This window comes from Colossoma macropomum, unplaced genomic scaffold (assembly GCF_904425465.1).
Source record: "Colossoma macropomum unplaced genomic scaffold, Colossoma_macropomum, whole genome shotgun sequence".
Classification (NCBI taxonomy): Eukaryota; Metazoa; Chordata; class Actinopteri; order Characiformes; family Serrasalmidae; genus Colossoma; species Colossoma macropomum.
The window spans coordinates 39,029,024-39,079,500 of NW_023494785.1; the positions used below are offsets into that span (position 1 = coordinate 39,029,024).

General features: G+C 40.0%; 2 protein-coding genes across 2 annotated transcripts; one reads left to right on the forward strand and one right to left on the reverse strand.

Moving 5' to 3' along the window:
• Positions 1-601: 601 nt before the first annotated feature.
• Positions 602-8,958, reverse strand: lratd2b (LRAT domain containing 2b). Its single transcript, XM_036593920.1, has 2 exons — positions 7,586-8,958; positions 602-1,145 (listed from the first exon to the last, which is right to left on the reverse strand). The coding sequence occupies exon 1, from the start codon at positions 8,394-8,396 to the stop codon at positions 7,590-7,592; it is 807 nt and encodes a 268-aa protein (XP_036449813.1). The 5' UTR covers positions 8,397-8,958; the 3' UTR covers positions 602-1,145; positions 7,586-7,589.
• A 26,754-nt stretch (positions 8,959-35,712) lies between these two features.
• Positions 35,713-41,066, forward strand: klhl38b (kelch-like family member 38b). Its single transcript, XM_036593933.1, has 4 exons — positions 35,713-36,063; positions 37,369-38,722; positions 38,810-38,915; positions 39,021-41,066. Exons 1-4 carry the CDS (start codon positions 36,038-36,040, stop codon positions 39,308-39,310), a joined length of 1,776 nt encoding a protein of 591 aa, XP_036449826.1. The 5' UTR covers positions 35,713-36,037; the 3' UTR covers positions 39,311-41,066.
• The last annotated feature ends 9,411 nt before the right edge of the window (positions 41,067-50,477 follow it).

Genomic DNA, 50,477 nt, shown 5'->3' on the forward strand with positions numbered 1-50,477 from the left:
GTTCTACAGTTACAGACTGTAGTCCATCTGTTTCTCTGCATACTTTGTTAGCCCCCTTTTACCCTGTTCTTCAGTGGTCAGGACCCCCATGGACCCTTACAGAGCAGATACTATTTGGGTGGTGGATCATTCTCAGCACTGCAGTGACACTGACGTGGTGGTGGTGTGTTAGTGTGTGTTGTGCTGGTACGAGTGGATCAGACACAGCAGTGCTGCTGGAGTTTTTAAACACCTCAGTGTCACTGCTGGACTGAGAATAGTCCACCAACCAAAAATATCTAGCCAACAGCGTCCTGAGGGCAGTGTCCTGTTGAAGGACTAGAGGATGACCAACACAAACTGTGCAGAGCAGCACTGCTGTGTCTGATCCACTCGCACCAGCACAACACACACTAACACACCACCACCATGTCAGTGTTACTGCAGTGCTGAGAATGATCCACCACCCAAATAGTACCTGCTCTGTGAGGGTCCATGGGGGTCCTGACCACTGAAGAACAGGGTAAAAGGGGGCTAAGAAAGTATGCAGAGAAACAGATGGACTACAGTCTGTAACTGTAGAACTACAAAGTGCACCTATATAGTAAGTGGAGCTGATAAAATGGACAATAGGCGTAGATTTAAAACATTTCTTAATTTATATGTTACAGTTTAATGAGAAAGGGACCCCAGAATGTTAATGTTAATTGAAATAAAGATGAAACTATGCTGTGGGTGACTATGAGGCTGATCCTACACAATATATAAACACATCTGGTACCAAATGAAAGTGGCTGGAACTGAGATTCAAATCTCACTAAGACTTTTAGTTTGAAAACACTTCTCAGAGCAGTTGTTATCTGTTCTTAGTATCTGTACATCTTATCTTCGGAACACAGTCAACTTTTCCAGCAGCAGTGGATAAATCCTCTCTTCTTCGGGTAAACAGAGACCTCCTTAGGCAACGTCACATTACAGATTGCGCCAGCTTTGGGAATCTTCAACCTGGTGTCACGAAGCCAGTGTATGCAAGCTAGTCCGACATTCTGCCTTCTAACGTGTCTCGCTGGCAGCTCCTCACAGCAAGATCCCTGAAGAGTGCTGACTGCTAGATCAGGGGCGTCAATCTCAGGTCATGGAAGAACACGGCAGCACCCAAATATATACTGAAAAAAAAGATTATATATCATCACTGTCATCTCAGCAACACGAATGTAGTCATTTTATTTACCACCAGTGAATCCACATGCCTTCTGAGGTTTTGTATGTAATGTTGCTGATGAAAAAATAATGATTAATCCAAATAATATGTTTTCTTTGGGGACTATTTCATCTTACGACGGCCTTGCATGCACCTCTCCACCATGAATTTTAGGCCAAAAGATTATATCACAACTATGGTAAACACTGCCTCAGGCATAAGACGACATATTTGTTAGTATTGACGTGAGATGAGGTAGCTATTAGAGGTATTAGATGCTTCTGACGTCTGGTTCCTATCACTACTGCTATGAACGTATCGCTGTTGTCGGAAGAAAACCTTGTATCTCCATTTTTGACCTTTTTGTGTTTTTGACTCAATATGAAAATTCCTGTTACCCTTTATATTGTTTGTAAACTTCAGAATGAATGGACTAAAAGAAACGGCCCAAAATGACTTGGAAAGACGTCCGGTTCCATTGACTTACATTAAAAGTAAAGTAGGTTTTTTCCTTGTCCTGTAAAGTTCATTTTGAAGATATGAGGTTTTTTTCCGACAACAGCGATTTACAGGCCTATTTCACATCAAACCACCCTGAATGGTTGTTTACATCTTTATGATTGAGTTATGTAGAAAACTTCACAGTCAAACAGTTTTAAAAATGAACAATAAAACAAGTTTTGATGTGACAGCATTGACATGTTATGTAATGTACTGATGAGTGACAAAGGAAAAACCTGAATAAATGAGTGGAGAAATATAACAAGTGATGCTTCCAGCATCATTAAATAAAGCAATTAAACATGTGGTGTGATGCTGAAAAGGCCCAGCTGACCTTGGTTTTGGATCAAGATGGCAAGAACAAAAGATCTAAGTGACTTTGAGAGAGGGTTCATTTTAGGGGCAGGAGCTTCAGGCATAAAGACTGCTTAACCAGCGAGTGACTAAAGCGACATCTACATTTAGGCCTGTGGGAAAGACTTCAGTAAACAGGGTTGGAAATTGTGGTTGAAAGCACACTTTCAGTGACTGTGACGCTAGTGTAGTTCCTGAGGCTCCAGAGAATCTATGCAGAGGTGCACTGAAACTGTTCTCGCAGCTTGCGGTGACACAACACCTCTCCAAAACACTTTATGTTGTTTTATTTCCTGTCACATATGCTGGTGTTTCCTTTGTCTGCATGTAGGGCAATGAACTCTAATGTAGCATATCCGCACTGTCAGAACTAAACTTCGTATCTCCATATTTTGGAAACTCTAGCTGGTGTTTACGCTGTGTACAAATTTCCGTCCAATAGGAACGGTCCAAATTAACCTAGAATAAAATCTTGCACTGAACTTACAAAATAAAGTATTTTTTGATTTTGCATGAGACTGCTTACAGTGCATATGCATATACACTAATCAGGCATAACAACCTTGTTTCTACACTCATTGTCCATTTTATCAGCTCCACTTACTATATAGGTGCACTTTGTAGTTCTACAGTTACAGACTGTAGTCCATCTGTTTCTCTGCATACTTTGTTAGCCCCCTTTTACCCTGTTCTTCAGTGGTAAGGACCCCCATGGACCCTCACAGAGCAGGTACTATTTGGGTGGTGGATCATTCTCAGCACTGCAGTAACACTGACGTGGTGGTGGTGTGTTAGTGTGTGTTGTGCTGGTCTGAGTGGATCAGACACAGCAGTGCTGCTGGAGTTTTTAAACACCTCAGTGTCACTGCTGGACTGAGAACAGTCCACCAACCCAAACTACCCAGCCAACAGCGTCCTGTGGGCAGTGTCCTGTGACCACTGATGAAGGACTAGAGGATGACCAACACAAACTGTGCAGCAGCAGATGAGCTATCGTCTCTGACTTTACATCTACAAGGTGGACTGACAAGGTAGGAGTGTCTGATAGAGTGGACAGTGAGTGGACACAGTGTTTAAAAACTCCAGCTGCACTGCTGTGTCTGATCCACTCATACCAGCCAACACAGACCAACACACCGCCACCACATCAGTGTTACTGCAGTGCTGAGAATGATCCACCACCCAAATAGTACCTGCTCTGTGAGGGTCCATGGGGGTCCTTACCACTGAAGAACAGGGTAAAAGGGGGCTAACAAAGTATGCAGAGAAACAGATGGACTACAGTCTGTAACTGTAGAACTACAAAGTGCACCTATACAGTAAGTGGAGCTGATAAAAAGGACAATGAGTGTAGAAACAAGGAGGTGGTCATAATGTTATGGCTGATCGGTGTAAGTATGTTACACATCCTCTACAGAGAACACACTACTGTACATTTTAATGCACAATTACTGTTCATTTGCTGAATTTAAAACTAGAATTTGGCTTGTACAAAAAAATTTAATTTTTTTTTTTTTTTCAATGTATTACTCATCATAACGGTCATAATGTTATGCCTGATCGGTTCACATATTTGAGTGTAAGCTGATAAGTGGGCTCAGGTGTGATGGAAAACACTGAGGCCCGCCTCCCCTGTGCTGTGTTATTCGCTAGTTTCTTAATGCAGTCTCAGTTGAACGAACCGAAACAGCCCTAAAATTTTTTTCCACAAGCAGAACAAAAGTACTCTGTTAATGCTTTGCCTTCCTTTTCAACAACTTCACACAACAAAGTCTCCCAGTTTACTAGTTTTATGTGTGGACTTGTTTCTAATGAGCCCTTGAAGTCCAGGGCTGTCAAAAACATTTTGAAAAGTGTGATATGATTTTTGCAAAGGTTGCAAAGTGTTAGTCGTGTCCCAGAAAACAAATTCCTAGTCTGTCATTCTTTTCCTCTAATAATAGTTGCACAGACGTCTGAAATGCTTCTCACTAATGCCAAAATGAGAGAAAGCTTTGTCAGTACAGCTACTTTATCGGTATGCTTGGTTGGTGTTCAGCATTGTTGGTGGTCACCAACCATCCTCCTGGAGATCTACCCTCCTGCAGGTTTCACCTCCAATTCAGCTAATCAAGGATTTCTGAACACAGTAAGTAGATGGATTGCGGTTGGAGCTAAAGTCTGCAGGAAGGCCGATATCCAGGATCAGACCACTGTGGTACAGGAGAGCTGGGCGATACAACAATATTTATCATTATTGTGATAAATTACAGCACAATGTCACAATAAGCTTTTCTGAGCATATCGGCAGTAATAAAAATAACTTCCCAACTGCTTGTTTGATCATAAAGAGATAAGAGAAGTAATGCATTTAAATTTCCGCTTGAAGGAAATGCTTATGGTTAAGTGTGGTACTACTTGTGGCATTAGGTGGTATAACAAGCCCTCAAGCACAACGAAGTTCACCGCCATTTTCTTTACGATATTTTAGGTAAGGAAATGGGCCCCCATCCTCTTTTTGAGACCTAAACATAGCATCAGTCAGGGAGTGCTAAAATTGCCTAAAATGTCTTTGAGTTGGCTTTGCTTTCATGTTGACATTTGCTTTCTACACTCTGCCCCATGCCGCTCCTGGCCCGTGTCCTCTTCTTTTGAAAACCAAAATATAGTCACCACAATATAGCTCATCTTCCTCCACGCACAACATGTGTTAGTCATCTTCCCGCCTTTTATCAGTGGTCAGAACACTGTTGGCTGGAGGTTTTAACACAACTCTGCAGTGACGCTGAGGCTTGTAAAAACCCAGTAATGCCACATGTACCAGCTTTGCTGAGAATGGTCCACCAGCCAAATATAATATATATATATATATATATATATATATATATATATAGCGGACAGGGTAAGGGATAACAAATGTAAATTTTGATTGTTTATTTCAGCCACAGAGGAGCAAACATCAGCAATTTGTACACCTGAAGTAGGTATACCTGATAAACTGGAAACTCTGTGTTTAATGTTTCTTTTCTAAATATCAAAACATCATCCAATCCAAACTTGCACTCCAACAAGCACTGATACACTTGACTGTGTATGGCTCCAGGTGCTGAATTGCACCATAATATGTTCCAAGTGCTGCGTACATTAGATTCAGATGCAATATCCTTTTAGTAAATATAACATTTAACATATAACATTCAGTAACTGCATGAAATAAATGTAAATGTAAAACTTCCCCTCAAACGAACAGTAAATGTTTTATGATCATAAACATATTCCTATATTCTTACAATTTACTGCTGAAAGCCAAAAATCTTAGACGCTCTTTGTGTTATTTTATAAAAATAATTTTTACAGAGCAGATCACTGAAGAAACGCCATCTGTTTATAGTTTATAGCCCAGATTTGTGGAAAAATGGGTCGACTTTCAGTAAAAAAAAAAAAAAGTGAGTTCAGCTTCTTTTATTATAAACTTAAATTACAGTACCCATCTATTTGACTGGAGAGAAGAGAGTTACAGCTCTCATACGACACCCACTTTTTGAAATATGAAAGCTATGAAGTTAAGAATATGACGTGTGCGTTTTAGAAACACTGGTGGTTCCAAGAAGTTAAAAAGGTAAAAATACACCCTTTGGCTGCATTTACCATCTCTGCATTACTTTCTCAACAGATGATAAGCAGGTTAAAAGACAATGTGAACATTCTTAGGCCACTACATGATCAAAATGGTAGCAGAAACATGAGCTTAACAAGAAATAAGAACTATTGAGTAGTGAAAATAAACACATGCTTTATTGATCCATTGAGACGGACTGCGCTATGGGTCTGCATACAAAAATAACAATGACACAAACTGTTTCCAAATAAACGCAGGATTAGATGCTTCACAGGCCTTAAAGAAAAGGCTGTCAGTGTTCAGCACAATAGAACTTCACTGCCTTCGAAAATCTGAAAGAATAAGGAGCGTTTAAATGAGTAGAAAAGTGTCTGATTTATAAAAGGTGCATATATTTCTGCTGTATATACTAACGTATAAAAAAAAGTTTCCTACTCAGCCGAGAACTTGGAATCTTTTAGTCATCGACCTTTAGCAATGACTAAACCAGGGCATCTCTGTACAAACTGCCCACACGGAAACCCTTCACTTTTAACTACACAGGTGCCTCCCAACTCCGGGCCTGTGGTCAGTCTACACTGCATGATGGCGTGTTTTCCCAGTGCCTTATCTTATATATATCTAATAGCACATTATCAAGTCCTACTTGGGCTGCATTTAAACAGAGAAACCACAAAAATGAGTAACGCAGGTTGAGCCTACAGAACTGAAGATGGGAAACGCTGTTCTACAGCCCTTAATTACTTGGCTCAGGTGGACAAACGAGAGTCCCAAAGGACTGCATCTGATCTAAACCCAGAAGCCAGCATTTCCCAACTCAATTCCACAAAGCAAGCTTTCTCTGTTAGCCAGATAATTTAAGGAGCATTCCTACTGGACAACCAACACTTTGGATAAGGCTGGTTTATCCAGCTTTACTGAGAAGCCCTGCTTTGTGAAATAATCCCCTGTTCAGTGGTTCCCAAACCTGAACTTTAAACAGTCCTTTTAGAAGCGGGTTTTAGTGTTTTCCCTGCTCGAACACGCCCTTGTAAATTTGGTAAAACTCTTAATTAGATGGATCTGGTTTGTCAGAGCAGGGATAACACCAGCATACTGTCACTGCCCAAAAAAATTTTTTTTTTTTGCGGCTTTTAGTTGCACTTTACATTGTGTCATGATAACTGGACCAATAGCAATGCTTCATAATTGCCTGGATATTCTGGGAGATGCTTCTTTTACTTTGAACAGCGACAATATGCAGGTCACCCCAGGACCAGGACTGGCAGTGCAGGTGGCCCCACAGCGTCCGGGCCCACTACAGTTTATACTGGCTCCCTTATATCACTCTTTATGCTATTTTACGCCCATGACTCATGGGGGACTACATAGTGGTGTAACAATGCATCGTACAGTCGTAATATCATAACGCAAAACTGTGACAATGCATTGTGAAGAACGGACATTTTATTAATTATGCAACTGCACTGTTTCAACATGACCACCACATCACTCCATCACTCTTCCTGCCTCCCAGCTTTAGTGCTGTTAGCAAGCTGGGCGACAACAATACGAGTGTAGTCATAACTTATTCGAATCATAAGCCCAGTTTCATGGATCAAACTGAAAATCGTGAGCTATATGTTTTCCTCTACATAACTTAATAATATACAACCTTGGTTGAGACATAACAGGAGGAAAGAAAGCAAATTATACTTTCTTTTACTTCATTAAAGGTAATGATCATCTCTAAGGCCTATTTTCTCTCTCTGTACTGGAGCCTATGAGATCCTGGTTATGCACTGACTGTACTCCACCTGCATTTCACAGTTCTGTGCTTCTCCTCCACCTGAGTCATACATTACTTCATGATCAAGTCCTTCTTTGGGCTGAGTCAGGTGTGAATCAGCAGAAAACAAGCAGGTAGGGCTTCAGGTAGGGCCTCCAGGGCTGGAAGTTTGGGAAACACTTGCCTCATCAGTTACAACCATAATGGCTATCGATCTCCTCGCTGCAGTTCAAATGGTTGGCCAACTCCTGCACCACCGCCTCTCGTCCTATCTGGTCGTTCCTCCTCTTCTCCATGATCAAGTCCTCCAAGCTCTGGAACTCCAACACATGGCTCTTCTTCTCACTCAGCTGCAGCTTCATCCTGTACGGCTGCTTGCCGATGCGGATCTCGCCGCCGGTCTTGAATTCCCGCCTGCCAAAGCGACACCAGGCGGCGAAACACTCAGAGTTCCTCCAGCACAGATCACCATCTTTGGCTCCGACTTGGTCCATCGCCGCCTGCACCACAGCGTCCGGGCGCAGGGGCCGGAACTTGTACAACTCGTTCGCGATTCTGCCCCGTTTGCCCTGGCTGGCGTCCACGAGAAAGTCCACCTTAATCTCGCTCCGGTGCAGGTGGACCACCTGGAAGTCCCCCACGTACACGGCCCAGTGTGGATACTGGCCAGCCGAGACGAACTCCAGCAGGTCACCGGCTTTGCACTCGTTCAGCAGGTTCTCGCAGGGCTGGGTGGCCATCTCGATGGACTTGGGGTTCCTCTCGTACACGCACTCGTCGCGGTAAAACACGGCGCACTCCAACTCGTTCCTGCCGTCGTACTGGCTCCCCTCGTCATCCTTCTCCACGTCGTTGTCCTCCTGCTCGTCGTCATTGGAAAAAATGTACGACACGCCGATCCGGGGACAGTCGTCCTCCGGCTCGTATCCGTTCGGGTCCGCCGTGGGAACTTCGCTGTAACTCAAATGGGTCAGTTTTTCCACTTGGTTTCCCATTAAACCTTATTTTTTTGGTCCCGTTTCTGCTCCCTTTCCCTTTCCCGTTCCCCACAGGGTTTAAGGGGCTGAGAGAGACTTCGGAAAACAAACACAACAACAAAAAGAAGCGAGTCAAGTTCGTCTTACTGCCGTCAGCGAGGTCAGGAGGGCTTCCACTCCACCGCGGAGGAGGACATGCTGCTCATTCGGCACTCAAAACACGACCACGAGCCGAATTTGAGCCAGTATTTCGGTGGTTTCACCTCCGTTCCTCTCCTCAGATGACACTCATGGCTGTCCTGAGCGGACTGTGAACAGGTGTGTTTCACCTGTTCGCTTCCTGGTGTCAAACGACGGAAACAGCCCGGCCGAAACGGTAAAGAACTCGCGGGAAACACGTCAACAACAGGCTACAGTCGTTCATCGACCCCGAATTTCCCTCAGAAGTTCAAGGATAAAGTCACTCGGGGCGAATTTTTGCCCTCTTTGGCCAGGAAAACGAGTTTCCTCGGACAGCTCGCCGCTCCGTGTTGTGCCGAGCGCTGCGCTCTCGGCGGACTAAATATCCGCACAGCGCGCTCACTCTTAAAGTGACAGTGCACCATTTCTGTCACCCTTCATCAGGTACACGGACCGCAACGAGCTGCTACACTGAGCACTTCTGTGGCTAAAAGGGCCTGGAATAGTTTTTTAGCTAAATGTGGGGTGTAAACATGGAAATACATGGAAATATAGAGTTTGGTGTTTTTGTGACGCCAACATGTTTACATATATATTATTCAGCCTACAGTAGTTTAGGCCCGCCCACTGACACTGAGGTTATAAGGAGTGTTTTAGTGAGTGCTGTGTTTTGGGTGAGGCACAATACAGGGCAGCCGTTTAAAACTGTAACAGTGATAAAAGTGCATTTCTAACCTTATGTTTATTTTCCTTTATCACTGTAACTGAACTGTATCACCTGTCTGGAAAGAACTGTGCTGCTACATGTGTTATTATTATTATTATTATTATTATTATTAGTAGTAGTAGTAGTAGTAGTAGCAGTAGGGTCATTCTACAGAAACGTCCACTTTTCTATCTCTCCATAGGTGTCACTGGTGTTACCAATCCTCATTGGTGTTACACATGAGAAAGGTAACACCAGAGACACTAACACCAGTGATGGTGTTATGGCTGCTACAGAGCATCAAACCACATGTTGTCAATCATGGAATATCCACTAAAATATGTAATTTGATCTATTTGTATTCTATTTTTTTTTACAATTGCCTCAGAAAAAAATTAAGTCAGTCACACCAGTGACTTCAGCTGAAAGCTTCATATGAATCTTAAATCATGAGCTAAATGAGAAAATTTCAAATTACTGAAAGACTCACTATGTGCTTCTCCTCATAGATCGTCAGAAATTAGTTAAAAGGAAGTCAAGTGATCTCATCAGTGTGATTTTTATTTCAAAATAAGAGATTTTTTGTTATGGTAACACCAGTGACACGACTCCTGGGGACCCCAACTTTCATTATATATTTTATAATATTAATTTGACATTTGTTTTCTTTATGTCATTTAATTTATATATTTCATAGCCATGTATAGATTATTGTAGTTAAAATTGCAGAAAAATGTGTTTTTCTCTTCACTTCTGTGGTGCTAACCAATATTTAAAAACCAATATTGCTAAATTGATGAATCAAGAAGGTGTAAATGTTAAAATGTTATTTGAAAATGTAAAAAATTGTAACCCTAACATGTTTTTCAAGTGTAATATATCTGTAAATGCTAGGAACACAAATATAAAAATATAGACATTTCTGTAGAATGACCCAGTAGTAATAGTAGTATTGTTGTTGTTATGCTATATCACTCTTAAAGGCACAGTAACTAAAAAATGCTTGTTTATTTCCAAGCTATAGCAAGTTTGGAAAATGGTCATGTAAAAATAAATTCTGATAAAATATAGGTGGCCCTCAGGACTTAAAGAAATTAAGTCCTTAAACAATTTCAAAAAGTCTGTCAATTGACCTTAAGTATAGGCTTTAAATTTCTAGTGTGAGATCAGAGCAGTCAGACCACAGCCTGTATATAGAAACACATACTTCATACTACTATACAGAAATACGTCTAATAATTATTGCTGTGTTCCATGATTATCTACATCATCCTGCTTTACTAAGATTTTTGCTGCTTAACATTATGTGATTTTTTTATGACAGTTTCGAAATAAAAGTAATAATCCAAAACACATTTTTTTCACATTCACGTCAGAGTGTTGGGCCTATATGTAGGATATTGATAGCCATTGTTTGAAAGTAGACGTCCAAAACCTTTTAACGCATATAAGAGCAACCTCACAGAAAGATGTTAAGTAAAATAGACATGAATATGTTGCCTATTGTCTCTGACAAATGCCTTAGTGGAGACAGACATGTGGAGCGCTGTCAGGCAAAATAGTTACCAAAGAAAACATATTTGATTTATTACTATAGAATGGAATATTTAGGTTGACTGGTTATTTTGGATAGAAAATAAAATGAGTAGAGCATGTTGTAGAAACTATAACCCCTGGTTCCTATCACTGTAATAAAATCTGAGTGAGTAGGCCTAAGTTTCCCTTTAATGAACATTAGACCACTCTGAATAACTTTGTGACTTTGTTTACATCACAGTGACTGAATTATGTAGAATTTTTGGAAAACTGGCAGAAGTCAAATATTTTACTTACACTTATCACTGCTGTCAGAACAAAACCTTGTATCTTCAAAATGGTAACTTTACAGGAGAAGGAAAAAGTTTACTTTACTTTTAATGTAAGTCAATGGAACCAGACGTCTTTCCAAGTCATTTTGGGTCATTTCTTTTAGTCCATTCGTCATGAAATTTACATACAATGTAAAGGACAACAGACATTTTCAAATTATGCCAAAAACTGAAAAACGTCAATGAAGATACGTGGTTTTGTTCTGACAGCAGCAACATATACATTCTTACAATTATACACTCTTTAAAAAGAGTTCTTTAGTAAAAAGAATAGTTCTATGTAGAGTCATGAGGTATCTTTAGATTGTTGGAGAATGTGTTGTGTATGATTCTATATAGAACCCTTTTGAAAAGGGTTCTATATAGCACCAAAAAGGGTTCTTCAATTGTTAAAAGCCTGACGTTGAGTTCGTATACATGCACTCAATGATCCGATCATAATCAGATATCTGCAGTTATCCGATTATTCAAATGGTCATGTAAACACCATACTCCGCTCAGTGATCAGATTTCTCAGTGCATGCGAACTCTTACTCTGATTTCTTTCGGATTTCTCAGTCTGCGCATGCGTGAGATCAGACGGTGGATGTCGCGAGACGCAGCGAAACAATTTGGAGTGGCGCTGAAACCAAACACGAAATAAAGGATTTGAATATTCTTCATCTTCTAGATGATGTATGTTCATATTTTCAGGTAAAGTGGCGCGATGTTTAAAAATAAACGTGGCATGAAGTTTTATGTTACATTTACGTCACGTCTTCCTCTGTGAGTTTATTGGCTGGTTGCAAAGCAGAAATCTGATTATTGTCTGACTTACGCAGACGTGGAGTTTCCCATTACCTGATTACTCAGGTGCATGTAAACATGTTGATCTGATTACCGGCGAAATCTGATTTTCTGCAGTAATCGGATTATTAAGTGCATGTAAACGCACTCCCTGTAACAATAGCAGAACCCGTTTTGGTGCTAAACAGAACCATTTTCAAAAAGGTTCAATTTAGAACCATATACAACACATTCTGAAGAACGATTTCACCATGCAAAGAACATGAGCATGAAATGGTTCTATACAGGACCCATGGTTCTAAATACAACCATTTCCTTTACAAAAGAACCCTTGAAGAACCATTTTTTGAGAGTGAAGCTTTGAAATAACGAAACTATGCAATGCACTCACACAGTCGCTGACGTCAGAAGACTCTTACTGTGCAAACTGTGGTGCTATATGAAAATATGATATCTGCTTAACGCACAGTTTTATATTACTGCACCTTTTAATGACAGAACACATCATGACCTTTGACAAAAGAAGGTGCTGGCATTCTCAGATAGACTGGACACCCCAGAGTCCAGACCTCTTTGGGATTACTTGGACTGTGAGAAGCAGAAAATGGAGCCAACTTCTAAGACTGAACTTTGGAAGTGTGGAAAAATATCCCTGCAGATTTCTTTGGAAAACTGACCTTTGACCATTACTAAGATATAGGACTGCCAAATAGGCATGTATCAGGTGTACTTTGTAACAGTAAGCCTGCTCCTAGTTGTAGTGCTTGCTTTGTGAATGCTACAGTAACAGTATTTCAAAATAAAAGTTATCAATATGCATTTCATTCAAAGGTAACGTTCGCTACCAGTGCTGTGATTTATACGTCCAGTTATTGCTCACAACAGTAGATAGTTCCTGGAAATCTGGCTGGGGTAGTTGCTGCTCAGCATAAATACTGTTTATTCCTGTTGTCATTCTGTTTACTTGCACACGCCCGAAAATTCCGGAACTGGGTCTTTATTGTAATTTTGATCGCAGTGCTCAACCAGTGAACCTTAACCCATCACATCCTGATCCAAATCCTGCACACTTTGTTCTGGGTGCATTTTCCCCTTAATATCATTGCGTTATCCTCCGCAGTTCCAAGACTGGACGCAACAAACGTTTTGCTATGTAACATGTACTGTACTGCATACTAAACAACAAAATACAGACCTTTTTTTGTTGTTTACTGGGAAATATTTCATATTTTCAGTGTCCAGTATACTGGACATTTGGAGAGTTTTTGGAAAATGAACTTTATGAATGAATTTATTATGACCAGCATAAAAAGACACAAAGCAAGCACTGAACTTTTCCTGTGTTGACTGTATGTAAAGTTGCATGGAAAAGTTTCTGAACTCTTGGAACGTCCTGGACATGAAATATTAAATAAAATGTTAAAACCTTTTCATCATGTTTTTTTTGTGTGATAATAATAAACAAAGAGCTTTTTAACACAAAGCACATGGCATCATTTGAAAATATGTGTTGCCCTTTACATTGGTTGTAAATTTCATGAAGAACGGACCAAAATAAACGGCCCAAAATGAAGTGGAAAGACGTCTGGTTCCACTGACTTACATTGAAAGTAAAGTATGTTTTTTGCTTCTCCTGTAAAGTTACCATTTTGGAGATATGAGGTTTTGTTCTGACAGCAGCGATATTTAAAATGAACAAGTGGTTAAAACAATCCAGGTCATTGGTGAAAAAAGGTCAGAAAATATTACATTAGTTATGTTACATGTTACGTAGATTTATATCGCTGTTGTCGGAACAAAACCTCGTATCTCCAAAATGATAACTTTACAGCAGAAGCAAAAAACTCACTTTACTTTTGATGTAAATCAATGGAATCAGATGTCTTTCCATGCCATTTTGGGACATTTCCTTTGCTCCATTCATCATGAAATGTAAAGATTATGTAAAGGACAACAGACATTGCCAATGGAGATACGAGGTTTTCTTGCAACATATGTAACGTACATATGTAGCAATATGTAATATTACACATTACATATATATTATAAGCTAGCCCAGCATTACAGACAGAAATAACACTCCTATTTTTCAGAAATAGCATAACATGGGTCTCCAAACAGCCATGCCAGACCTGGCAGACCACCCAAAACTGTCCCCATCTGATAAACAGTTTCTGTCCATCCTTCCACTGTGAGAAGACAACTCAGCGCTATGGGTCTGAAAGGATGTGTAGCTGTCAAGAAGCCCTCACTAAAAAAAAGGAAACAGACAAAGAAGAATCTGCTGGTGTTTTCTGAACAATTAACTGTCCACCCTGAGTCCAGACTTCATCAGTGAATGAGATTACTTGGGTTTTGAGAAGCAGAAAATGCAACCAACTTCTAAGACTGAACTTTGAAGGTGTGAAACATAGCCCTGCAGATTTCTACCACAACCAACTACAATAAAAGGAAAAGGGTGGAAACACTAAATATAGAAAAATATAATATTACATTTAGTTATTTAGCTCTCTATGTAATATTCAGGTCAATAGAAGTTTTCCGCTCTTTTTTCCTGACATTGAAAAACAAATAACTTGTACTTAATGGTAGTTTTTCCCTTGGAAGATATCACTAGGGATCATTTTTGAAGTACATTTTTCCAATTGGAAAAGTCATTGGACAGTTGATGTCCAGTGCTGCAGCGTGTGGTATCATGCATTGTGTCTTGCCACTGCTTTCAGCTGTCCTTCTGTCCCCATCAGTAAAGAAGCTTCTCTATTCCCACCTCCAGGCGTGTGCCCCAGTTTTTAATTATGTCCCTTAACAGCTGGCCAGAGAGTGTGCTGTGTGTTTGTTTACCCCAGCTAAAGGACTTGCACCGGGGTGTCTGGGTGTTGCTGCAAGGCATACCATTTGTTACTCATTATTATGCTGGGCACCCATATCTGCACTCTAAAGTGTTTTGATTCCAGCTTAAAATCCTTTTTCCCACTGATTCCTGGTCATCATGCTTTCATCAGCCACCACAAAAACTTGATGGTGTACTAATAAAGACTGTATGTTGATGCACAATTAGTATTAGCCATCCTTTAGCCTATTATCAGTGGTCAGTTTCCCAACCTAACAGTGACAATGCATGTAAAAAACCCCAAAACACTGTCATGGAGGATGGACCACCACCCAAATAATATCCCAATAGTGGTCCTGTGGTCAGAAACTAACCGATGATGAATAGATTAGAACACATGTGTTAAGCTCCTTTCCTCGCAGCCCAAAACACTGCAGACTTCAGCACGCTGCCTCATTAAACACACCTGATTCAGCTCATCTGCTAATTAGCAAGGCCTTCATGAACTGAATTCAGAGAGGTAGATGAGGGTAAACGCTAATCTCTGCAGCACTTTGGCACAGAAGGTCCCCAGATTGACATGCCTGGGGTAGAGGCTGGTTCTAGAGATCCACCACCCTGGACACTTCAGATCCAACATACTAATCGTCAGAAGCTCCTGAGGCCTTCAGCACCTGGATCATGTATTGTTTACCCCGTGGGCTGCAGTCTGTAACTGTACACCTGTGTAGAGAGCTAAAATGTTAAGTGGAGCTCATGAAGTCAGGGCTGTCCCGTTTTATAGCATCCTTCAAATGTGGCCAAGAAATGGACCCTTCGTTTCTGAGAAATCAACAAACTGAAGTGGCGCGTGCTTCAAGACCCTCAGTCACCCCCCAAACTTCACTTGCAGCGCAAAACCAGTTGATAAACAGTGGAAACAGCCATGAGTTAGCAATGAAATGCAAATGTGAATTTTAATAAAAAGATTTAAACATGTTTGTCAGCAAGCCAGGATGTGTCTGTACAGCCTGCGTGATTGAACACTGAGGAGGAGCCTTTGAATACCAATGCTAGCAAGGTCTGTCCAGCCTCAGCTGCAGCCTTTGCTTTGAGACACGTCTAATATCTTTTTTCATGGCTCTCCCAGGCCTCTCATGTTTGTGTCTCAATGACAAAATCCAATAGCCATATTGTTTAGGTTATTAAAATGTGTTTGTAAGAAAAAAAATGAGTTCCATTTTACAGATGGTGGGGTGAGGGAAGCATCTATCCAGCATTTGTGCACAGTCTGTGTTCTTCAACTTGACTTAAGCAATAGAACATGAGGCAGATTGTGAGGTTGTTTTTTTTTTTGTGGTTTTGCAAAGTAAAGAAAAAGTTTGGCAAAAAATCCCAAAAGAATTTCAAATAACTTACTTAGCATCGTGTCTCATTAGGCCATACCTGACCTCATAGCAAGAAGAGCTGTGGGCAGCCATGGGAAATTTTGGGCTGAATGTGGGTGAGAACATAGACTTATTAGGGTGGGAATGAACTGAGGGTGACATTACTGGACCAATTTAACACCTCATGAATGTGGAGCTCAAAGTAGGCTAGACTGGATGTAACTGGACTGGAGGCCCACGGATGTAACTTAGCATAGTGTCCAAAGTGTTTAATGCCTCTCTAACAGCTACACTATAATGGCCAAAATTATGTGGACACTCCTCCTAATTATTGAGCCACACTCATGGCTGACAGGTGTATACACATATGCACATTGCCATACAGTCTGCAGAGACACATTTAAGAGTTCAGTGACTTTAAACGTGGTACTGTCATGGGATGCTACCTTTGCCACAAGTCAGCTTGTGAAATTTCTGTCATGCTAGATCTGCCCCTGCCAACTGTAAGTGCTATTCCCATTAACTGGAAGTGTCTATGAGCATAAACAGCTCAGCCATGAAGTAGTATAGATTGGGGCAACTGAGTGCTGAAGACTGTTCTACGTTGAATCACTTACTACAGAGTTCTAAACTGCCACTTGGAAGCAACATCAGCACAAGAACCATGCTGTGTGAAGAGCTTCACCAAATGGGTTTCCATAGCCAAGCAGCTGCACACAAGCCTACCTAACACTACCCACTAAAATGCATAGTGCCAACGATAAAGGTTTTTGAAGGAGGGTTAATGCTCTGGGGCTGTTTTTCAGGGTTTGGGCTATAGGCCCCTTAGTTCCAGTGAAGGGTACTGTTAATGCTAAAGCATACAAAGACTTTTTAGGCTGTTATATACATTTCACTTTGTGGCAAATGTTTGGGGAAGACCCCTTCCTATTCCAGAATGCCCATGTCTCTATGCACAAAGCAGGGTCCATAAAGACATCATTTGATGAGTTTAGTGTTTAGGAACTCCAGTGGCCTGCACGGAGCCCTGACCTCAACCCCATTCAACATGTATGGGATGAATTGGAACACTAGGCCTTCTCGTCCAACATCAGAACCAAACTTTTGACAGAATGGGCACAAAATCCCCACAAACTCCAAAATCTTGTGGAAAGCCTTCCCAGCAGAGTGGAGGCTGTTATAGTCACAAAAGGGGGGACCAACTCTATATTAGTGCCCATGGTTGTGGAATGGGATGTCCAGCAAACTGATGGTCAGATGTCCACATACTTTCGGCCACAGAGTGTAATTCCTCAAACACAACGAGCTCAGTATTTATTAATAACTAATAAGACATGTGGCTCGTCCAATCAGATTTTAGCAGTGGAAGTATCCTTTCTAGAAATGCAGATAATACAAACCGCATCACTGCTTGGAGTTCAGTGAAATCTCCAGCGCTGTGACATTTTCTCTGGCAGTGTGTTAAAAAGACCCTCACACTTCGTACCACACTCCCGTCGAGTAAACCGAGGAATTTCAACTACCTGACATTTCAGCTGCAGCCCAACTCAGCCGCAGGAATCCCTCAAAGTGCTGGAGCTCTACAAAGAGTTCCTCTGCTCCCCGAGAACCCTTGGAGTCCGCTCTGGCCATTCTCTTCAGCGTGGCATTTCTAACAGTCTGCTTGTGATGTAACATTAAGGCTTTGAGATCCGTTCAGAGTGTGGAATAATAAAACAAGGGCTACAAAGATGTTCTGTCCTGTTCAGAGAAACATTTCGACTTGTGAGCGAGTGACATTTGAGGCGGCTTTGATAATGAGTGGGAGTGGGGGTGGGGGTGGGTTCCAGACATGGCAGAACAAAACACCACCGTGAGTAAACAAAATAGGGGAAAAATGTGCCACAGAGCACTTTTTGTTTCCAGTGGGCATGCTCTGGTTACATCAGAAGAATTTTAAGCAGCTAATGGTAAGCCCCTTAACCCTCCTTTCCCACTGTTAGGGTCCCAAAGGCGACTGCTCTCCATCAAAGGTGGATTATGGCTGGAAGTGCTTGCCGTGTATCTCTTTGTGTCACGCCAGGAAAGTGTCTCCATGCAAACCCCACCAGTAGCGCAACGGGAGAAGTGAAAGGCAGAGATGACTTATCGGCTGATCTGAGGCTTCCAGGGGTTGGGTTGGTTGCAATGACATTTCCTGACCTGTAGGTGGAGAACAGCCCTGCTTTTGGCACCTTGGCTGGCTCTAGACATTTGAAGGCCTTAAGCACCATTTACATACATACACCGGTCAGGCATAACATTATGACCATGTTTCTACACTTATTGTCCATTTTATCAGCTCCACTTACTATATAGGTGCACTTTGTAGTTCTACAGTTACAGACTGTAGTCCATCTGTTTCTCTGCATACTTTGTTAGCCCTCTTTTACCCTGTTCTTCAGTGGTCAGGACCCCCATGGACCCTAACAGAGCAGGTACTGTTTGGGTGGTGGATCATTCTCAGCACTGCAGTGACACTGACGTGGTGGTGGTGTGTTAGTGTGTGTTGTGCTGGTCTGAGCGGTTCAGACACAGCAGTGCTGCTGGAGTTTTTAAACACCTCAGTGTCACTGCTGGCCTGAGAATAGTCCATTAATCAAAAATATCCAGTCAACAGCATCCTGTGGGCAGCGTCCTGTGACCGCTAATGAAGGACTAGAGGATGATTAGCTCATACTGTACAGCAAGAGATGAGCTATTTTCTCTGGCTTTACATCTACAGGGTGGACCAACAATGTAGGTGCATCTAATAGAGTAGACAGTGAGTGGACACAGTGTTTAAAAACTCCAGCAGCACTGCCGTGTCTGACCACTCGTGATTGACTTCTGGTGTTTGTTACCTCCAGTGTTAACTTGGACTCTGTGGCCTCATAACAATTACATTTAATTATGATTCTTTAGGAATTCATTTAATGTATCATGGAATTTAAAGTTGATTTTGACACATTGCGTGTGATCATAACCATAACGTTTTTAAAGTTGATGCAGTTGAATGGTCAACTCGACATCGTTTATATACTCCTATTGCTTAACAGGATGTAGCCCCACTTTCATGATTGGAGATTGTTGAATTATGCCTTTTGAATTCACTTATATGTCTTTTTCATATTTGTAATGGGAGTCAGGTATGGAGGGAATCAGGTATGGAGGTCCAGAAATACGTTAGCTTTAGCTGATAAAGGTCTCTTTAAAAGAGACTCCTCCCAGAACATTTTCATGTACCAAAGCAATGTGGTGTGGGCTTTAGGAAAATGAGAGCTGGGCTCATATTCAAAAAGCTTCTCAGACTAGGAGAGAATCTAGGATCAGATTCCTCTCTTATTTACAGTGATCTTACTGACGGGATCCTAGATTAACACACCTAATCTAGGAAGCTTAATGAATACAGGCCCTGCACTCTAGGCTTTTTTATGCTATGCTGTACTGACCTCTAGAGGAGCAGTACGTAGCTCATAATCTTCTACATCAGCATTTCTTTTTAATGAACAAGCATTAAGAAGCATTAGCTCAATACATCAAATCAATGCATTAAACGTTCACATGAAACTATTGGCAAATTACAAATTAAGAGTTTTCTGTATACCCAAGTCACACCATTAACTTATGCTCTAAATCATGAGTGGGCAAACATGAAACTGTCTGGTGCAGGTGGTCTACAAGACTGGAAACCACCGAGTCACTGATCTATTTTAACCACAGTAACTCTGAACTTGTTCTTTATAGCAAGCCGTTTTAGCTTTTGACCATTTTTTTCTTGATATCAGGAATTCAATTCACATTTAATTCTTACTTGTCAAAATTTTATTTTTACTAGTGATAATTTATATCAAGAATTTAATTGTTACTAGTAAAATTACAAACTATTCATTTTTACTTGTGAAAATTTGATTTTTACTAGTAATAACTCACATTTCACATGTAAAAATTGTATTGTTACTTTCAGAAAATACAATTTTACTAGTTGTAATTAAATTATTAAGTGTAATTAAAATCTTGATATCAAAAATTGCATTTTCACTAGTAAAAATTTAAGCCTTACTGGTAAAAATGTTTCCCCCATTAAAATGTATGGGGAAACTCATGAATTATCACTTGTAAAAATTAAATTTTGACCAGTAAGAATTAAATTTTTACTAGTAAAAATTGATTTTTCATATGTAGAATTTCAATTTTTGATATCAAAAATTCAATTTCGACCAGTAAGAATTAGATTTTTACTTGTAAAAATGTCATTCTTGATATCACTGGTACAGTGGTCACCTCCCCCCTACCACTAATGTATCTGATACCAGCCAGTCCAGTTGCCAGATTGGGCTTGAAACTAGACTTTGCAGAAAGGCAGATCTCCAAGACAAGGGCAGGTGATCACCGGTCAAGTGCATATTGAATACAATATTTTCTTTTTGTAGCACTTTGTACAACAAATGTTCTCCCAAAGCAGGTTTCTAGAAATAACTGTCCAGACCCCTAGTGATCAAGCCTAGGGGTGACTAGAAGGAAGAATAGAAGGAAATGCTCTCTAAGAGCACGTAGAATAAACACAGAGAGGCACCAAGACTCAAAAGAGGAATGTGTGGAAAGAAATTAGTGTTGCACCACCCCAAAATGGTGATTCATATCAGATGATTGACTGTAGCATTCAATAGCTTAATTATCACTACAAAGAAAGGTCCACACCTTCAGCACTATACTGGTTTCCATGAATTAACCAGGCAGACGAGAACTATTTAAGACAAATGAAACCGAAACTGCATTTACACTACAAAAGCAGCCTCATTTACGTCAAATGACTCTTTGTCTTTGCTCATGGATGCATACTCTTTTCTATATATTTGTAAGTACAATGTCAGAAGACATTAGGAGTGTAAATCTGAAGTGGATTAGTGAACTGGACAAATATGTCAAAAGAATTTCCACTTTGAATATCTGAGGATCAGTTCAACTCTGCTGCAACCAGAGTATTTTCATATTCTTACTTATCATATTACTGCTTTATTGTTCTTTTTCACTACAACACCATCCACTGATCAACACAGGAGAGCGGAGTTATGATAGATGCAGTATAAGTTTAAGAATGTCCTGTTCTCCAAATATGGTCTATCAGCCGAGACATATTTGGTGTCAGAAGTTTCCTTATTTTATTTTGCACTGAGGCTGTGAGGCTAATGTTCACTATGCAGCCAAAAGTGTGAGGACACCTGATTATCACACGTATACAAGCTTGTTGGACATCCCATTTCAAAACCATGGGCAATAATACAGAGTTGCCCCCTTTGCGGCTATAACAGCTCATTCAGTCAAGAGTGGTTGGTACAATGTAGTGGGTAACACCTTCACCTTCTGCACGGTAGACTGGGGTTCAATCCCCCACTTAGGCCATCACTCTGCACAATACCAGTAAGAGTCCTTGGGCAAGACTCCTAACACTACCTTCGCCTACCTGTGTAAAATGATCAGACTGTAAGTCGCTCTGGATAAGAGTGTCAATCAATGTTTCAGCTCATCCCAAAGGATTTCAGGGGGTTTGAGGTCAGGGCTCTGAGCAGGTCACTGTAGTTCCTCCATACTAACCTAATATATATGTAAGTATATATTCGAAAGTATACGTCCAGTTCATCAAGGGCTTTACACTAGATGTTGGAACGTTGCCAGGAAGATCTGATTGCAGGCATAAGAGTGTTAGTAAGTATACTTTATACCCCCTTAGCTGATATTTGCGTATATATATATATATATATATATATATATATATATATATATATAGGATCAAGTTATGATTAAAGATGATTAAGGATCATGTTATGATATTGTTATGCTATTTAAGAAATTAATTGAGATAGTAAGAAGATAAATATATACAAAATCATCGTCACTGTCTATTAGGAGGATGTTGTGCCAAAATTTTTTTCCCTAAATTTCAACATATAAAAATAATACTTACTTTTAAGTTTGGAATTTTTTTTTAATGAAACAGTGCTGCCCCACGTTTTCATGTCACTAACGAGACACGAAGAGTTTTAGTCCATAGCCTTTTAGCCAGGAAGTGAAACTGCATTGCTGCCCCTCATGGCCACACAGTGAGCAGATCCCATTGCTTTTGAAGTAAATGTGTCCCAAAGTCTGAAAATCAGTGAGTAACATTAGGAACTGCCATTACCAAAACACATATTTTCTGCAATTAAGTAAACCTTTTTGTGTTTTAATGAAAAATATTATGATTTTATGTGTTTACAACTGTTTAAGCTGTGTTCGCTACTGTATCGCTACTAGTCATGTAATGGCTAGAAGTGTTGAGTTATGTTCAAAATTAGCTAATATTGTCACTATTTAAACAGTCACTACCAAAACATTTGGTAAAATTTCAGCAGTTTAAATGCCTGTATTAGTAGTGATATATATACATCGCTGTTGTCGGAAGAAAACCTCCAAAATGGTGACTTTACAGGAGAAGGAAAAAACCTACTTTACTTTTAATGTAAGTTAATGGAACCAGACTTTTTCCCAAGTTATTTTGGGTCGTTTCTTTCAGTCCATTCATCATGAAATTTACACACAATGTAAAGAACAACAGACATTTTCAAACTGTCAAAAACTAGGAAACGTCAAAAATGGAGATACAAGGTTTTCTTCCGACAACAGTGATTTATATATATACATTTAAAAGGGTATCTAACAGTTATTCAAAAATCATTACATTTATTATACATATTATATTTATTATATGTGCTTATACTGGTTTTTTTTTTGCAAGTTTTCTTGTCCTGTTTTTTAAAACTAGATATCAGTGAATATTTTTTCCCCTTGAGTCTAAAGGCACAACTTCGGCGCCTGGCTAGTGTGTACATAACTTCAGTGGCTGTGCTGTACTGAAAGTGGAACATTTTCTCCAGGCCATATCAGGAAAAAAAGGCCTTGAGAAGTAGGTCACCAAGACCTGACACAACATAGTCTAATTTACTCGGTGATGGTTTGCCACGTTTTGCCGTGCAGCAACATGAACGGCTCGAGCGCGGCTTGATGAAAGACACGTCACGCTGGTATTTCAAGTGGAAGACTGAATTCCAGGAAACGTGAGTGATTTGATTTTAAATCATGGCTTAAACCGTTTGAACATTTCGTGCATGAAAAGGCTCTGAAATTAAAGTCCACACATTAATGGTAACTATATCAGTGAGTAAATTAAGACTTAAACAGATTAACATGAGGGAAAAGCCTCCTGTCAGAAATTCTAACTGAAGAATCATCGGAGGTGTTTACTGAAGGAATTGGAGTGGATTGGAGAATCCCCTTTCAGAATGTTGTGTAGTTCAGGACTAGGCTTAATCTCCATCTGGGAAACCAACCCTTGAAGTCATTATGAGCAACATGTAATTGAAACTCTATATAAGACCACTTGGCATTGATCCGTTGTTTCTGCCAGACACTTTTTGGGATATCAGCACCATTCCAACTCTGGAATGTTCGGTCTGATCGGGAATAGTGTGCTTGTATAATTAGACGTACAGTTTTCATAATAATCATTAACATTATTTTTCCCTACAGAAATGAATGTTGGGTATATAAGTTATATAAATGACATTTCACGTATATCACAATGAAACACAATAGTACAGCAGCAACACCTTATTGCCATGTGGGATACCATGGCAACCACGTAGGAACATCCTCACAACAACCTGGCATACCATAGCGACCAGCTAGCAGTCACCTAGCAACTACCTGGGATACCATGACAACACCCAAGCAACACCCTAGCAACCACCTGGGATACCACAGTAACCACCTAGCAACAACCAGAGATCCCACAGCAACACTTAGCAACCAACCAATTGCGATACCACAGCAACCACTCAGCAACATCTTACCAAACACCAAAAATATCAAAGTAATTGTTTGGCAACACCCTAGCAACCACTTGGGATACCATAGCAACACCTAGCAACCAACCAATTGCGATACCACAGCAACCACTCAGCAACATCTTACCAAACACCAAAAATATCAAAGTAATTGTTTGGCAACACCCTAGCAGCCACCTGGGATACCATAGCAACCACCTGGGAATTGTTTAATGTTCTGCTCAACCATTTGGTAGAGCACATTTTGAGTCACTATATATGCCACAAAGTGCCATCTCAACTGTTTGGTAGACATGAATATTTTTAAAATTGTGGGGTCAAAAAAACGAAAAAAAAGCACCAATTGTTTTTATTATTGCCCCAAACAAATAAAAAACACAAAATATGAAAGTCCATTGCTTTTAAAGGGTTAAGCTGAGCAATCACTCTGTATTTTCTTCAGGAAACGCTTTGTACTTGTTCTATAGTACATATTAAATGCATTTTTTGTAAATAAAATACATTTTTAATATCAAATAATGATATTTTAATCTAGTTTAATATCTTTTTTGAACACATAAATTGTGGCTTCATTGTCTCTTGTTCTCGATTCCTCTATTTTTGCATATTTGTCACATTAAACGGTTTTAGTTCCTAATACAAAATGTACTATACAACAAAAAGAACACAAATGAAACACAAAACAGTTTTTAATGATAATTTTATTTATTATAGAAAAGGTTTGCAACACCAACCATCACCCTATATCACCCAAACATGCCCCTTAACACCATCTTGACACTTTTCTTTAAGACAGCACTGTATCTATGCATCAAAACACTTTAAACCAAAACAACACATCCTTCCCTCTCACGCATGAAGACAAAACCCAGAACGAAGAACAGTGTCACAATGCCATTGGTTACTTTACCCACAGAAGTAGATATGGAGATATGGGTAGGATGAAGTCCTTCAAAGCAGGTATTTGAGAAGGATCATTAAAGAGTGCCTGAAATGAACTGCACAGATGAAAGTGTGGTGATCCTGTGCTTCAGTACTAATTGAACGCTTCCCCCTCTTCAATCTACATCAGAAAACAGGCTTTGATTTATCAGACCCCCACACAGCCCACTTGAGTTATTCACAGCTGTGTGCGTACTACAAATAGGGTCTGTAATTGGCAGGCCTTATCATTCATTTAGCCTAATAGCGGTTTGGGGGTTGCAGTCATCTGGAAAATGAAACAGAAGAAACACTCAGAAATAAACAAATAAATCCACTGGATCACATACGCACACCAGTGGCCACTGATTATAACAGAAATAACCTAGAAGAGAAACTGTACTTTATTATTTTAATATTACAATAACAATATAATAACAATAATAACATCAACAGTATAAATTAGGACTAATACCAAAGATGAAAGAACAGTGTGTGTGTACATATATATATACGCCCTTGTATATGTACACAATATTGTATTTTACAGCTATACTGCATATTGGGCACTTTATTTATTACTGTGGAATCAATACTGCAAATGTAAACTGTTATTGTAACACTGTAACTGTAACTGCAATACTTTATATACATGTATTGTAATTCTTTGCATCTATATGTTGTCGGAATATAACCTTCTATCTCCAAAATGGCAACTTTACAGGAGAAGGAAAAAATCTACTTTACTTTCAATGTAAGTCAATGGAACCAGAATTTTTTTGGAGTGTGCCTGTAAAACTTTCTGTCCATTCAGTTAAAAGAGCATTTATGAGGTCAGGCACTGATGTTCTGGCTCGCAATTGACGTTCCAATTCGTCCCAAAGGTGTTCAGTGTGGTTGAGGTCAGGCCTCTGTGCAGGCCACTGGAGTTCCCCCACACCAAACTTGTCAAATCAAGTCTTCATGAACTCTGCCTTGTGCACAGGGTCTCAGTTATGCTGGAACAGGAAATTGCCTTCCTCAAACTATGAGAAGCATATAATTGTCTAAATTGTCTTTGTATGCTGTAACATTAACGTTAACCATCAATGGAAAAACAGCCCCAGACCATAATCCCATTATCAACTTACTTTACTGTAGGAAGGCATTAAGTAGGCCTGTGTGCAGCTGCTCAGCCACGGAAACCCATTTCATGAAGATCCGGATGCACAATTCTTGTGCTGATGTTGCTTCTAGAGGAAATTTGGACTCTGTAGTGACCGATGCAATGTTTACGTGCTTCAGCACTCGGCAGCCCTGCCCTGTGAGTTTGTGTGGTCTACTGCTTCATGTCTGAGCTCTTGCTGCTCCAGCACATTTCCATTTTACAATCATAGCACTTACAGTTGTCTGGGGCAGATTTAGCAGGGCAGAAATTTCACAAACTCTATTGTGGCAAAGGTGGCATCTTATGACCACATTTAAAGTCTGAGCTGAGCTTTTCAGTACAACCCATTCTAATGCCAGCGTCTCTGAGGATAGTACAACAGTGCGCTTGATTATTATAATGAATAATTAGGAGAGGTGTCCACATAATTTTGGCCATATAGTGTACATCTAGTATCCTATTACCACCGCTGCGAACAATTCTCACAAGTTTCTCTATAATAGAGCATTTCGCATCAAGCCAGGTAGAACCTTTACATTATGCGTGGGTTAAAAATGGTTCTTTAAAGAATCATCCACTGAAAGGTTCTTTATTTTTACGAGTGTAGCCAAGCAAGAACATCATGACTTTTCGGAAAGGTTAATGATGCTCCATTCCCGGCCCTCCACCTGTGGGTGCAAATTGATACGTACTGTACATGAGTTCATCCAGTGATAAGTAGGAGGAATACAGTCCCTGCAGCGGAAGCTTCTGGAAGACTGAGTGCTTAACAAGAGACAATTAACAGATGCACAAAAAAACGGCCCCGAAGGGACGACGGGCGCTAATATAGAGATGCCTCATCACAGCTACTAATCCTAACATTGATGCGTGCCTCTCACTCCGTCTCTCTGAAGTGCCCGCTTCAGGGGACAGATAATAGATGCTAAAACAGGAAACCGTGGTCCTGGGTTTTCTTTGAACTCAAGTATCCCTTAGAGGTTCCCTTTCAAGAGCCGTTCTATAGGCTAAGTATCAATTAATAGCACATTATCTGCAAAGCTCAGGGACCTCATTTATTAAAGCCGCTCTACTTTCTCTCTGAACTCCGGCGGACATGGAAATACTAGCAGCAAATTATGCTGCTTGCCTACGCATGTTAATAAATCAGGTCAGGATACCCCATATAAAAACATTATGCTAATATTAGCAGGTTAACAAATGTATTTCAGACAGTGGAAGACCACATATACACATTTTAGATTATTTTAGTATTATCTTAGGGCCTAGTTTTTGGACTAAACTGCAATGCTAGTGGTTTCACTCCATGAAAAATCTCATTGAGTCTAGAAATCTCATTGAGTCTAGAAATCTCATTGAGTCTAGGCTCTATCTGGGTCTGAGAAACCAGCCCTTATAGGCCCATTCTAGCCTAAAACTATAGTATGTTATAGTATTGATCATGTTATGCAAGATTCTGTAGCACAGCACTGTATCTCTCTTCGACAGTTTGACAGAATTCATGCTTTTTATTCAAATTCGCGCCCCAAATTCATGGAAGCGCGAACAACACTTTTTTTTTTAGATCTTCATGGTCATAAAATCCTTCGCAAACATTGTATGGACCAATACCATGGTAGAGCGAACAAGGACACAGCAAGTAAAGTAACTAATGTTAGCTAGGCTGTGGGTTAGCAAACTGTTGCTACAGATAACCAGTTGCCATAACAAACATTAGCAAATGAAACAAAACAATATTGTCTATCGGTTCTGTGAAACAGCAAAGTTAAGTTAATGTTACCCACCTATCAAGCAGAAATGGAGCAACCTCCTCATCCCTTTTCATGCCTTTTAACTCACGATTAAGATGAAGTCAGCTTCTTTTTCACCAGCTTCTTGTTTGAATTTTCCCATTTCCACCTTACATGGTGGAACAGCTACATTCTGGCACCTCATGTTAGCATAAACATTGAAATATCCGGAGCTACGCAACCAGCGCAGCTAACAGGACAGTCGGGAAAGAACTGTCCTCCTGCTTCATGGATGGATATTTAAATTTACTGAAAAGGCTAAAAGGGCTCACATACAATCGCTTTTGTAGTTCTGCATCTTTTATGTTGAGCCTCTACCAAAGCCATAGGTCATGAAGCTAGTGCAGTGCATGCTAAGCTAAGATTAGCACACAGATTTAACATGCTAACAAAAACAAATGCTCAAAGCTTTGAAAACAAACCTTGTTAGTTACAGCTCTACATATTACAGCCAAATAGGAGCGAAATATGTAATAATTTACTTCAGGAAAAATGTTTTTTGTTAGTGAAATTAATATGAGAAGGATGAAGTTGGCTTCCTATTCGCCAGCTTCTTATTCAGATTTCCCTGTTCCACCTTAAATGGTGCAGCAGTTACGTTCTGGCACCTCAGGCAAAATATGGCTTAAATGTTTTACGTCACTGATCAATTCTCAGAATCGACTAAGCTGGAGAAATATGGGCCACTAGCTGATTTGGCTTTTAGGTTATAGTTATTTTCACTTATCCATCGTTTTATCACTCTGTAGACATTAGCTGACGTTATCGTACCCTGATAGCACAGAAGGAACAATACAGTTTATTCAGCTTGGACATTCAGCTGTGATGTTCTCCAACAATTCTGGACACATCCACAAATTTCAGGTTTGGTGAGCTGAAGTGGTACAAATGGTAGCATTGCTAAGGTTATTGATCGTCTCTAAGGCAGTAGCAGATTTGTTTTACCCGTTGTTTGTGTATGTCTGTTTGGAAATCGCTGTGGTGTCAACCAATCTTGACTGCTAGCTAAGCCGCTAATCTGTCGGCTAATAAATACAAGCTAGCATTAGCGTCACTCTTACCTCAGTTGTCTAAGAAAAAAATAAAAGTAAACAGTGAGTCTATCTTTATTCTTTAATCTTTATTTTCCCTTAGGCCAGAGAAGAGATGGCAAACTGAGGTTAGATCTCTAGATAGCGAGGTAGCTACTGTGTTGACTTGTTGTTCTCCTCATCTGATAAGTCATTTCTGCCATTCTGTTGTTTGATTAAATCATTCTCTCCATTGTAACGATGATTTGAAGACAGTTACTGCAGTTGTACAGCTACAACAAGATAGCTAGTTAGCAGTAACATCGACAGTATCGGAGATAACCTGCTTTCAACAGCTAGCAAAAAAAGAAAAAATCAAAATGACACACTACCAAAAGCAGTTGTAGCTTTTCAAAAGCCCCTCCCACCTTCAAAATACATCATCAGAAGGGATTTTCCTAGTCTTTAAACCCTAGTTGTAGATTAGGAGATCTGCTCTAGAGACCACTGTGGCACAGTTGTACTCTCTTAAAAAGAGTTCTTTAAGGGTTCTTTAGTAAAGGCAGTGGTTCTATTTAGAACCGTGAGTTCTATGTAGAACCATTTCATACTTAAATGTTTCTTCACATGGGAACCCCAAAAACTCCAAAAGAACCTCAAAATAAGTTCTTCTTATAAGTAGTTGTTAGAGTTAATGAATGCAATGGAGCTTAACAGTTACTTAAATTAAGTCTAGTGGATTTTGGTTGAAGTGCATTAGCTAGCTATGTTACATTAATTACCTTGGATCAAGTAGCTCTTGATTGAAGTAGTACCTTCTGTACGGCTGTAAGTAAAGTACATTTCATAGTTTTGATCCTATGCTCCTCATCTGTCTCTTTCAACGACAGTCTCTGTAGCACAATGACAAAAGGAATCTTATCCAAGGCTGATGCATCCGAGGAGCTCACTGTTTGTGTTTTAGTCTTTCATGGGAATCCCAAAAACTCCAAAAGAACCTCAAAATAAGTTCTTCTGTTGTTATAAGCTTGACATCATAACAATAGAAGAACCCTTTTTGGTGCCATATAGAAACATTTTCAAAAAGGTTCTAAATAAAACCATCTACAACATATTCTCCATCAATCTGAAGAGTTTAGGCATCTTAACTGTTTAGGCATGAAATGGTTCTATTTAGAAACTCATTGCCTCTAAAGAACCCATCTTTTTTAAGTGTGTAGGAGACTTTGGACGGTTGCGTAAACTAATTTAATTGCAATTATTTATAAGAATATTAAAAATGTCATGATCATGACAGGCCTAATTTCCATGGTCAATAATTTCACCATTACTTTGCAAGCTGATGATCATATCTGAAGATGCTTTTCTTTTCTTTTCTTTTCTTTTTTTAATTATGACAAGACAAAGTCTTAGATCCTTTAACACTCTGGCTGAAAACGACATTAACCACATGCGCATCTCTGATCAAAATGCATCCGGTGAAACTTCAATAGAACTTCACAGATCGAGGTATTGACACTGGAAAACTATGGTAAGCAGTTGTACTAACCTAAAAATGTCATGCGTATTTCCTAATGCTAATAAATAATTAGTTGTAGTGGTAAGTAGCTATCAAATAAAATAATGGTAACAAATTCTAATGACCTATAAATAAAATCATAATTCAGATACAAAATCAGTTTTTTTTTTTAATTTATCGTAATAAGGAGTCCAGCATAGCATCTGCTAATCAACATATCACCTCAATTCTTTTAAATCCTTATATAGTTTTATAACATTACACTCATTACCCCAAAAACAACAAAGTCCTGCTGAATTGATGCTGTATTAGTGCTTATTATTCATTTGTTTCTGCTGTGTTTCTTATGTGTTATGTCTTTAAATGGTCACACGCGATGTGATGTTATGGGCTATAATTACAGTGAAAGTAAATGCTATTAGAGCCATATCTTGTTTCTCAGTTACTGCATCTCACATCAGGTGAAAACATCAGAATAAGTTGGTAACTGCACTGAAATTATGACCAATTGAATTATGAAATTACTTTATTATGGTCTCTCATGCTTGTTCTATTACTTTTACATGTAGATCCTCCTACAGACAAGTGTTGATAGCCAAAAACAGATGAGGTAAGTATCTTAGGGTTTCAGTCACGTGATTTCTGTTGTGGCCGCCATATTTGGGACCGAATTTCTGGCTTCGCTGCTCCGCATGAACGTAACAAGAGGTGAAAGACGGCTAAACCTACTCATCTTACTTTGGAAGTGAAAACGTTCTTCGACAAAGTCGATACCCCCCCGCCAGAACTCCTGGTCCCACTTAAACTGCCGGAAAGCTACCAAATTTATGTTTTCCTGGCATTTATATTCATCCCTATTCTGGAGAGTCTCTCAAAATTGGTATGACCAATCATGAAGCAGTGCAGTATTTATCTTCTGTGCTAAACTTCTAAAAGAGTAGAAAAGGAAGAACTGAAGCTACAATGTGTAGCAGAGAGAACCAATAGGCAGCTTTTTAACAAACGTCTCTTTATCATAAACAGAAAAAACAGACTACTGGGTTGCATTCCTGCACATTTCGGAACTCCTTAAAATCCCAGGCTTATTACATACTAAGGCTTATTATTCAGTTACCACAGTGACTTCAGTGCAAACTGGTTGAGCTATTCTTTGGTTATAGAAGTGTATAATAAAACTTTGGGCCTGCCAGAGGCTCTGGGCATTTAAGGGGTTAAAGAAACATGAACCCCAATTGCCCTATGTATTTAGCAGGCTGTTTACCAGTAAATTAGTAGTATCTAGTTTATTGTCATCGTCATTAGGTTACTTGTCAATTAGCGATCCAATGACATCGCCCTATTGCCAAGGCCTACATAGAACTAACTGTGTTACAACTAGAACGAATGTCTGTCACTTTAGTTTAAAGGCACCTTATATCAGTACAATGTCATTTCCTTCACAAAATATCTTGTCATATTTGCGAATACTGATATAAGCTGTTTATATATACTTAAGCACTGCTTTTTAAATGAGTGATTCAATGCTTATGCAGGTCTCATGACTTCCCTATGTAGGCAGCCTTCAAATAAAGTTTTACCACAGTCAGATTTTACATGTTTAAATGTTTTCTTTAGTGCTCCTTTTACGTCAAGGAACCCTGTGTTTCTTAGGAGTTCTGGCACAGTGCCACTGTTACATAACTTTGTGGCTTAGTCGAGCTTCAGTAAGCACTAGATGGAGCTGCTGACCTGTTTCTTCCTCAAATCTTGCACAATGGATAGAAACTCCTGCAGTGTCTCCTTTGAAAATGACTACAGACTACTGACCTATGACAACGATAGGTATTCGTATCCAATGTATGGCTGTTTTGGACTTTGGCATTTCTATAATGTAAACAGAAAGGATGGATACTGTATTAAAGATAAAGTTCGGGAAAATAATCTAATTAACACAGTTTCTCTGGCACCAGACTGTGGTCGATCATCCAACACCCATGTTTGGTGTCTGACGTTTGCTTGTTGAGTTTAGCACTGGACAACAAGTAATTGCTAATAAGTATACTTTTTATATACTTATTATATACTTATTATATGTAAACTTGACCAATTACAATTGCCAATTCGAATTTAAACTTCCTAAATCATCACACTCTTACCTCAAATCACATTGAGTTGTTAAGTAATGTCAATTTCAAGATGGCTGCTACTTTTTTTTTTAGCTATGTGGCATATTTTGGTCCATTTTTATACCACCCCATTTCCAAAAAAAGCTGGGACGCTGTGCAAAATGTGAATATAAACAAAATGCTATGATATGGAAATCATTTAAACCCTATATTTATTTGAAAATAGTACAAAGACAACATATCAAATGTTGAAACAGAGAAATTTTATTGTTTTTTGAAAAATATATGCCCATTTTGAATTTGATGCCAACAACACGTTCCAAAAAAGTTGGGACGGGGCAACAAAAGGCTGGTAAAGTTGTGTAGGGACAAGGCCAAAAACCAGTATTTGCTCACAATGATTTTTGTGCCCTCAGACAGCACTGCATTAAAAACAGACATGATTCTGTAGAGGAAATCACTGCATTGGATCAGAAACACTTTTGAAAACCACTGTCTGTGAAAATAGTTCGGCGCTGCATCCACAAATGCAAGTTAAAACTCTAAAAGGCAAAGAAGAAACCAAATATACTCAGTATCCAGAAACCCCGCCGCCTTCTCTGGGCCCGAGCTCATTTAAAATGGACTGAGAGGAAGTGGAAAAGTGTCCTGTGGTCCGACGAATCAACATTTGAAATTGTTTTTGGAAATCATGGACACTGTGTCCTCTGGGCTAAAGACCACTGAGCCACTGAGCACATGAGCACTATGAAGGCACCATTAATGCTGAAAAATAGATACATGTTTTGGCAACATGTGCTGCCATCCAGATGCATCTTTTTCAGAGAAGGCCTTGATTATTTCAGCAAGACAATGTCAAACCACATTCTGCATGTTTTACAACAGCATTGCTCTGCGTTAAAACAGTCCGGGCGCTAAACTGGCCTGCCTGCAGTCCAGACCTGTCACCACTGAAAACATTTTGCACATTATGAAATGAAAAATACTGCAAACGAGACCCCGAACTGTTGAGCAGCTGAAATCCTATATCAAACAAGAATGAGAAAACATTTCACTTTCAATATCACAGCAACTGGACTCCTCAGTTCCCAAACTCTTACAGAGTGTTGTTAAAAGAAGAGGTGATGAAACACAGTGGTAAACAGGCCTCCGTCCCAACTTTTTTGGAACGTGTTGTTGACATCAAATTCAAATGTGCATATATTTTTCAAAAAACAATAAAATTTTTCAGTTTCAACATTTGATATGTTGTCTTTGTAGTATTTTCCTTTAAAAATATGCTTTGCTTGATTTGCACATCATTGCATTCTATTTTTATTTACATTCTGTACAGCATCCTAACTTTTTTGGAAATGGGGTTGTGGATAACAGTATGCCATACAATATGAGAAACCACATAAACAAGTCTATTTGAGATTACCCAACAACTCAACACTGAATTTGGTATGCAGTTTACATAGTGCTAACTGGTGAGGTATGAGCATCCATTACTTGTTGCTACATTAGCATCATAGCTCCAGTGCTGAAATGGAAGAAGCAAATTATAGACACCAAAAGTGATATCTGAGTGAATATAAGGGGAAAACTTTGTGAGCTATTTTCCATGGAACTGCGAGGAGTTTGTAATGTATTTCTGCGTATATGATATGGGTGTGTATTGTAACAATGCACTAAAACAAAGCTGATCTGTTGACAAACCACATTTTGAACCCCAGTTAATAAGAGCATCTGTGTGTTTATTTCTATATGTATGAATCTTTTGTGTTCCTTTACCTACCCTGCAGTAACATTACAGTCTTACCTACCGGCCGCTAACACTCGTCCTGCAACAGATTTCAGTAGAGCTCATCGCTTTGCAGGCCATGATCCTCCACTATTGAAGACAATGTCAAGAAGACAAACAGTCAGCCATTTCTTTTTGCCATGAACTCCATCAACCACAGTGTCAAAACACCACAGCAGATGTTAAGCAGTCACTGCCTGTATGTGACATGGCTGTGGGCACATGGAACACCCATCACCGTTGCTCAATGTTCAGTGTGCAGTACAGGATGGAACAGCAGTTCCTAGAAGTGCCTTCTATTATTTGTAAGCAATTGGATATGAACAATTTTTCACTGGAAGAAATTGTAAAGTTTTCTATTTTGTTCATCACTATATATATACATACATGTATGAGTCTTTGACATGATATGCTTCATTATTTTTCCCAAAAATAATGTCATAAATACATAAAATAGATGCAATTATTCAACAATACAACTTTTATGTGAAACAATTTTCATTGCATCTATCTTAAATTCATTTTAGTTTCTTTTTGCCTCCAAAGGTCTACAAATGTCAGGTGGCGCAACCTTTCAACCATGTATGTTGATTAAGTGAACTATCAAAAAGAGGTAAATGAATACATAAATAAGGCATGATTTTAAGTTTGAAAAAAAGTTTTTAAGTTTGATTTTTCGTAAAAAAAAGTATAAATTTGACTTCAAGGACAAAGGTTTCTACTGGTGTCTAAGCAGATACCTGTTTAGTTTGAAATTAGTCTGAAAAGTCAGGTGGCACAACCAGATAGGTCAAACAGTGCAGCCAGGCCAGTACACTTTCAATAATTGAAAAAGGCAATTAAAAACTTTGATTTAAGATTTAAATGCATATATATATATATATATATATATATATATATATATATATATATATATATATATATATATATGCAGATATAAAAATGCATGTCATGTCCTTTTTCTTTTTAATGGAATTTTTAAAAATTGTCACTTATTTGTCACTGACCCATATGTATGTATATGATCATGATCATGTATGTATATATCTATCATTGCTGTCAGATCAAAACCTTATATCTCCAAAATGCCCCCCCAACCAAATAGCAGAGATCAAAGTGGCAAGACTAGGGCTTCTGAGTGAAAACAGACAATGTCCTATTTCTTATTGCCATCTTATTCAAGCAACGATGGATACGGCTTCGGAAATGTCAGCAATCCCACCTCCTCCTTGATAGGCCTCATCACCTCAGTGTTTGGCACTGGCTGCTGTAGCAACACGGGGCTAGCTGCTAAAGGGCTTTGCATGGAAATGGAAAGGGGGGGGGGGGTCTTTCCGAGCATGTGGCCAGCTCCTGGAATGTCTGTTGGGTACCAGTAATGTTTACAACCTTTGTAAACATATACATGCAGTGGCGGATCATAGGGGCAACTCAGATGCGCTATGCAGACAGTCCAGAAGCTCGTGTGATGGAAAAAAAGTAGGGGCGTCACATGTCGGCGTTAGGGAGGGAGTAGCTGCGGCTCTGACGGAGACAAGGGCTTTCTATTTTTAGGGAGACTGGAATGTACACAGAGGCCTCATGGAGAGAGAGCTTGACAACAAACACCCCAGCACGATCCCCTATAAACAGCCACCTTCTACTCTTTCAGATTGCTTCAAAGATACAAAGAGAACTCAGAAAACGTGAGAGAGAGAGAGATGATTCACAGTTTTGTGTCTGCATGAGCTTTGCCGATACAGAAGCAGACACAAAAAAACATATAGGATGTGCTACAAGTTGGCTGAGACCAGGTAAGACAAGCTGCAGCTGAGAATTTGGGTCTCTAAGGGACTGGGTAGACAACCATAGCATAGAGCTAACTGCATGGCAACTGGAACTTCTTCGATCGTGTTGTATGTGCAGTCCTCAGGGTCTGCGTTGACAGTTATGGGGGGACAAATACTAGTACATGAGCGGTACATGAAGCCAACAGGATGACCGAATCAATGCTACATTTTGCCTGCCACTTGTTGTAGAATAAAAAGTAAGACCACAGAACAAAAAGACATTTCAGGTTTTCGGTTCTTTCCATCTGGTACCCACTAATTAAAATGCGCTGTGATATGATTGGCTCCTCAACACTAACATCGAGTAAGAGTGACCGCTCATGCTGGTTGACACATGGCAGATGAATTGGGAACACGATGATCACTCGCATCTGTCTCAGGTCTCACAAAAAAGCATAATTTGTTGACGTATTTAATGAAATTTTCACATGTAACTATTGGCTCTGGGTAAATGCTAAAATATGTTTAATATTAATACCAATACCCCTATTAGTTTCTACCATAAAGATATTCAATTTTAGTACCCAGCGCTAGTATTTATTATATCTGTAATCCGTCCATTTAATTGAACAATTAGATATTCCAAGTGTTTCCACATGAATTTTATGTTTATATATAGTTCAATATGGTGGGATTTTAGATCTCACACATCCTAATAACCTAATGTTGTGTCTGGAAGCAAAAGTGACGAAGACCTAATACGTCTTGATGTTGTTAGTTTCTATGTTTAAAATGGGATTTTAATAACTATACTAATACCACTAATCATAATATTAGGTCAAACTGTGGGTGTGGACTCTAGACCTAAATGAGAACACCTGATATGTGGCTTAAAACCAGTACAGCTTTTGCTGAGAGACATGAACTGTAGTCTCCACTGATCGTAAAAACATGGTTTGAAGACAAAGGGCCTTATTCGCCAAAAAGGCATTTCTAAAAAAGACATTTCTTCTTAAAATCCACTTATGCAGTTTTTACAAAGATTCTGGCAATCTCCAATTTTTTTCTTATTTGGGATTTGGTCTTAGGTAGGAATAGAATCTACACACACTCAAGAGCAAGTTGTGAACAATTCCGGAGTTTAAGAACATGTCATGAATCTGAAGTAGACTTTTTCTTAGGACCTTTCTCAAGAACAAATTTAATCAAAATCCTAGGAAGATATTGAGGAATGAGGCCCAATAATCTTGTTGTCTGAACAAAGACCAAAAAAAGTCAAATTACTGACATGCAATGTGTCTTAAACCTGTTGTCTCCTCTTACTGACAGCATAGATGGACCTTTTACAGAGGTCCTGCACTATAAAGACAAAGAGCTGGTGGAAACCCTGCCCTTACAGTTGAACAACTTGAGAAAGAAGCAGATCCTCACAGATGTTGTCCTTTGCTCAGACGGCAAGGAGATCCCCTGCCACCGGAACGTTCTGGCATCCAGCAGTCCTTACTTTTTTGCTATGTTCTGCAGCAACTTTCGGGAAAGCCAGCAGGCCCGGGTGGTCATGCAGGGAGTTTCCCATGACGTTTTGAGTAGCGTTGTGGACTATGTTTACACGGGGAACATCAGCATCACCATGGAGCTGGTTCTTCCTCTGATGCAAGCTGCTGCTATGCTACAGTATGGAAGGCTTTTTGAGGCCTGCTCAACCTTTCTTCAGGCCCAGCTCAGTCCCGGCAACTGCCTGAGCATGATCCGTCTCTCAGAGATCCTGCACTGTGCCAGCTTGCAGGAGAAAGCTCGAGAGTTGGCGGTGAGAAGCTTCTCTGACGTTGTGTCTTCCGAAGACTTCTGTGAGCTCTCCCTGCATGAGCTGGTGGGATACCTGGAGGATGACCAGTTGTGTGCTGAAGAGGAGCAGGTGTTCGAGATCCTCCTAGCCTGGATCCATCATGATCCATTCGTCCGCCATGGTGCCATCCATGATCTCTTCCGACGAGTGAGGCTACGACACATCCATCCATCCTACCTCTTCCAGTTCATCGCAAACGACCCACTGGTGCAGTCCTCCTCCCTGTGTACAGAGATCATTGAATCAGTTCGACGTCTTCTCTTTTCTGTTGGCTCCCATTGCCCGGGTGATCTGCAGCCTCTCTGGGCAACTCCACGGCGCCACACCTGTAAAGAAGCTCTTGTGGTCGTGGGTGGTCGGAAGAACAACGAACGCACATCTCGAGAGGCACTGCTTTTTGATGAACAGTCGCAACGCTGGCAATGGCTAGCTAAGCTCCCTGTACGACTCTACCGTGCCTCCTACGTTTGTATGCACAGCATTCTATATGTTCTGGGAGGCCTGGTCATGAGGGCTGGAGGAGGCAGCGTACCTAGTGCCATAGTATACACACTGTCCCTCAAAACAAACCAGTGGAGAATGGCCGAGTCCATGCTATCTCCCCGATTTGCCCATCAGAGTATCTCCTATCTGCATTTCATCTTCGTTCTTGGTGGGGTTACAGGTGATGGACAAATTTCCGATGGGGTGGAGAGGTACAACACCATGTTCAACCAGTGGGAGCTCATGGCTCCAATGCCCACTGCAGTCCAGCACCCTGCTGTGGCAGCTCATGACCAGAGAATCTATGTGTTTGGAGGGGAAGATGCCATGCAAAACCCAGTAAGACTGATACAGGTAAGGTGACCTAAGATTCTACACATCAATGCTCAACTAAACAGAGTTTTAGAAATTTGATTCAGTGACCTGATGACTTCCCCGTAGGTATACCACATTGGAAGGAATCTCTGGTGCAAAATGGAGAACAGGACGGTGAAGAATGTGTGCGCCCCTGCTTCAATTATTGACGGCAAAATCTACATCATTGGAGGTGAGTCGGGCAATTGAATTAACTGAGAGAAAAGAATGTCAAATCAGTAATTAAACCCATGATTTTTCTTCTGCTTTCACAGTCTAGAAATTGTTTCTTCCGTAGGTTACACAAGAAGAATGGTGGCCTATGACATCAAGGCGAACAAATTTGTGAAATGCGAGAATATGAAAGAAAGGAGGATGCATCACTCAGCCACTGTCATCAACAACAAGCTCTATGTCACTGGGGGCCGCTACCTCAATGGCCATGACGTTATCGAGGACTCAGACAGCTTCGACTGCTATGACCCAGAGACAGATACGTGGACATCGAAGGGCACTCTTCCATTTAAACTATTTGACCATGGTGCAGTTCCTATGGTGTTTGTTTCCGACAAGACTTTTCTCACATGAATACATTGCCTTAGCTTGCAAATGAACACCAGGGGCCTATTATACGAAGCAGAGTTTCAGCTTGACTAAACATAACAAAAGCAACCACGGTTATCTGGTTTTACAACTTTGGTTAACAACGTTTTCTGTCAACCAAGGTTTAGATACTCAAGCTGTGTTTAATCTTTGTGCACTTGCACATGAAATCGTGATGTTTTTGACAAAAATATTGGAGTAACTGTTTTGTTTTAGTCATATCTATGTATTTTTTTCACTTGATTGATGCCACAAATGTCTCAAAGTGACCAGAGGGCTGTCAGAAGCGTGTTTCTGATTGGTCAGTAGCTTGTCCTGATTGATCCAAGATCTGTTTACAATCCAAAATTCCAAACTTGACATGCCCTGGAGCAGGTGGAGTGCACATCATATGTTTTGCAGTAAAAAGGGATCCATCAGGGTTAGATGGAACTTAGCAAGGCAAGAAATCCTGCTTCATGGGACAGGTTGTTGACAACCCTGACATAGAAAAGTGACTGGAAACAACACATTTCGAACAACCACAACATAAAAATACATTTGATAGGCCTACAATGCTTTGGTGAGTATAGGTTGAAGTTAATGAGTAGCGAAGTGTGCAGCTGTTCTACTCAGATGTGGAACTCAATCATGTGCTACATGATCTGGGAGTGGAGCTGGACCTCCTATGCACTTAATAACTCAGCAATATTTGTTCTTGCTAAAACAAAGTTCACACTTACAGAGGAATTCAGCAAAACTTCATTGCTGAGGTTCACTCTGGTTCTGTTTGTCTTGAGTGGAAGCCCTTTCAAATAGAATCTACATCCTTTGAGTGCACATTAGATTAAATTCTAATCGAATTTCACTCCTTTATCCTAGAAGTAGCACTTAGCACTGAAGAATTCCTCCATGCACCTTTGTCCAAACACATTCCCACAACTTCCTACTCTACTGGTTTCTTCTCCTGATTGATTCCTTTGTCCTTTTGGAAAAAAAATGTTTGAATGATATTTGCATTGTTGCTCAAAAAAATAGCAATAAATGAATGCTAGTTGGGAAGCTGATATATGCTAAAAGCTATTATATACTAAAGTTCCTGCCTTGTGAATCAGGAGATCATGATCGATTTTATTTTTAATTTAGTTCTGAAGCTTCACTGAAAGGACTACTGACCATTCACTTGAAGTATTCACTTGAATTGTCCGCACACTGTAACTGTAACAGCGTACTTAGCTGCTCCTTTTATATATAATTTGAATGCACAATGTGTAAAGTCACTTTTGCAACATTTTATATGTACTAGTGTTTGACTATTTGAAGTACCAGGTTTGAAATAAACTGATTTGTGATTTATTTTAGAAACACTTGGGAGTTTTTCTTTCTGCTTGGACCTCAGCATTTCTGTCGAAGCAGCTACTATGCTGGTATGACTCCAGCAAGCTAAGAGTTACCACATTTTCCACGGCTCAACCATTCTGAGGAAGGTGTGATGACCTGTTAAGCCGGGAGGGCTCGCAGGCTTGCATATCTTGGCTGTGTTGCTGCAGTCTCATCGTGCACTGGAGCATCAACATGTCCAGACATGAAACAGTAAATCACTGAGGTCATGAACCAGCACAGGCTTGTTCTATTGTTGCATGTGAACCTTACACAAAGAATTTGTCAATAGAAATCCTGACTTGCCCTTATGAATATATTGTGTATCAACATGAACTAAATACATTTTTGTTTGATATGCAAATTAAACATTATTTCCACCGCAGTTCAGTGTTGTTGTTGTGTTACTCGTCAACATACACTAAAGTAGCTATAAGAATTTGTGGCCTCCAAAGTTCACATAACCATGTTGAAGGCTACGTTCACATTACAAGCCTCATTGCTCAAATCTGATTTTTTTGCTCAAATCCGATCTCTCTGACACGATGGTTCACACTCGTTTAGGTAAGTGATTCAAATCTGTCATTAATGTGAGCAAACCAGTAATAACCTGGTAATGTGAACAGAGCCAAAGTGGCACAAATCCATATATTGGCTCTAAAGTGACTCAGACCTGATGTTTTCAGGGCTGTGTGGACACACAAATCGGATCCTTTCAAATCTGACCTGAGCCACTTTGGCTGTGTTCACATTACCAGGTTGAAGTGGCATGAATCTGATTTTTTGCCCTAAAGTGACTCAGATCTGATGTTTTCAGGGCTGTGTGGACACGCAAATCTGATCTTGTCTAATCTGACCTGACCCACTTTCATATGCAGTCCTAGATCAGATACGTATCCGATTCTTGGCCATGCGACCTTAATGTGACACTCAGATCGGAATTCATGTGCTTTTTTTCCACTGTGCGTGTGCCATCATTCAGCGTTACCATTCAGTTGTCTTCTCACAAGAGAAGGATGGACAGAAACACCTGTAGATATTGTCAGATCTGAAGCAAGAGTGGAGCTTGATTTTCTCTCAAAGATGAAAGTTTTAAGAGTTGTTTATCTGATGGCGACAGTTTTGCTGGTCTATCAGATCTTTCATTCTTGTCTTTAGTAGCTTTTTGAACTGTAGTTTTGGAAAGTCCTGCTTTTTTTAATGTATTTTGCAAGTGAATTATTGTTTATCTATCCCCATGAAAAATGAGTAACTTCTACTTACTGGCCATATCCATTGGAAATCACTTGAGGCATCAGTTGTTGTTTACAATAAGCAAATACAAGTGAAAAGGTTCTAAACATAGGCAAGGCTAAGGACTGAAACAAGCTGAGAGGGATGAAGGCTAATTGAGGAACTGATGTATGGTAGTTATACTGTTAGTAGAAAATCTCTTCAAAATCATTTGTGTTGTTAAGACATACTGAAAGTATACTTTGTTTTATCCATTATCATATTTGTACTGAAGCACATAGCTGCATAGTTGACGGCTAAAAAGGTGAAGTGAAATTTCCCTTTAAGACGTGACTGTGTCCATGTTTTTTAAATGACATGGTATGAAGCCAGTTTATATTTCCCTTGCTAAAGGATGTTCTAGCGAGTGGAAGATGCTGGAGGGTCCAGGAACCGGGCACTATAGGTGATCCCATGTTATTTTGGGAAACAAACAAGAGAGAACATTACACCCCCAGAATCATGTGGCTGAGCCGCTCTGCAGATGTGACAGCCCAGAACGTAAACTGAAACATTTCGGTCGGCCAGCCTGGGGGAATGATGAAATTGGTGCTAGAGGAGCAGCAACAGGTGTGTGTGTGTGTGTGTGTGTGTGCGTCTGTCTGTGTCTGTGTGTTTATGTTTGTGTCTGTGTGAGTGTTCACAGACACAAGATCCTCCAGCCACCCTGCGGCAATGACGACAAAAATGCTTCGAGAAAAAGACACATCCCTGTTGAGAAAACAGCTTGGCCATGCTGGTCATGCTGGTTATGCTGGTTACGCTGGTAGATCAGTTTAGCTGGTTGACCAGCAAAGCGTATGTTTTCGTTCAAGTTCTATAGTTTAGCTGGTCATGCTAGTAGACTATAAACATACACTTTGCTGGTCATTAATCAGCACTATGGCCGGCATGCATGACCATCTAGAACAAGCTGGTCTGCCAGCATGACCAGCATAACTGAGTAGACCAAGCCAGTCTACCTGCATGACCACCTTAACCAAGTTAGTCTACCAGCATTGCCAGTGTGAACAACCTGGTCTACCAATATGACCATCTTGACCAAACTGGTTGACCAGCATGACTGCCCTGCATTCTCTGCTGGTCTAAACTGGCCTAAGCTGGTTTATGCTGGTCTAGTGCTTCCCTTGTGCTGGTTTACCAGCATCCAAAACACAGCGTATCACTGCTGTCAGAGCAAAACCTTGTATCTCCAAAATGGTAACTTTACAGGAGAAGGAAAAAACCTACTTTACTTTTAATGTAAGTCAATAGAACCAGACATTTTTCCAAGTCATTTTGGGCCATTCCTGTTTGTCCATTCACCACAATGGAGATACAAGCTTTTGTTCCAATAGCAGCGATATGCTGGTTTTGCTGGTGATCAGCACATCGACTTCAATTGCTGCTGACCAGTAAACCAGCATCCAAAACACAATATATATGCCGGTAGCAAGTTGGCTAGACCAAGCCTGTCGAGCAGCATGACGGGGTGACCAAGCTGGTCTACCAGCATGACCAGTGTGACTAAGCTGATCAACCAGCATGACCAGCGTGGCCAAACTGGTCTACCAGAGTGAGTGTGACCACGGTCTACCAGTATGACCAGTGTGACCAAGTTAGTCTACCAGCATGGCCAGCTCGACCAACTTGGTCTACCATTATGAAACCATAATATGCTAAGCAATAATATTCAGAGACAGGCTTGGACTTTAAACCTTTACTAAAGGAGTCAACATCCTGGACCTGGTTTCTTGAATGTTTATGAGCTTAATCCAGAGCGCTGCCACAAAATGCAAAGATTACCCACTGTTAGCCTGATGCTAACATAACCCTGAAATCTCCATTACCAGGCTAGCAGAAATTAGCATTATCTTAGCAATATGTTCTTTCTATACTGTGCTCTGAGGCAGCCATTGTTGAGCTCTCCACCACTGCACAATGACCACATCCCTTACCAGGCCCTTTTACTGAAGCAGATCTTGTCTTCAAATAGGAGTAAATTAGAGGATAAAAACAACAGACAAAGACCAAATTAATGTGCTTTTTGTTTAATACTCCTCATAGCTATCTTTCAATGACCACAGTAAAAGGGCCCGGTACGGGATGTGGTCACTGTGCAGTGGTGGAGAGCTCAACAATGGCTGCGGTTGAACACAGTATAGAAATAACTTTTAGAAAAAATGTAGAAATCATTTTTTTCACTGTTTACTTTAACCATTCAATGTAAAGTGCTTTAGCAAGTTACCAGTATTCAACACAACTTCCGCTCATAAATGAGCTCTAGTTTCGGGAAACCACAACATAGATGTCTAGGAAATCCCCTCATAGGAGTCAGCCCTGGGAGCCAAACACTTAGCTTGGGAAAAGATATTTTAGGATACGAACAAATGTCACATGTTGCTGAATGTATCTGACTTGTGATTGAAGCTGGTGCTCTCGTAGTGGACCTGATGACCTGTTTGGGATGACTGGCAAACAGCTCAGGCCTCCCTACACTAACGTCCACAACACACAAGTCTTTTTCCTAATATTTAGACTGGACCAGAGCTGCAGTGACTTGATTTACACGGTATACCTGGCTGAAGTGCTCAGATTTGCTTACATTCCCCAAAAACGAGTCGAGGCTCATCTTACACAGAAGCATCCAGCAATCACATTTCCATATAACCGCTTGAAACTAAGACTAGTCTTAATACGTAGTATAACCGTCTTTGTGTGAGGCCTATCAGCACAAATCAGGTAACGCTAACAATGCTACAACCAGAGGAAACTACAAATATTTGTTTTTGTTTTTTATTTAATTTTATATTTTTAATAGTGTATAAATGAATAAATAAATGACAAAAAAAATCCAATAAAATTTTCAGAAAAATACATGAAAATAGAACCCCTTTCAATCTTTTAATAATAATAATAATAATAACAACAACCATTTATATCGCATTTTTCATACATTAAAAGTGTTTTGCAAAGAGAAAGGCAAATAAAAAGCAGCATAAAAGAAGAACCGAAAATGTAAAAAAATAAAAGCATTGAAAAAATAATGAAAAAATAATAATAAAATTATAATAAAAAGTTGGAAAATAATTAAAGAAATAATACAATTAACAACAAAGGCAAACAAAGATCAAATGGTCAGAATGAATTGGAAAAAAAAAATTAAAAATGATAAAAACAAAATTAAAATACATAAAAAAAAGAAAATTACCAAATGAAATAATATTTTTTTGAAACATATTAAGAGGATGTGTAATGTGAACAGCTGCAATCAACCGAGTACAAATAAAATTTAAATGGAAAAAATATTGTCTTCATTTGTATAAAAAAACATTTTCAGCATCCATTTTATGAGTAAAACTGTGATTATTAGGGGCCTTAATGTTACGGGTAAACAACTGACCTCAATTCAAATGTGCCTGCATTGCACATCACATACATTGTGAGCTGGGCATTATGGGGGAGGGGCTTTTCTTGGTATTACAGATGATCCTGTTCAGCACAGCGTCTTACAGGACGGTCACTTCTAAGATGGAATGTGACCCCAACATTGAGTAATGGGTTCTGAAAGGTAATGGGGCTGTACAGCTGCCTCTGTGAACGTGATAACACTCAGACTTTACTCACTAACTCACATGTTGTGTCACGTGGTTCCATGTATTCCATGCGCAATGGACACTCTGATCTGTGACCTTTTGTTGTTAAAGCGATAGTTCGACTAAAATCTAATCCAAATAGCTGTCCCTCTAACCCTGTGGTCAGGCAAGACACAGAGTCTGGAATTTGCCCTGTTAGTTTTGAGCTAAGAGGCTAATAAGGCTAACAGTGATGGAAGCTAGTAATGGAAGCACTATAGCCTCTAGACTGAGGGGGAAACCCCCCTTCTGATGATGTTTCTTCAAAGTTGGAAGAACTTCTGAAGAACTAAAACTGCTTTGTTGTGGATTTTTTGGCGACAAGCAGTTTTGCCATGCTTTTTTTGTTAGCTTTTGAATGCAGGAGGAAATCTAATAGCTAATGTTTGGGCTAAGAAGCTTAGTATCTTATTGTGGCCATTTTTCTGGGGTCACTGTCTTAAAAGTAATCATTACAAAGGAGTGAAAGAATCACTCAAGCAACAGAAATGACAACAAGACTGATGAGGACAACAAGTTAAAACCTAAAGTACACAATGTTTACCTTAGTTTGGTTTCTTTCCTTGTCTGAAAAGGTAAAAACTTGTCTCTGAAATCCATTTTGTGTTGAAAAAAGCTAAAATCACTTCACACTTTGCATAATGCATGCTTGGTACTGTAGTAAGAGAACTAATGAAAACATGAAAACAATACTGTAGCATCCCGCTACTGGCTATGTGACTGTACAAGGCTCTGAAGGTGTGGCTATCCAGAGGGCCACGTGAAGAGGCTCATGCTACCCATAAAAAGAGACTTAAATGTTGAAGTTGTTGTTTGTTAGTTTAAGTTATGTTAGTTCATTTGTTAGGTTAAATTTTATTATAAAGTGAACATAATTAGGCCTGTTTAATGGAAATTATCAGTGATATTGGAAATATCACTGTACATATTGTGCATCATGAAAATGTCTTGAAGTATCGTGCTATATTACGTTTGCCATCTTGCCCACCACAATGGTTGTTAATGACCTCCTCAGTATTTGCGCTCTGTTGTTATGTGCCTTTCTGCTGGTCTTTCAAAAAAAGAGCACCAGAATCTGCGCCTCTCCTGTGTCTTACACTATGCTGATGCCACAGTGGTGTCAGAAATGGGATTCAAACCAACATCTCCAGGGGAGACTCTGACAGAAATGGTGAGGAGAACAGCTTAGCAGTGGAGCAAGGACCCATCAGCGGAGAAGCGAGGCCTGGCGGTGTTGATCACGGCCCTCCAGTGATGCTTTGAGTAGGTGCTAGTGACGTGGTTGGCCAAGGCCAAAAATCGGGCCTCCAAAACATACAAGAGTCACCCTCACTGGCATCACAGTGTGGCGGGTCAAGGGAGCGCCACTGCTGTTGCCGCTGCCTTGGTGGAGCAAACTGACACTGTAAGCTGCGAGGAGTTCCACCGTGCATGGGAAAGAGGACGAAGCCCTCAGTCTCTCTGCTGCGGCGCTCAGAGGGAGAGGATGCGGCCCCAAGAGAGGATTGAGGGCACGCATGGCCAAGGATTGTGCACTCCGTGGCATGTGTGTTTACCAGAGGGCCCTAGGGACTCATTCTGTGAGATCACTGGGATGGCTTACCCTTGAAGGTGGGGCTATGTAGCATCCAGCTTCTAGCTTGTGCTGCCATGCAAAGCGGCCACATGACAAGGCTCTTGGGAAGCACCATGTTGAGTGGTAGGAGAGACATTTCTTGTTAAATAAATTGTTGTTGTTGGCTTGATGATGTGCATATTTGTCTTACATGTTATTTGTGCTATTCTCTGCTGGACTGTAGAGTAGTTAGGGCAGTGTTAGTGCCTACCATGAAGAGAAAGTGTGGACTAGAGGTGACCTGCCTGCCATCTCGGCCGTTTCAGCAGCGCTGAGTGGCCATTCTCCTTTGCTGCCTGTTCAATAAAAGAGCATTCACCTTTAAACCGTAGTCTTTCCTGCGTCTTCTTCTTCGCTAATCAAGTCTATTCGAGATTTCAACATGGTTTGTGGTAAGTGTTGATTTAGCCATACAAACTTGGCAATTATACACCGATCAGGCATAACATTATGACCACCTCCTTGTTTCTAAGCTCATTGTCCATTTTATCAGCTCCACTTACTGTATAGGTGCACTTTGTAGTTCTACAGTTACAGACTGTAGTCCATCTGTTTCTCTGCATACTTTGTTAGCCCCTTTTTACCCTGTTCTTCAGTGGTCAGGACCCCCATGGACCCTCACAGAACAGGTACTATTTGGGTGGTGGATCATTCTCAGCACTGCAGTAACACTGACGTGGTGGTGGTATGTTAGTGTGTGTTGTGCTGGTCTGAGTGTTGTAAGGCAAATTGTATCTAAAGAAAACCTTTTTTTGTTTCTCATTGTTTTATCATTATCTATACACAAATAAAATACGTATATAAACTGTAGGTTCACTGGTCACTTACAATAGTACATACAATGACTATATTATGGCTATTGTGTTGTATTCATCATGACCCCTGTATATACTAAATACGGGAAAAGGTGTCAAAATGATGTGCATGGTAACTGACCATACCTACATATGCAGCATATAGAGATTTTATTGAAGGAAGCTCTGCTTAATGTGTCATTTTGCTCTAGACACGCTGATAGAGACTTGCATTTAAAGCACATAACCAGTTTTCCTGCACTATGTTATCTGTGCAAATCATATAATCTCAGAAACAAGGCTAGGCTTTTGTTGACTACAACAAAGAGTAGTGATTTGACTCAGTTTAACAGCAACTGTGATTAAAGGCCAAAGCCGGCATGATCAAGCATCTTATCAGTTTAAAAAGAGAAGTTTTGGGATATTGTATTGATTCGAAAAGCCTTGCACTTCACACAAGAACTTTGGCCTCCTTAGTACCTCATCCATTGATAAGACAAATATCAAGAACAGACAGCTTTTTTTCCTAATAATGTGACCTATTTCAACCACACTCAATGCACATTAACAATGCCCCTTGATGCCCCTCCCTAGCCAGTGATCCATAGAACTAATATATTACTCATGAGGGAGAATCCAAGGATTAGTCAGCTTAAAATTTTTAGTTGGTGGTTAGGGACATTCATTAGTCCAGTATTTCCCAGCTCTAATCCTGTATGGCCCGTACAACAGAGATATGTGTTTTCCAGCTCTATTTCACTGGATTCAGCTTAAGAATGCCTTTAACTAACGCAACTGGGCACTTATGGACAAGCCTCCATGAATGAGATGAGAAGCCCTGCAGTAAAATACTAATTCTCTGCATTAATTGTTTTAGGAAATGGAACAGAACAACAGGGCTACTTTCTTTCTTTAGCCAGTTTCTTGTTTTCCTGGCACTCTGAATCAATTATTCTTGTTCTTATCAATCGCCTGAAGACATATATGGGAGTTACTGGTATAGCTTTGAACTGCTTCTATTCCTACCTCATAAGCAGGCAGCACTATATCCCTCCTGGCACCTCTCATTCTACCATTGCTGCTCTCTTACAGGAGTCCCCCAGGGATCAGTATTAGGACCTTTACATTTACAGTCTCTGTGCTACCTTTTGCCCTGCGATGAACTGGCGACCTGTCCAGGGTGTTTCTTGCCTTCCGCCCAATGACAGCTGAGATAGGCTCCAGCACCCCACCGCGACCCAGAAGGATAAGCGGTTTAGATGATGTATGTATGTATGTATGTGTGTGCTACCTTTTGGGCAGATCCTCTGTAAATATGTTCTTGGTTGTCATTTTTCCTGACAATACTCAAAACTATGTCCATACCAAGCCTACTGACTAAACTCCAACTGCCTCCAAGAGGTGAAAACATGGCTGAGTAGTATTTTTTAAAGAAAATCTGGTGATGTCAGGATGCATTTTGATGGATCTACCCTACATGCAGCTAGTGTGGTTGGGAACCTTGGGGTCTTATTTGATTCTGCTCTCTTTTTTCAACCACACTAGTATTACTAAAGCAGCGTTTTTCCACCTAGCCCATCTCTGCCCTAGACTAAAATGCTTTAATATGCATTTGTTAATTTATTTTGTTGGACTATTGCAGTGGCCTCCTGCTTGGACCAGATAAATCAACAGTCAGATTAGTGTGCATACAAAATTCAGCAGCCAAGGCGTCGACCCATACCAAACCCTAGGACTATACTACTCCGATTATCTTTGATCTTCATTGGCTCCCAGTTAAATATTGCGCAAGTCTGCTCTCCACACTATTCCTTGTTACTTTTGGTGACTGGGCTTTTATTAATGCTGCCCCCTTTCTTAAACCATCAGAGGCTCTGATAGTGTGAAGGCTTTTAAAACTTTTCTTTTTATGCATTAATTAGTACTTTTGCTGTCATTCTTATGCTTCTAAGTTGTGATAGTACACTTACAGCTGTGATGTTTTTCTTTTAACATTTTGTACAGTGTTATTTGATACTCTGAAAAGCACTTGAAATAAAATATATCATTATTATTTTCATTAGCTAATGAGCAATTCTTCTTGAGAATGGATTGAAAACTCCTATCCTGGTAAGTTCAAAGCATTTTTGAGTAAGAGAACTGACCTCAGCTCAGATCCTTGTATGGTCATGGACAAAGACTGATCCTAGTTCAGCATACCTGCTCCTGAGGTGGTTTATGAGTACTGTGAAAGCCTGTTTTCACTGCTCGAAAAATACGGAAATAATGAGAAGATTTTCCACAATTGTGACTTGGTTTCTCATAATTATGACATAGCATCTTATAATTAATTACACTCATTATCTCATAATAATGATATGTATATCTCGCTGTTGTCAGAAGAAAACCTCATATCTCCATTTTTGACATTCTGCAGTTTTTGACATAATTTGAAAGTACCTGTTGCTCTTTACATGGTATGGAAATTTCATGATGAATGGACCAAAAGAAACAGCTCA

What these genes read in the sequence shown, in the direction of transcription:
- lratd2b (XM_036593920.1), bottom strand. Translation starts at nt 8,396, where the DNA reads ATGGGAAACCAAGTGGAAAAACTGACCCATTTGAGTTACAGCGAAGTT.
- klhl38b (XM_036593933.1), top strand. Translation starts at nt 36,038, where the DNA reads ATGTGCTACAAGTTGGCTGAGACCAG. An exon ending in ACCCAGTAAGACTGATACAG is followed by an intron (nt 38,723 to 38,809) that starts GTAAGGTGACCT and finishes ACTTCCCCGTAG; the next exon opens with GTATACCACATTGGAAGGAA. An exon ending in CAAAATCTACATCATTGGAG is followed by an intron (nt 38,916 to 39,020) that starts GTGAGTCGGGCA and finishes TTTCTTCCGTAG; the next exon opens with GTTACACAAGAAGAATGGTG.